Source organism: Anopheles nili, chromosome 3 (assembly GCF_943737925.1).
Source record: "Anopheles nili chromosome 3, idAnoNiliSN_F5_01, whole genome shotgun sequence".
In the NCBI taxonomy this organism is placed as follows: domain Eukaryota; kingdom Metazoa; phylum Arthropoda; class Insecta; order Diptera; family Culicidae; genus Anopheles; species Anopheles nili.
This window is the reverse complement of record NC_071292.1, coordinates 25,613,517-25,680,791: the sequence shown is the minus strand read 5'-3', so window position 1 is coordinate 25,680,791 and position 67,275 is coordinate 25,613,517. Positions and strand designations below refer to the sequence as shown.

Genomic DNA, 67,275 nt, shown 5'->3' with positions numbered 1-67,275 from the left:
TGGGTGTTGCTTTCTTCGCTCACCGTTTGATGGCTTACTTTTGGTTTTGGGAAGAAAGCGGAAAAGAAAGGTCCTCGGGCTCCGTGGAGAAAGGCTCCGTTTCCTCACACGATGAGTTACGGAGACGTGCGTAATCGATTGCCATTGGAAGGACGAAGGACGGAGTAAAAAAAAAAAGGATAAAAATATACACATGGAGTCAAAAGAAAAACCCGCATCCAAACTCCCACTCGCCTGGAAACCCCTTCGCGGGGTGAGGCCCATTATATATGGCCGAAATAAAAATTGATATCCATTATTATATTGATATTTATCATAAAAGTATTAATACTTTTATTGCCATTAGATTACGGGGTAATTATTTACGATGCGCGCCGAGATTCCTTCGCCCGAAGGGAACTCAAACACCGATAGAAAGATAGTCCGTGCATGTGTGTGTGTGTGTGTGCGTGCCCGTGTGTGTGTGTGTACAGGTGTTTCCTTCGGTGGAGAAATCTTCACCGGCGGGTTGCGTCGTTTGCCTAATCCACCCGAGCCTTTCTCACTCGTTCTTTCGTTCGTAAAGTGGCGTTCCTTCTCCAGGGGTTGAGTTTTGCTTCTTGGCTTTTCGCGGACAAACCGGATGCGATGCTGGGGAAGCAAAGAGGGGGAGCTGGGACACTGATAAGCGTCACCTATCTCGCGGTTCGTTCCCACGTCAGACGCCACCGGGTTGTGGGGCACCGAGACAGATAGGCCGCCAACCGTCGAAAAGCAGCGGTAGGTACTATGTGAGCACGCGCGAGCCGACGATGGCTTTGGTCAGCCTTTCCAGCCCTTTGATGTTGTGTGGCCGCGTTTGAAGGGTGACGCAGGGGCGCTTGGATCAACATTGCAGACCCCAAACATCAAACGGTTTGACGCGGAAGGGCCCCACGGGCAGCTAAATTTGGTTGTTATCCGTGCGGATTAGAGGGTGCGCTTTTGTCGGTTTGGCATTAACCGGCGGTAATCGGTAATCCATTTGTCAATTGATATTATCAATCATCCTCCGTATGGGGGTTTTCCCAGACCGCGGCGGTCTCTGTGGTGGCGGCATCGCTTTGATTTCTCATTCCGGCTTCCCTTGGGGTCAACGGGGCGGGATTTTTGTTGGAGAAACACCCGCTTTGGTTGACTTCAAGCGAGTTTCGCGCGGTGGCGGATTAAGCAGTGAAGGTATGAAGAAATAAAAAATCGAGGACAATATTTAGCGTGCCGGGGTTGGGTGCCATTTTTCGTTTGATGAAATGCGACCGAACCCCGAAACCCACCGAAAATGGCGAAAGAGCAAACCATTCATGTTTGGGTTTGTTTTCTTGGCCTTTTTCGAAATTTCGAAATCGGTGCGTAATTGGAGGCCGCAATTAGTTGAAATTGGTGTGGATTCCATTGCGCCATCGGACCGAACCGGTGTGCAATTGGGCCATCATTGGGGCCATTGTTCACGGTATTGCGCGTTGGAGCGAAAAACGAAGCTTTCCTTGGAGCTTTCCAATCCTCGATCGCTGATGGGTGGACCATAAATTGGCCACCCAATGGGGTGCAGGTGCGAGAGTAAGGAGAGGGTATGGTTTTGGGGCCAACAACAATGGGCCCAATTCGATTGCAATTACGAAGCCACTAACGAACGCATTGCGACTGGAAAGGGCTCAGCGATGTGGTAAAGGCAAATGATCCACGTGGTGAATGGGGATTGATTTTTTACTGTTCACATTTTGTTGTTGTTATTTTACCTCCAACACTCCAATTTACTTCTCTTTGGACCACCGTCCCGAAATAGATACCCCGCCGGTTGGTTCCCTTTGAGGTAACCGGCGAAAGGGTTATAGGCCGTTATCACGGATTAAGCCCTGCGGTTTCCTTTGATGTGTGAGGTACCGTACGTTTTCTATTCCTTCTCGCTTTCTCTCTCTCTCTTTCCGTTCGTCCAGAAAGTCGATGAAAATCGTCCCTTCACCTAGCCGGACGCAAAGGGGCGACGAGAAAATTCGGCACCTTAAAGGGCGCGCAACCCATTTGCAACTGCAGCTGAAAAGATTGCCCTTTTGTGAAGTGTGTCTCGCCTAGTTTAAGCCCCCCAGCGTGACGTTTTCGTGTGTGTCGAACCATTCCGTATCCGGTCCCGATTAGCCAACTTATCGCTCCGACGGTGCGAACCAGTTACGACCCCGTCTAACCTAGACCCGAATACCACGGATGTGTTTCATTCCGTGGCTGGCTCTTCTTTTTTGCTTCTTCTCTGCATCCTTTTCCGTTTGATTTCATTTTCACTCACCATAATGCCTGCAGGGAGGGTGAGCAATTACGCGTACGCACGGCTCTCCACCCCACCCAACGGTGAGGTTATCTTTATGCCAGAGCCCTATTAAAGTCGCCAACGATGGCGATAATGCAGATACGGCGTGTGTTATCTGTCTGCCTGTGTTTCACCTGTCACCAGCTCCATCACCAATGGCGGCCATCGTCGAAACGTCAACGAGCGAGTGGGCCCGAAAATTGTTTCATGCTTCCTGGCGTTGTTTTATGCCCTCCATCGGATGCTTCATCTAATCGAACTCACGGTAGACCTTCACCATTATCCTTCAGGTGGTTTCTCACCTTGGCTGCCATTATCGATCACGTGGTCACGTTACACAAGCAGGCGTTGCAAACTCAACCCCATCTCAAGCAATCCTGCCTGTCGTTGTCAGCCATTATTTGACAGTTAGTTTTGACACTACGCGTTCTGCGAAAATGTGGCAATGTTTACCACGGCTCTGGCGCGGGTTTTGAGGAGGAAAAACACACGTAAAAAAAGCGGGATGGTGTCCAGCAAGCACGGTTGATGATGATGATGATGATGATAAGATCGTTCGCCGGGTGCGGGATAATACGTGATCACGCGTCACCTCACCGAATCCCCTAATCTTTCCCGCACCGCAGGGTTCTGGTCCTGGCGATGACGGCGTGGGGTACGCGGTAAAGACAAACATAACCACACTTTAACGGCTTATCACGAAGGTAACTCCCTGGTGGTGGGTTGGTTCGGTGTTCCGGCCCGTTTTGGAACGATGGCAGCCAAATATTGACACACACGTACGGCCCCACAGCTCGCGCAACCGTACGCGGATGGCTTCTTCACCGGTCTCTTTGGCTGGCTGGCAGTCACAACATGCTCGTTAACACGAAAATGAGTTGTCATTAACAATTACCTATTGACACATTCAACCGCGACACTCTGCGCGGCTTTCCGGTGGAGACACCTTGGGTTACAACCCACGGGAGGGAAGAGGTGACTCCGGGATGTAGAGGAAGCCAGGAGGCACACGTACGGTGAACTGCGCCTATTGCTGGGTTGTACAAACAACGGCGCATTTTTATCACCACCCAGAGAGCGGCTGTTTCATGCGGATCCATTAAAAAAACGAAGAAAAAAGAACGACAACCACGAGCTGTTTTTTGAAATGTTTCTTTTTTTTCATCTCTTTTTCTTTCTCTCTCTTTCAACCGCTCCCCTCACCCATTACAGGGAAAACTCGCACGAAAGACAAGTACCGCGTGGTGTACACGGATCAGCAACGGCTCGAGCTGGAGAAGGAGTTCCACTACACGCGCTACATCACGATCCGCCGGAAGTCGGAGTTGGCCCAAAATCTGCAGCTATCGGAGCGGCAGGTCAAGATCTGGTTCCAGAACCGTCGCGCCAAGGACCGCAAGCAGAAGAAGAAGGCCGAAACCGGTGCCGTAGTAGGCGGTGGTGGTGGTCTCGGTGGCCTCGGTGGTCAATCCTTGGTGGTGGCTCACTCGCAGGCTCACAGTGTACACGCAGCGGCCCAGTCGGTGTCGAGCTTGCTGGTGGACACGAAACCGAAGCTGGAACCATCGCTACACCTGTCACATCTGCATCAGATGAGTGCGATGAGCATGGGCATGGGTTCGATGGGTTTGCATCACCATCACGGGCATCATCCGGCGTTGCATCCGCATCTGGGCGTACCGACGTCCCAGCACCAGCTGAATCAGGCTGCTGTAGCTGCTGCTGCCGCGTCTCAGGTGCCACCGGCGTCGTTGAGCATAATGTGATGTGGCTGAGAGCTGCCAATGGAACCGGAGTAACTGATGGAAGGTCCCCGGGTGGCCAGGTCTGACCTGTCGCGTTTAATTTATTGCCAGCGGGCGCAACCAAGGACCACAGATAGAGCGAGACAGAACGCGGACAGAATAGGAAGCCTTACTCCTCGTGCACGCTTCGTTGGAGTTTCACGGCAAGCCAGGATCTTGATCTTGTGCGAAATGGTCAGTAACCTGCAAGCGGGGGGAAAAAAGGCACAAAAAAACATCTTCCGGTTGAAAATCCAGCAAAAAGGGGCATTAGAATGATGTGCAAACCCATTACTATCGCATTTCCACGGGAGAGAGGCAAAATTAACGCATCAAAAAAAAGGTTCAACTTACTCCAGAACGGAAGGGAACAGCACAACCGCTCGAGTGCGGACACATACACCTTACAAACACACACACACACACACACATACACTGCGAAAGGGGAAAAAGAGCGCCTAGAGGCCGAGAACGAAATTAGAACCGCGGGTGTAGGGTGGAAAGCGCGCTACGAAAAGTAAAGAAAACACCCCCACACACACAACACACCCACACACACACACGCATTAAGTAACATTTAATTCACGTGCAATGTATAAAACAAAAAAGGATATACTTTTAATCTAACTAGCATAATGAAACGGATGAACGCGGCCTGGGCGAGGAAACCCAGCGGCCGCGAGAGTATTACTGTAATGATTACTATTTTCTTTTTTTTTTCGGGGGTTTTGCACACAAAAAAAAAACAACAAAATCCATGGAAAACCCCTTCCCCCCATGTGCGCCGCGCCGAGTTAGCTTGTAGGTGGTCTAGTTAGGTGCGCCGTATTTTGTATAAACTGAATGCGACCGGGAGAGAGAAGAAAGCTTTGATCGCATGTTGTAGCTTGTAAGGATTCGCCTGTTACGGTGGGTGGGCTGGACGGGCTGGAACGAGTGCGATAGGGGAAAGGTAAGATCGTCGGGAGGGTGCGATGCCACCCCATGCCTTCTTTCCACCGTGCTCGTCCGCTTCGTCCTCGTGCGGCCCGCTCATCGCTTGCCTTTAGCCTCTTATTACACCAATCCTTACGTTTAATAATATATAAATATATTTTTTTTTGAGATTCATCTCTAAGAGATCGCGCGCTGCGTTGTGAAAGTGGTGGAAAAATCACCAGGGAAGAAAGTAAACTAGCGAGTTGCGTGGTGTAGCGAACGGGCCACCAGCAATTAAACGGGATAAATCGATTTAAACGAAGAAAAAATGTACACTATCCGTATTTGCGAAGGGCGTAGAAGGGGAACAACTCACGATGCAACTCAATAAAGTATAGATTCCGTAGTAACAAGAACCTGCCCACGTTTACGTTCGTTGCTGTCCATCCTCCCCAACACTGGATTAATGATGCTCCTCCTTGCTGAAGCTGTCGAACGGGGCCTGGTGGAGGTGGCCTTGTCTTGGAAAAAAAAATGGAGTTGGAAGACGTTGCACGACGTATTGTGCACCTTGGCCTTTACCGATTACGTTCGTGGCCTTCGGGGGAATGTGCTGCCTGTTCGGGGTGAAAGTTTTCCGACCACACTCGCAGGAGGCTGTGAAATCCCTTGAGCAGGCTTTGAGCCGCCATCTTGCCATTGTTGGTTCTCGCGTGCTTCGATTCCTACTCTCCGGGTTTTCGGGCTTCTTTAATCTCAGCCGAACCATCGATCCAGTCGGGGCGTTGGGTGTGGGTGACCCTTCCACTTCCCTTGCAGCTTCCTCTCCACCATGCGGCACCTTTCCCGGTTTCCTCCGTTCTCGATGGACTTACACCACAGCAGAAGGTGCTAATAGCTTCACACGCGAGTGAGAATTAATTGATGCGCATTCCGATAGTTCCCACGGTAATTGCACCTCGGTTCGGCATGGTCCTTCGGATCTCTCTTTCTCACTCTTTGTCTCTCCGATCCCATCTTCTTCTCCATCCCCCCCTGAGTGCTCGTCTGCACGAATCGAAGCGCGGAGAGAACAATAACGAATGACATTGAGTCACTATGGTGGCGGATCGAATCAAACAATGACCGCGATGGAACCGACGGCTTGCATTGCACAATGTGACGGCTTGGCACCATCGGTGGACAGCTATCGGCCGTCGAAATGGCCGCGAGTGATGGCATTCCTGGCGGAGGAAAAAAACCCCCCGGGAAAGCACAGGGGAAATTGCTTCGAAACCCCCACGCTCACACTAAAGCAACCCAGCGAAGGGCTCGAACGCCCGGTGCAAGAGATTGTAATGAGATTAAACAATGCTTACCGATTATTGCCTGATTAGTGTTTAGTTTTTAGTGCTTGTGCTGTAGTTTGACACAATCAAAAGAGCTCGACGCGTGGGCCAGCGGAGTGCTGCTTGTTATGTTTGAAAATTACGTGAAACCGGTTTGGGCGCCAACCTGATTAGAGAGCTCCGTGCTCTGCTGATTAGCTTGTTGGGATTGCGAATGGGAATAATTAAACAAAAAACACACTGACACACACATACTAAAAGTACCACAAAAGTACGTGCTTCAAAAATCGTCGATTACACTTACTTTCCGGCTATTCGATAGTTCATTGTACAATGCAATAGTTTTGAATAGTTTTCCGTACATGTAACGCATTGTTAGTTTGAAGATAAGTATGTAGAGAACACGTGTTTTTTCACGAGAAAAACACTTCAGCATATGCGATAAAGCTAAGACGGAGAGAGAGAGAGAGAGAAATAAAGGAGTGTAACTATTTAATTTACCTAAAAACTGATTATAAAGAACCAAGCTTCAAATAAAGAAACAATGAATAAAAGATACCTGTTGATTTCTTATTTTGATCTTTAACTCTTACAGTGAGGTGCTGCTGGAAAGAAAACGAACAAACCTACCAAGCCACCGATTAAAGGGGAAGCATTTCCACCAGATTATCGACACCTTCGAGCAACGGAAGAAAAGGATTATCCACTTCCTTGTCGAACGCAACAGGATGTGTACACAATCGTCCACTGCATCCTGTTTGGCTCTATCAAGGTTTAACCCTTTTCTTTATCCCACCCAACGATCGTCGATGTAGGTTGGCTGAGAGCCTTTAAAAGAAGAAAAAAAGGCAGCAACCTGACTCTAATGTCCGTGCTCATACGCGGACGGGGTTGCGGGTTGTAAAAAACTTAATCCAAATCCGCTTCCTTTCCGTGCCAATAAATCAGCCATCGTTAGTTAGAATTTTTTACGGCCAAAACTCGCCCACGGGTGGCCGAAAAAAAAGGCAACCATCGGACGGTGGTTTTCTTCGGTGGGTTTTCCCACAACTCGGCGAGCCCACGGAATAAGGTCAAACACCGGCTTAAACCGCGAATGTGTTGATTTACATTTTTCTCGGCTAAGCAACCGAGTTGCGTGTTTCACGGTGGTTTTCGCGTTTTTCGGTTCACTTTTAGGTCAATCTCCCTCGGAAACCGGAGTTCTGGAGTTTAACTTCATGAAACCAAACCAAACTTGAATGGTGAACCGTTTTTCGACCGACCCGTTGAAGGGTGTCGCGAACGTCGTCTGTTCAGCTCGTGCCAACTTTTCTCCACCCGAAGTCCACCAGACGCCGTATTCCGTGCCACGCAAGCGAATTCTCCAGAGGGCCGTACGATTTTATTGGCCAACGGGGACACCCTGACGGGACTGGCGGCATCGAAGCGGTGATGGGTGGACTACGAGGAACCACGAGCTGCGAACTTGTCGAATGCCAGAAATCGAATAAATAACGACCGTAGGGCGCTGGCCCAAAACTCAACCTTCCCGGCGTCCGGGAAACGCAGTCAGCAAGGCAGCCAGAAGTACGCCGTGCCACGAATCCACAATCCGGCCAATGAATCCGGCGAGTTGTGCGATGAAATGTGATACTTAAAGCCGCTTTGCATAAACCTACGGGCAAGGCGGATTGTGCGATGCTTTAACGTGTGGGGTCGGGTGGTTAAGGAGTCTCGATTAATCGCGTGTTTCGGGAAGGGAGAGTTTTTTTGTGTGTGTCCTTTTGCGCGGAAGGGCAGAGCCCTTTTAATCGAAAGCCATTTCTTGCACATGTCGAGAGAGCGGACGATCTAGGCGTCGATTAATAATTGTGAAAAATATTAACATTGCTCCTTTATTCAATGAGACATGCTTGTACTGTCCCATGCCCATTTATTGCTTTACTTTAATACTTTCTTTTTCCGTTCTTGCTTCTCTAACAGTAGGAAAGCATACTTCTTTTCTGCAATAATAGTGCCTGATCATTTGTAAAAGCTTTCTACATTTGGCAACACCCAATTCGGTAGCTTTCTTTTTATCACCGCAAAAGAAAAATCAATTTCATACTGACGAAAATTAGGCTTCCCATCAATCACCATAAACCGAAGGTAGCCTCCGATGGTAATTTGTATTCCTTATCATAATATCGGTTGCTTCCATTACAACGCAACACATACGCTTTGTGTGGGAAAACACTCCGCGGCCATTGCCCCTTGGGAATTTCTCCTGAGCAAAAGCATCCTTTTTTTTTCTCTCGCATGATCCTCCCACCCGTAAGGGCTAGCTCATTTGGTGTGAAATTCTTTTATAATTCTACTATCTTTACCATTTGTTTACGTTGTAAAGGGAACAGATTTGCTCTAACAACTGGTGCCAATTAATTGCGGCCCAGTAATAAATCGATTCCACCCATTGGCATTACATTACGGCCCCTAACTCGAGGACTATTCGTGTGTGGTGTTTTCGTTCTCCTGTCCTTTTTCTTTTGATTAAATATGCCCAACTCATCGGATTCCATTTTCCTGTCCCCAGCACAGCACACACGGTCCACCACGGCCAGCCCCATTATCGGCTTATCATCCTTGCTGAACAAAAGAAAAAATGGAACGAGAGAACGAGAGAGAGAGAGAGAGAGAGAACTGAAGAGAGACAGGTCTAGCGAACACTGCGTAGGGCAGTATTAGTGCCATTAGGCAGTGTGCCCTTCCTTGGGGTGAGCCTTCTGTGGGTCTCTTCAATGGCTGGCCAATTGCTGGCCCAATTGCACCGCCCATTAAACACACACACACACACACATACACTGAATGGCCCTTCCAGCCGGCTCGAGGCTGGATAACGCGCTTATCAAAGCCACCCCGAAGGCCCTTTTCGATTGGCGCATGATGGCGATTGTGATCCATTATCAGCTCGAGTTGATCGAGTTCAGAAGCCGCCATTGTAAGGGTGGAGGACTGACTGTTCGCGCCATGTTGGGTGCAGTTTTCACCACCACCCTTCGTCCTTCATAGCGTCTCCTTTTGCTGCTCGCGTCTTCCAGACGGAATCGCGTTGTGGCTCACGATTTATGGCTCACCGACGTGGATGTGTCTCTTTCGCGCGGTCCCGCCACATGGAAATTCTGTGATGTTTCGCCCTTTCCTGTGGGGGGTCCCTTCCCACCCCCACCCCCTCCCTCCCACGATGCACACACGCGATGCAATAAATAATGCAGTGTCCGATAGTGAGCGGTGCATGATTTATGCTCGACTCAACCAGGGTCGTCGATGGAACGATCGGATCGACTCAAGCAGTACGATCGAGTCCTCGTTGCAGGAGGCTACCCTTAATTGCGCGTGAGTGAGTGTGTTCCTTACCACCCTGCCCCCACGGGTGGGTGGTGAGTTAACCTTGAGCCGTGGGGAGGGATGTGCGAAATGGAACGGTGGGTGTTTCTTTCGTAAGAGTGCGTGCGTGCGTGGTTAATGGTGTATGTGATCGGTTGCTGGCCGAGGGTGTAAAAAAGGATCCGTTGGAAGAAAAACGTGCGATTTTAAGGGGTGTAATTTATTGTTTCATAAAGAAGTCTAGCCGGAGAGAAAACGAGTGATTGAATGTTGGCGAGAAGGTGTTTGAAAGGCGTTCTATAGGATGTGAAGAGGAAGGACATGATTTGTGAAGCTTTCAATAAACGCAGCCCATCAATCAACATCATGAATTAGTTTAAGAACTGCTCTACAAGCAGCACATGTTCGCCGTTGGACAACCACCAGCCAGAGAAGCCATTATAGACTAGCCTGGAGGGTTTTTCAGGCACAAAAGTGGTGCCAAATGCAGTTTATAGTATTGTAGAATAAATTTGTAACATACAGGCTGGAACACGCTTTAGAAGAAGATCAACTATCAAAACTGTCTCTGAAGTCACGTTCAGATATGATTTAAATATAATTTAACTTAAATCAGATTCTGTTTCTTGTTGAGATAAGTCCAACGAAGTGAAGTTTAATTTGTTTCATTGGTTTATTGATTTATGGTGTAAGACCGTGAACAATGGTGTAGAGTTAAAGAAAAAAACTAAAGTGAGCTTGGGTTTATCAAATTTATGTTCGAACGGAGCCATTATTACTTGGTGACTCCTACGGCATGAGTCACGTGTAACTATTGATCGTTGGACGAAATACGAGACATTCTTGGAATCCCGAAAGCTTCCCTTCGATCCTTCAAATAATGCATTCCATCTTTGTTTAATGGCCTATTGCTTTATTGGAGACGCTTTGATGGTCTCGATTTTGAAAGAGATCCTTCTTCAGCCGACCATGGTCGCTTTATATCCCGCTTATGTTCTAGAAGTGAAACCTTCCCATCAAACGGCGCGCTTCGAACCAATCGTGGTCCCATCCAGCATCCAGCTCGTACATCCGTTCACATTCCACGACACCACACCACGAGGGTTCGATTTGCAGCTCGAAGATCTGAGAGGGCTTCTTTTCTTTCATTCTCACTCAATCGGTAACGTACCGCAAGGAAGGAAAAGAAAAGAAAAAAACCCAACCAAGCTGTTACATAACGGCGGCCAAACGGCGTCACTTGGAAACGGACACAACTCCGTCCTTTGACTGCACCAACCGAGGCAGGCCATGAGAGACGCTTTCCCGCATCGTTTCGCTTCTTCACACAGGCAGCCCTGCTTAGATAGGGCCCTTCGATGGTACCGAATGGTTGCCACGGGCAACACGCCTTCTACTTATGCACCCTGGAAGAAACCGAGCAGGGCGTAAAAGAGAATGGCCGTTTGCCGGCCAAGGAACCGCTGAGGGAATCAATTAAGGACGCACAATCCCTTCGCTAGCTCGCTTATCCGGGGCTTTGCCGGGCGAGGTGTCAAGGAAACCCGTGGAAGACGGGGGGGGGGAGGGGAGAAAGACCCGAGAAAATCGAAAGATTCTGTCGTGGCTCGTTTCGATGCGCTCGGTGCCATAAATTAGCCACTCCGAGCCGGCTGAGAAGGCTGGAATCGATGCTGACTAAAATGGACGTCTGAAGGTGCGGATGAATATGACTTTTGATTGGAATCGTTGGCCCGGGTGTGGAGATACTGGAAGCATTCTTTCAAACGCTCGGTGGCATTATGCTGTGTTCTCATTCTCCATTTGCGTTTGGGGCGAAAGCAAAAAAAAAAGTAAAAACGACGCTTGGAAAACTCGAACAGGATCACACGAACAACGATCAGCATTTTGTAGGATTTTGTTCACCTTCTCTTGAGTGATGGTTCCGGATGTGAAAAGAGGGGTGGGGTGAATTAAAAAAATCCTCATCCACACACACACACACACACGCAACCTGAATGCGAGTGATATATGGTTGATATTGAAAAGCGAGCACACGAAAAGCCGATTGTCCTATTCATGATACCCTCCATTTCGAGGCTCATTTTCTTTCCACCCTACGAAACGGGGCTCATTTGAGAAATACAGATATGTTTTCTCGCTGTGTGTGCGTGTGTCCGTATGTGTGTGCATGTCCCCTATCATTGCTTTTATTGTTTTCGAGAAGCTCCATTATCTCGCCCTGCATGGCGTAAAAACTGTGGGAATCGGAGTGGAGTGGATCGACCCTCAAAATGAACCCAAAAAAAACCATTCTCTCTCTCTCTCTCACACACACACACGAAAGCCTTACGGCAATCCTAATAAAGCTTCTCCTATCGCTGGCGTGTCCAATGGTGCCTTTTTGGGGCAGCTCGCAGCAGTCGCGACCCGTTGGTTGTGGCTAATTAAAACCAATCCGATCACGACCCGATAAGCCTTTATCCGCGTATTGGTTCGCTGCTGCGTCAGGATCCGTGCAGGCCCCCCCCCCCCCCCTTCCCCCCTTGTGAAGCAGATCCGGAGCAGGAATTAAAATAACTCACCCCCTGGCTTCTCTGTCCATTTCCACCGTCGAAAGTTTCCCCGAGACCTGTTCAGGGTCTCATTCCGTTCTCGATAAAGCCCACGGCCTGTGGGGTATCTGTTTTTTTTTACGACACCCCAGCCCGATCATAAACGCGCAGAAGTCCGTTTAGGACGCAGAAAGAACGAAGAGAAGAAAACAAAAACGCAGCCATCCATCGGCGTTCGATGCGTTTCATTGCAGCCGTTTTCATTGCTTCGTTCGTTTCTCCAAAGGCTTCGGCTTTAGGGAAATATATGTATCTGTGGCTTTTATTTCGGTACGCTCTACCCCTTTTCGTCGTGGGTTTCTCATTCCCCGCCTGTTCTTCTGGCCCTCACTTCTCTCCGTTGTCCATATTCCCTCCCCACGAAAGGTGACGCGAGCTGAACTGCACTCGAAAATGCAACCCCCAAAACACCTACGCGTTGGGGGTGGATGAGGGAGGAGGTTATCGTAAAACACAGCAACAACAAAAAAAAACAAGCACCAACCAACACTGGGTTTTTTTTTTGCAAATGAGATACCAAGACGAGGTGTTTTTTTTTTAATTTTTGCACTTCGACCCGGCTCGAAAGATGCACCGGATGCGATGCAATTCGAACGCCGCCTCGTTGCGTTGCGCCGTGGGGGAGGTGTTTTATGCGAACGTCGTTTTATCACTTTTTTAGTTGTTGTAAGGACAAATGGCGAATGGTAAAAAAGGGGCAATTACTGCGGGCGCTCGCACCGAATGCTCGTGTTGTAGGGCTGCATTTGATTGCACCGAACAGTCGGGCGGAAACGAACAAAAGATGCAATTTGCGTTTATGCTTTTTGCCGTCTTTCGTACGCCGTCGCGTACATTATCGCTGCGTTTGGGAGGGGGTGTTTTTGTTAATTTCTTTTCCACTTTAGTATGCATAATTCGCAGACGCGTCATTTAAACGTTCTCACGCTCGCCTGGAAAAGGCCAGGTCTGTAAGGTCTTGAACGGGATAAAGGGCTGCAAAAAAATGGAGTTTCATGGGCTGTTTCTTTGTGAAAGTGATGAAATGGTTGCTGTCGATGTAGTTCAAACATGTCGAATGAAGTTTACGAGTTGTAGCCGTGAAAATGGTACATGAGTATCGAAATAAATCATACCTATGAAGCCAGTAAATGCTGATAAACGATTTTAAGGTTGTGCTTTCAAAAAAAACTCGCGTTAAAAGCTCATTGCAAATAAGCAAATGTTTCATACATCGTCAAATAACGCACCATTTGTTGGTTATTTTTCTATCAGCTGTAGCGTGATGAAACAGCCCATTATTTCTGCAGCATTAAATTATCTTTAAAGTGCTGTAGTCCCGCATTTAAGGGCTCTTGATCGCTGTTCAATATCCATATCAAACCGATGAAGTATGCTTTTCTGTTGCTCTTCATTCGCATGCTGCGTAACATGCTGAGGGCACTTCTGTGATTAATTTAATTGAAAGTGTGATTGTTTTTGCGACCATGTCACAATGAGCCACCCTTGCAGCAGGTTAGGTTAGGAAACTCTCAAGTGCAATCGATCGTCGAACGAACGCTAATCCGTGCATGTGATTGCACTTCTTTAGCCTCGCTGTAAACATCGTGCTGTTGGGCGAAGAGAGAGAGCTTCTGCAGAAAAACCACCCTTGCATTAGCTTTCTCGTCCCGTGTGTGTGAGAGTGTTTAATCAAATTATCATTTAAAATGCACTTATTTCCGGCGCATCACACAAAGCATCACAAAATCTTGCCCTCTCCAAAATAATTAAACCAGCGTCACGAAATAAAGATGTAAATATTTCAATTCCAATCCAATCGAATCCCCAAGAAGAAAAAAAAGCACCCATGAGCCAGCCCACGTTCGGCGCCCATTTTACGAATGGCTGCGATTCCGTCCCCATGGTAACGGGAAAATGACGATGACCCTCCCCAACGTCGTCGTCCCCAATCCACCCCCTTGCCTGTTCCTGCGATCCTGTGGTCGAAAAATTAATTAGTTAGATAGCACCCCGGGAACGGGGGACCAAGCGCGAAGGAAAATGGCCAAAGCATCCCCCTCGGCCACGACCTCACGCGTTTCGTGCGTATGTGTGTGTGCGTGTGTGTGTCCTCTGCTCAGTCTGCGCCAAAATGAAGACATAAAAGCGTTGAACCAACCAGCCCCTTCGATGCGGCGCGTTTTTATCGTGCTGTTATAATCAAGCGAGCGGTCGACGTCTTTTTTTTAGTAGGCTCCGGTTTCCAGCTCGCCCGGAATGGCTGCCTTTTTGCCACGCAGACGCCTCAGCTCAGGCTAACCCGTGGACATCGGTTTTTGGTCATCCAAGTAGCCCGAGAGCAGAGCAACAGAGAGAGAGAGAGAGAGCAATAGAAGAAGCCTCCCAGCTCAATAAAATGCGTTCCTTTTGACGCACGGAATCTGTGAGGGACCAGACCAGACCGGGAATTGGTCCATTCCACGGAGGACAGATAACACACACGCGAAAGAAAAAGAAGAAGCAAAAGAGAGCCATTTCCAGGCGTTTATTAGCGATACAAGCCATTAATTAGGACGAAGCGAAGCTGGCAGCGCGTGTGGCGTTAGCTGATTATGTCTTGATGTGGGTTTAATGCGCGTGATTCATGCGAGGATGATTTTCTAATCATTTTTTCCCAGCTTCAGGCAACCTTTTTTGGGGTTCGGGTTTTGGTTGGAGCAAAAAAGTTCCAAAAAATTCGATCATTTTGGACGAAGGATGGAGTGCTTCAAAAGTGCACCAAGTGGACGAATGTTTTAAGATCCTAAAATAGACCGTCATGGCCCGGGGATCATAGCGAATCGCTTTAAAAACGGTTCAATCCCCATCACGTATCGCTTGATTAATTCGATTCTCCCGCTATGGGAAGGAAACCGTTGGCGAGGATTGGCGATTAGCATAACGAACGCCCGACCGGGCCGTTCTAGCGGCTAGAACCAGTTTGACTACTTTCTAAATGTGATTTTGTGGCCTACAATGTATGTGCGGAGTTGGTTTCGGGAACTGTGGAAATAAAATATTCATCAATGCGCGCTGCATTCGGTGCCTTTTTTTGTGGTGCCATTTTGTCGCATGGCGAAAAAAAAACAGATTGAGTCAACTGATGGAGCGTGTGGCTGTGAAATTTGGTTTAAAACAAAACACAAAAGCTAGGGGTAAAGTATGATCGATATACGTATATTTGATCCTCAGCTAAAGGTCAGCACAAGGAAAACTTGAGATTTTTTTTAATTTAGAAACACATATGTTTAAGATGTCGATCTGATTTATTATAAAAATATCGTTAAATTTGTGCTACATTGTGCCTAACCCTCAACGAGGCTCGTTCCTCAGCTTACATTATCAATTCTTAGGAGAAGCTGCGAATTTTTGTTGCTATTTATTTAAGAACGGCCTGGCCGTATTTCGAAACTGCGAATTATTCAATAGAGTACAATTGTATCAAAACCATATTTTATTGTAAAATAAAAGATCCATTTATAACTTTAAAATATCGACGAATTCAAATCAATAGACGAAAGGAAAAGTAGCGCTCTCTAGATGTGAGATTATCAACTACAAATACGATCAAAATCACATCCGATAAAGAGTGAATAAAACAGACATAATTATTACGTTTACATTTTATTGAAATATCCAAAGAAGTTACAAAATTATTTCACAATTTTTAAAGCCCCGATAAACAGTTGTGTTTATATTTCCTTTACAATATAAGCAGTTTAGCGATACAGCAAGGATCGTGGTTTTCGACACATTCGACATGATTTTTCTCACATTATTATGCTAGCTTAACTTATGACTTTAAAAGTAAAATGATTCATAAGTGCAATTAAATGGTACTTAAATTAAATTAACACTTTATTCCAACACAAATTTATTCAAAAAACATCATTTGTGGCCGGTAGCTTCCTTGTCTCAAACAAACTGCAAAAAGTGACCTCATTCAAGTAAAATATCTTAACGTTCTTATATATCATATTAAATTATAGATATAAGCATATATATACATAGTTATTACATACAACCGCCAAAAATTAATGAAAAAATCGAACAGACTCTGAACTGCTGTAGAGGACCCTGTGATCAAAATAAGTAAAAGGAACTCGAAAGCAAGAAGATGTTGAAACGTGTTCTAGCTACTGCATTAAAGAACGAAGGACCACCAACATGTATCCAGCAGTTGCTGCACGAAGATCATTGGTGATTATATATTGGTAATGCCCTATCGAAAATGCAGTTCATTATAAATCACTCAAACAATAAAAGAACATCCAATATTGCGAATACATAGATTCGCCAATCTCCTTGCTTGCTCGGTAAAAGAGGATATACAGCGTGTTGAGGCTAAAAGGAGATATGAAACAATGATGATTTGGAAAATAAAAATTATCGGCGCATTGCTCGGGCAAAACCGCTCAAATTTTACACAAAAGTAACAGGAGATCATGCTAACCAAAAATAGTAGTACACAGGTTTGAGCAATAGATGGCGCTAATTGTGCTATAAAAAATACTTCATATAACATAAACTAGATGGCGCTAACATCTGTACTAAGAGTTTTAAGTATTCACTCATAGGTGGCGCTGTATAAAACGCTTAGTGGTTAAAACTTTGTCGTACAGATGACACTAAAGTGCGCCGAAGCGTTGCTTCATCTGAAGCGTTTGAAATAATGGAAGCGTTAGCGTAGCTGGTGCTATTAACATTTTAGTACAGAACATTATTAGCTCTTAGCTGGTATGTTCTTTTGTTACTTTTATATAAAAATTTGCGTAGTTTTGCCAGTGCAGTGCGTGGACAGTTTATGTTTGTCTTTATTTCTTCTTTTGAGCTTTACACAACGATGCTTGAAATGATTAAGAATAGGTTCTTTAAGATTTTTTGCAGAGCATCGGGTGTACTTCTATTGTTCGAATAAATAATAACGAACTATACCTTTGAAGGAGCGCTTTTTCGCAGTGAACTTGCACTACTTTACAACACGAGCTAATATGAAATTACAAATATCATTCGTACAATATACATATTTTGTTGCTTTCGATCTCCATTCATTTATTTACCGTCAGGTCCCAAACTCAGATTCCAGTTTCATTTTATCATAGTCTATAATTTGATGATAGTCTATAAGATTCATATTAAACACAGGTGAAGGATTATTCTCTTGTAATCGAATTTATTGTAAACCAATCCTTCCCTGCTGGTATCGTATAATATATATCCTTCCTACATCATTCCCAGAGCTTTATCCATCACCGCATGAGGTTGGCGCATGATTTCTTGGTGCTCTTCCAAATTAAATATATCTGTATATTCGATCAGTTCATCGCGGCCGGTCAATACATCACGGGCGACGTTCGTTGATGGGAGAAACGGCAAATGTCCGACCTTCGAGACTGCTTTCAGCTCCATCGCAATCTTCAGTGGTGCTGCAAGACCTTCGCGCTTCCGGAGCATCTGCATGTTCAAGTTGTGGCGGTGCTGATCGTACTGCAAATATAAGAACAGGGTGAAGTAGAATGCTCTTCTAATGAAGGATTGTGAACATGCTTACGTTTAATTCCGACTGTTTAATTGGATGCACCGCCTGCAGCTGAGCTACACAGGTTTCATCGCGAGGTTCCAAGTGCCCAGAGAACTCGTTGAAAGTGTTCGGCATTTTAGGAGTCACTTTAATGGCAGTATCCTGTGACACCAACGAAAGGAAGTAATGTTAAAGAATACAAAAGCATTTTGGGAATATAATGCCACCTTACCATAGTGAATTATTGGAAATGTACTGAATAATTTAACAGAAAACACCGGGAATAGCTTCCGCTTCTTATTCGCGTTGCAATGAGTTAGCTGTTTTGATTTTTATTTATCTTTTCTATGGGGCTGTCAGCTTTTGGAAATGTCACATCCCTTCAGGAACTTAATGTTATTAGGGATGGGTGACCTTCATTGCATTCATTTCAATTTAAAATTTATAACAAATTTCAAGATAAATTTTAGTTGTAATGAAATAATTTGTAAGACATAGTGTATTTTAAAAAAGTCTATTAAAATTAACTAATTCCACTGCATCCTTGACAAATATATAAACATGTAAAAGCAAGTTGCTAAAAATTTTATCTTTTCTCTTTAATGCCAAACATGATTCTGTGATTATGGAATAACTGAAACAAAAAGCATTCGTAGCAGCGCTTTAAAATTTGGATGAATGTTATTAAATGTAATAACATATTTCAGCATAATCATCAATGGATTCCATACAACAGGTTTCTCAGTTTGTGTGAACACTGCTGGAAGCTGCGTTCCAAAATAATAACAAAATGCTACGGAGATAGTAAATAGCGATTAAAGCATCAATCGGGCGTACAGTTTCAATTGTTGAGGAACTGAAAGCAGTTATCTGTTGCAACAGGACGCATTAGGTCACCTTAAGCCCAGGAGTACACACCATCTATTTAGCAGATCAAAAATGTAAGTGTAAAGTTCAATTTCTGAGTCGAAATACATCTTCTTAAAAAGCATTTGTTTGAACAACCTAACATCGTTGTGCGGTTTCATTTCAGGCGGCCTAAGCTCTCTTTAGAACAACTGAACGCACTTTCACCTGTAGAGTTCCACAAAACGTTTGAAAACGTAATAGAATGTTGGCCGGAGGCAGCAATTTTTTGTTCAGCACTCTTGCCATTTAAGAGTTTTACCGCGATGATTGGTGCTTTTCAAAGTTATCTCGACCGTCTTCCGGCTGATACGAAGCTAAAGATTCTCAGACTCTATCCGGATTTAGCTGGAAAAATGCTGGATACAAAACAACTGTCGGAAGATTCCTCTATCGAACATGCCTCGGTGGGATTGGATAATCTATCAGCGGAAGACAAAAAGAAACTTACCGATTTAAATGAAAGGTAATCTACATCGCAGAAAGCTGTGCGTCGCAGTGCAATATAGTTTATTTTTTTCACCATAGCTATAAGACGAAGTTCGGATTCCCGTTCGTGGTGTGTGTTCGCGAGGCTTCTAAGTTCGAAGTAATACTTCGCAGCGTTTCCCAAAGGATTCACAACACCGTTGACCAGGAACTGGAAATTGCTCTCGGAGAAGTGAATAAAATCTGCCGCTTACGTATCTTACAGCTGGTAGATAACCTATGAACCATGTAACTGAATATGTGCCTCGAACGAACTGTTAAAATACTTTTCTTTCCATAAATTAAGGTAATGGGAAAAACAACTTTTAAACGCACGCTACATTAGATAAGTTTTAGATATATGTATTAGTTTTCGATTGGGTGAATTGAAATAAATTGAACCGTACAAAGCTTTTGCAAAAATAATATTATGCTCATTAAGCAACAACATACAATTCAAATTACTGGATGAAATGTGGTTATTAGTCATACAAGGTAAAATTTTATGTATCGCTGTTGCTCGAGAATCTCGTCGATAAGATCGGTCCGTGTAGAAAGATTTGGATTAATCTAGAAATATATTAGAATGATAAACTACGTTAAATGACCATTGGGTACAATATATGGAAAATTAAAGTATAAACACTAAAAATATGTCTGTAAATGTCTGCTCAAACCTGTGTCTAAATAAAACTTTTCTCGAGAATCAGTAAATTCAATTCAATTTTCATTTGACTTTTGCCTTATCTTCTAAATAGTTTAGGTGACCCACTGTACCTCTAAAAAAGGCACAAATTCAATTTTCATTTGACTTTTCCCTTATCTTCTAAGCAGTTTTTGTGACCCATTCTAATTTATTTTCGAAATATTTTGCATTTTCAAGGATTCTATGATATTGTTCGACTTACATAAATGTTCGATGTTTCTCGTCTTCCTAACGGCTATCATACGACGAATGCGAATAAGACCGAGAACGCCGGCTGCGACGATGTTCTTTGCGTGAATTATATCGAGGAGATAAGGAACGGCTATATGAAATGAAAAAGTAATCATTGCACATACTGCTAAGATGTAAAACGAGAAAATAAAAATTCTACCAACAAACTAACCTTCCAGTCTTTCTTCCCATGTAAATTCCGGGAGTGGGAGCGTGCGGTTGCTCGGTGATAGAATAATCTACTCGTATTCTGCGGCCATGCATCTCCAACCCGTTACAATGCATTCGAGCCATCGTAGCTTCCTGTTCCGTCTTGAAATACACAAACCCAAAGCCACGCGACAGTCTGGTCTTAGCGTCATATATCACAATCGCTTTCTCCACCGTTCCGAAGTGACAGAAAATGTCGATCAAGTAGGGCTCCGTCGTATATACACTTAATCCAAACACTCCTAGACAGCGAGTCGGTTCCGGAGAATCAACCCGGATTCGGGTCCGAGAATGGCTGGAGGACGGCGATTTGCGGTACGACACTCGACCACGGACCACAGATCGATTTCTCGAACCGTGACGATATCGGTCCCGTGAATGGGACCGATAACGGTCCCGGGAATCGGATCGACTACGACGGCTACGACGGTGATGCTCTACGCTTCTAGAACGTCGACGGTCACTCTCATAACGACGTTTTACACTGCGATCGTAATTATGCGATGTAGCCTGAACGATTAGAACAATGTTTTAAGATGAAATCCTTTTTTTTCGCACCGCTAAATGAAATATTCACTTATGTAACATTATTTCCACTTACCATTTTAAGTTTTGAACAAAATGCTTAGTAGGAAAGACAAACTCCCTCGTGTTACACGTTTGCGAAAAGAATGGCCAACGATGACTCCCGTACGAGCATCATTCGTACGTTGCCATTGGAAACGAACCCTTAGCCTTAACATTTTAGACAATCAGAGTAATCCAGCTTATTCTGTTGCTATTAGCAACCATGGCGGATTTCCAGTCTACTAGTATAATTCGGAAAATTCAAGATTCTTCATTTTTTTTAATAATATAAAAATACTATAACAACTTCGATTGTATGATGGATGAACTATATGATATGCAATTTACTTTAAAATAAACGGAGAAGCTGATTATCATATGACATCAATTATAGCTTCAATATATGTAAAGGTTTATTTTTCCACTTTTTTAGCACTTCGTACAGTTACTAAATAATATTTTGTGCTGCATGATACATTTACATAAACATGCTCAAGCTATCAAGCTACTCTTTGTATCTTTTTCCACAGTACTATATGCGCTCCTGCTGCTGTTCAGTCGATCAGACCATCTTTTTCGAAATGCTGATTTTAAAAACATCGATTCAATAAGTACACATGCTGCATGCGTGATTCCCTATTGACGAAATTAAAATAAAATAAATGCGTGCCTGTACAGTCACATATAGTCACCGGCACTAAGAATAAATGAATCTAATTTTCAGAATAAACTTAAGCCGCTTCTTGCCTAAAGTAACTAACTATTGTCACCTAATTGCTTTGCCATTGAAACGCTAGGACAACTGCATGTTCATCTTATGAATATCTCTTCTATAATGAAACAGATATTTGAGTAATCCAATCAATAGTGCAGTGTTTCTTTCTTTCGTTTTTCAAACTCCTTCATCGACTAAAGATGGCTTGAATATGATATCCATGAAGAACCACCGTTTGTGGTAGTAGAAAATAAGAGAGAATATTGTACAGCAAGGAAACGGCAACTTAGCACTGAGCATCTAGCGCGTCGTGTCATTGATTTACATCTTTTTCCTGCCATTTAAGATGAATGCTATTTTCCCAACCACGACGATAGTCTTCGCCTTACTGAATTTAACCGTTATAACTATGTTTCGATTCTTTCGCATTCAACGGAGTTGCTTCAGCTTCAGCGGTTTCAATCGAACCTGTTGGTTTATTGCCCTTATTCCAGGGTTGTTCTTCGCCAGATGCCAGACACAAATAGGCGATGATCTCCACAATGTACAGGGCGATGGTCACGATGAAGATCACTCGCCAGGCGCCGATGGTTTGCTGTGAATGGAAGATGGAAAACAGAGCGCTGTAAGACCCTGCGGATTCGCTTGAACATTCCAATGCAATACACTTACATTTCCGTGCGTGATATGGCCAACAAAGATGGGCACTATAATACCGGACAACGTAGCGGCGGTATTAGTGATGGCCATCAGCGTTCCGGCGTAGTTTGGCGCAATATCAATGTGGTTCGAGAGCAACCCACAGAACATGCCTCCGATGGCCGTAATGCCAACCGTCATCAGAGTCACAGCCAGGCCACGCTGGCAACCGATGTAACAAAGCGCCAGCAAGCAACCCATCGGAACGGCCGACGCAATGAAGGTTGCCGTTTTGCGCGCAATCGTTGTCGTGATCTTGCCACGTGATCGCAACGCATCCAACGTCTTACTGAGCGCCATGCTGAAGAACCACATCGTCAGGAAGGGGATGGCCGTGACGACGGCGTTCTCCTTGATGTTGAACTGCAGCACCTGCTTCATGTAGAACGGCAGCTCGATCAGCAACATGTACCAGCCCCAGTTGTTGCAGATGTGCGCGATGAGAATTCCGTAGAATGGACCAGAGGTGAACACCTTGCGCCACGGTACGGGTGGTTTCGGTTCATTATGGGCGCTGGCAGATCCTGTTCCAAGTGACGATGTAATGAAGTCACGTTCCTCCTGGCTAATGAACGGTTGCTTGCTGGGAGTGTCCTGGATCAGCCACAACCATAGCACCATCCAAAGACAGCTAAGGCCACCCATCACGTAGAACACCGACTCCCAGCCGAATGTACCGGCCAGCACACCAGCCATCAACATCGAAATGACCGTACCAAGGGCGGTTCCGGCGTACACGATGGCGGACATAACGCTGCGTTCGTTCGGAGGTGCCCATGAGGCCAACATCACGTGCATGGCCGGGAATGTAACGCCTCCACCGATGCCTTCACCCACGCGCATGACAATCATGGCGATGAAGTGCATTTTAGCTGCGACTGGTGTCAGCAGCGTGCACACGACGTTGATCAGGACGGAGAAGAACATTACCCAGCGGGCAGAGAAGGATTCGGCCACTCGAGCGCCCGGGACCTGCGAGACCAGATAGCCCCAGAAGTAGCAGCTTAGGATGACGCCCTGTACCGGTTCGCTCCAGATAAATGGACCATCCTAGGGGGTGAAAGATTCGACACATTAGAACTGACGCATACGTACACCGGTCCAAATTAAGGGTTGGTGTATAAGCAATAAATATAGTCATGAGGAAACAATATCTTTTTTATATGACAATCGGAAAATCAACCTACGTTCCACTTTTTAGAACGCACTCTTATTAGCATTGATTTACGCTAGCACACATTGCCAATTGAATGCAGTATTGGAAGTGAATTTTACATTGGATACAATGCGCCAATACTGCATCCCGTTACCCTGATTTCGCACAATTCAAACCTCTCATATGATCGTTTTTGTAGTCTCTTTTCGTTATAAATTTGCAAAACCATCCTCCATTGAAAGGGAAACCAATTAACAGCCAGCTGAAACCCCGAGATGCTGACGCGATCAAGAGGACCATAAAAATCATCTGTTCGCGATCGCAGCTACAACACGCCTGTAGCGAAACTCAAACCATTACGCCTTCTCGTATGTTTTGCGACTCCTTCGTCATTTTCATATTTTCGCGCGATTCTTAACATTCTTTTCCAATTGAAATGCGCTCGCACTCTCACTTGAGCATCGTCATTTTCCGGGCATTGCACTGAGAACGACCATGACCTGCGCTCTTGCGCCTGGCGCTGAGTTTAGCATCTTTTACAATTTGGCATGAAGGAGCAATCGTCGATTAATCTGCGGCTCATGTGCCTCATCTCGTCGAGAGGGGTTGTTTGATTAAAATGTGCCACTAGACAAATTGACCAAATTTTTGTCATTCCACCCGGCAAACCACCATCCAAATGCCACGAAAGGTCACAAGCGTTCGTGAATGTGTTGAATGGTGTGCAGGTTTTGTTGCCACGGATGCGGTCCTCTTGCTGAGATATCATATCTGCCGGGTTGTTGAGCTGTTATCGGGCTATAAATTGATATCATTCAGACAAATTGGCAACCGAAACCGTTTTGCTGGGCATAAATTGAACAATAATTCAATCCTATCTCATGTCGTCGCGATCGTTGTTATCAGACTTCAGTCATATGTAAAACGTTAGTAATACGCGAAAAGCAAACCGATTTTGTTTGGTAAATTAAAAAATAAAATGAGTGAAATGCATTCTTTATCTGTTTTGCATAATTATTCATATGAAGTTGTGCATATAAATAAGTTCTCGCATAACAAATAGTACCCCTGTTCGCCCGAAATTAAATGCATCTAACTCAAATGCACACGATATTTTGAGGATTTTTTCTCTACCAATAGCTATGCAGTCAAAGTTATTTGAGGTTCGAATTTTTCGATAGCGCAAAAATTAATTAAGTACATCATGTACAAAAACTGGGATCCTCGAAACTTACCTCGACCGCTTCGGTTGAGTTGCTGCCCTGGCAGACAGGTTCAGCGTTTAAGTGTTCCAGCTCTTCAATCGGTGACACGCCATGATCGGCAAGGGCCGTATGATTCAACATCGCAACCATCGCCACGCTCAGATTTACCTTCAGCCCATAGATGATGGCCATCGCGATCGAGCCGAGTACGGCCAATATGTACCGTGCCGCGATGAGGGCTGTAAGGAATGGAGAGAATCGGAGAGCACACGTAAATGGCCCCGTTAGTTACATTTGCGCTGTAAATCGTGTAACCTAAAACAACGCCCAGCTCAACAACAGTAGAACAACAGCTAAAAGGCAATTAAATTTCGCCCACCCTCGGATGAATCTCGTGGTTCTGTTGGTGCCTTTTTCCACGAGCAGCGTGGTTTTCGATGGAAACATCCCGTTCCGTTCGTCCACCGGACCACGCCATGTAAATCAGTCACACTTTGACAGAGAGCCTTCCGCCCTCGAAGCTTGGGAGCATAAATGGGCATTGCTGAAACAATAGACAGCCCGTGACAGGGTGGTGTGCATCGATCCATAACCGGTGACTGCATCTTTTCGCTTCTGCTTGCATTTTCCGCTGTGTCGATCCCTATCAAGGCTTGATTCAGACAAACAGCCCCCGTTTTGGGGTTAGGTGAAGGCAAATGAAAAGCAAAAATGTTACATCCGGTGGCTGCTAGGTGCCATTTCTCTTGCTCGTCTCTCCCGTACTTCCCACTGCTGAATGGGGACTTTTGGCGAAAATGCAACATTAATATGCAGCTCCAAGTGGCAGAGGTAGAAACGGTAGCTTTTGCTGTTAACCGTTGGAAGGCACAATTTGTTCATCGATGCACTGAGTTGAAGAAGCGCACCCTTTGGGGAAGGTATCCGTTTTCTTACACATTTCCCCGAGGGAGTGGCCGATGGAAGGGCTACCGATCTTCGTTACGCTAGGGAGAGTTTTAAGCAAATTAGGGCCGAATGTCTCGCTATGGTTCATTAGAGATTTTATGTCCAATCAAATTCGAGATCGTTTTATTACAGTAAAATATATCTCTTTTACGTTGCATTTGGTTTAAAATTAAGTTTAGATTGCAATTAGAAATTAAATAAAACATGGTGTAGCAGCATACAGTAAAATGAAAACTTTGTTGAACGTAAAACAAGCTTTTATGATTCTCTATGCACATGGTGAACATGCAATATTGAGTATTGAAAAACGACAAATCATTGAAACAATGCCCTACAGTTCACATCGTAAATCGTGGCATGGCAGGAAAACAACTCCCAATATCTCGTGACGATCGTGCACGTGGAGGAAACGTTTAGCATAGGAAAACACATTACGACGCTTTTGGCGCCAGATTCACGACAGACGAACGAACATATCCCAACATACGGCCGTGGGAAATAACGAAGAATTTCCACGTTAAAACTCGCGAAGAGGCATGCCTAGAAGGGCCTACGTCTGTTGCTGCTTCACCTGTTGCTATCTGATGGGGCCCGAATACGGCGTGTTGGGGCCACCTTCGTGTACATGTGTTTGCTGTTGAGAATGGGAGAAAATTCTCTTCTCACCGAACACCGACCGAATGCCGGTTTCTGGCGCACCACGTGGACGCGAAGGATAACCCAATGTCAAATGCAACCCGACGTTTGTTTTGTCCTACGGGACGGGAAAAGTCGTTTCATTATTCTCTCTTTTTCTCTTCAGTTCAACCTCAGTGTCGGTGTTTCGCACGTAGACTGCAATGAATCATTTGTCGGAGAAAAACTCTAACAAATGGAAGAAATGGAGCGAAAGCATTTAAAATTAAACTGCACCAATCTGCCATCCTGCACGAATGATACCCATTCGAAGAGGCGAACGACAACAAAAATACGCCGCCGTGACGTGACCCAAAATGTGAAGTGCGATCGGTGCGAAAAACTCCCGGCCCGAGGGTGGGTTTATCGGGAAGTAGAGAGGAAAAAAAAAGAAGCAAATACTGCCCTCTGGCGCTATCGCTCTTTCGCGCCAGCGTCAGAGGATGCGTTCGGCGTGTCCTCTGGCTGACCTTTCGGTCGCACGGAATGGAGCCGCTCAAGACGAGGGACGAAAATGTAACTCTATTACAGGATTGCGTATATGCTGTAAATTATACGCAATCTGGTGCAATCAACCCCCGCGGGCGTGTAAATTAGTACACCATTTAGTGGTGCTTAAATGTACGGTTTCTAGGTTTGACAATTTGCAATAAATACTGCAACACATTGCTGGTGGAACATATGTGGTTTTTACCATGTTACTGAAATATTTACCCGTTGAATCACATTTTTTAAATACCGATTCAAATTAACCGATTGCAAACCATTCTCCCCGATGCTATGAGGAGAGTGTATTTATAAACTTTGCCACAAGAATCATACTTGCTTCCCTGCCACCCATCGGATATTGTCTGAGCACAACAAATGCGCCGGTGCTATTTTGACAAAAAAGAAAAAAATCCCTCGATGTGGCATCAATCGATGCTAATAAATGAGATGAATTTGTTTGCAATGTTGTGACTGCAGAGTGTCAAACCCACGTTTGCAAAATATGTGCTCCGCAGACGATCAAACAATTTGAGGTTCGCTTGCCTCTTTTGTCTGTTCTTATGTGCGTATGTCAAGATTAAGATATCTTTAAGCTTATTCGTCCCACGTCGCGTTATGGGTTTGTTCGTGACCTAAACCTTCATGAAGCCTGTTTTAGCCCAACCCATGTAGAGCCGGCTTTAAAATGGGATGCTGACTGTAGCGTCGTCGTTGGTTCTGGTGCACCGAAGGTCTGAAGGAGTCATGAACATGAAACGCGTGATGTGGAATGGTAGTCCATGGTTAGCTATTTTCCAATGTCAGTCCATCAGGGAATCGTAACCTTCACAAATCCCACCAGATGATGATCTAAAACCCAGCACGTAAATTAAATTCCCTAGGTTGGTGGTGAAATCATCACTACCATGATTCCAGCCTTCAGATAATGTAGTGGAGATATCTCGGTCTAGTTTCATGCCACGCGCAACCGCTGCCATATGCACCAAACTAGACAAATAAACGGCGTATCGGGTGCAACGGAATAACTTTCCCTCACCCCTTGTTAGTTTCCTCCGAGCCGAGGGAAATTAGGGACGGCAGTGCAGGGACTGGTATTCCAACACGTTGGTTTAATTTTAGTTCATCCGAACCTGAATTCCGTAGTTCTGCTGTAAGCGAACGAGACCGCTAAGACGTAAGGAAGAACCAGACGAAATGCATTTGACGGAGAAGAAGAGAAAAGCGAAAAGGGATCGAAGTGATTCACCTATCTGCGGTTAAGCTGGATGCTCGGAGCTACCTACGACGATATGTCGTGGGATGGAAAACTCGTACTTGTCCTCCTTTGCAGTGTGAAACCACTGTAGGGACATAGGGAGCGCTCACATTTCCTTACCGAAGGGCAATGACCACATCCGACGGGAACAAACGGTAACGCATGCCCTTTCCAGGGGGATGAAAATAAATACAGAAGTTTGATATCGAACACTGGAGAAATTTTGAATTCCTACGCCTCTCAGCACCGTATGGAACCACACACACCGACTATGTTCGGAAGCATATGGTTTTCTCACGCACTTGTTCTTGACGGAGGACGGTGATAAGAGTATCACAGCTGGGCAGCAGTTTCTGCAAACAACTATGACATACTTACATCCCAACACGCTGCCCTGAGCTCGCACGGTTTGAACTCCCATGTTGACGGATAAGCTTTCTACTGCTTCTTTGGGTCTGTAGCACAGTTTCTGTTCTTGAACTTGCGCCATTTCGCTCGCTGGTTTCGATTTCTGTCACACCACACGGCACTATCGCGCGCACCTTTCGCGGAGCTTATCGCTAGAGATAGTCCACCTTTCCCGACCGGCCTGAAAGTCCTTTCGTATCGTTCTCCACGCGCACTTAGGGTGTGGACCGTGGCCGTGATAGATTTCGTTCGATTGACGTGACCCGCGCGGAATGCGATGCACGGGACAGTTCACTCGCGTCCGCCGATCTTAATCCTGGCGCTTTCGGTACAAGAATGACAGGGAGAGCCCAACGCCAAGCGAAGGAACGCGCATCGTGAACGCGAACCACGCGCGTTTGGCCGGCAGCCGCGCGCGAGAACAAGTTTTTGACATCCTTCTCTTTTTCGCGCGATGGCGTTGGTGGCGCGGGAATACGCACTTTTTCTATGCATGCTTCCCCTTTCGCGCAAACCGGTCGAGGCTTTTCGTTTTCTGTCTACTGCGCATCCACCGACCGGGGACGCTCCTCATTCTCTGCTCTTGCTCGCCTGATTCGGCACGGAAAGAAAAAATCTGCTTTCAAGAAAAACAAACAGTCTTTCGATACAGCACATCGCTATCATGACGCTAAGGACGTCAAATCTTGGAACACTGCCAAAACCCGGCTTAATGTTACTCCTAACCACGGAGTGGAGCGTTATTCCAGCACTCGCTTTTATGCTATGCGCGTGGTTTGAATTTTAGATGATCTGTTGCATAGAGGAAGTCTCATACGAATATTGTTAAAAGCAGCAGGCAAAATGTGTTCTTAAAAAATCTCGAACGATACTTGTTGAATGTTGCGTTGTGAAACATTTGCATAAATGGTGCAATATAACCGATGATCGCATTGACCAATGCATTTGCGAATATTTCATCATCCATATGACACTGTTGATGGGTAAATAGGTCACGTTACATCAGCTCGTTGAACAATTATGTTGGGACTACACTATTGGGAGTCACTAAAATTAGCTTCGTCGTAAAATTGTATGCCCAACATTACGATAATTTGCTGTTTTCGGTGCTTAGAAATAACTGTAACCAATTCAATCAACATTAATTATCCTTCCTTCGACGCTGCGATTTATTTTAACGTTTATTACATAAAATACAAGATTAATTCAATGTCAGCTTATTCTTATGCTATATCCAACTGAAATGATTCATTTTACGTTGCTGGCTGTTGTCCTTGCACCTTAGACATTTCAGTTTTAAATTTTGCAATCGTTTCTCTCGCAAGTTTAAGTTTTTCTTTTAGTAAAGCTATTTCAGATATGACTTTGGCCTTCGTTTCTATAATGTTTTCCAATGCTTGTACTTTCTTCTCTTCGACTGAAATAATACAGAAAATAGGAAAAATTTGAATTTACTGTTTGTACTGTACGTACTCCGAAGCTGACTTACAATTTGTATCATGTTTCCATGTACCGGTTGAGACGGGTTGTACATTCGTCAGTAGTTGTTGCATTAGCTGTGTAGGCTCCTGGAACACGATCTCTTCATACTGTTCCGATACGAGACCCTTTTTTCCTTCTATTTGCGTAGATACTTCACCGTCCAGGATAGGTGATTGAAAGAGCTTTAATATATGGTACATGGTAACCGGCCGTTCCGTTGGATCATGAAAGTGAATTTTGATCACAATTTCAAATTCACCCCAACCAGTTTCAGTAACTTCATATGGCGGTTTCGTCAGAATACGGTTTGGATTCGCGTAGCTCTCGTGCAGTTTGAAGTGAATTTTCTTTACATACGTGTGCATATCTTCGTTCTTGTAAGGCTTTACATATACCGTCCATTGATGTGTATGACCGTCTTCCTCGCGCTTTTTACCGAACGAACGTGCCACATTACCATAAACTACCGGTTTCACTATAGTAAGCCCCTGCATTGAAAACCAACAAAAAAAATTAAAATGCTTTGAGGAAAATTATGCCTTCTAACTCACCTTCACTCTCCCACCAGAGTCTGGTCCAAAATCAGTAGAAATATTCATATTTTGAATAACTTTACTGGTTTCAAGTAGAAAAATTATAATCCATAACAAGCAGGATACCAAACAGATGCAAGTTTGTTGACAGTAAACAAAACGCAAACATTGGCGGCTGTCAAATTTTTGTTTGACGTTACAAGCATGGTTGCCAGCCAACGTGTACAACACTTGTGGCCGAAAAAGGAGCCATTTCTAAAACTTATTTATTTGAATTATATTTAAACACAATAATAACATGTATGTGCAATAAAAATAAAGAAAAATAGATTAAATGAAGATATATCATGAGCTAAAGCTACATAAGATGCATGTAACCGGTACAAAATTAAATATTTTTAAATAGTATAGCGTGCCATGTGGTTTCGCAACACGTGCTATCATAAGAATGATTTTTGAAGATTCTTGCAGTTTAAGTTGCACATGGTAATGTGGCATTTTGTAATACATAAATGAACAAGTAAAAGATGATACCTGGTTAAACACGTACAGCCAACCTTAATTTCGTGTTTTCTTTCAACTATATGCTCACAATTAAGTTGAATAAACTCTGCATGATACTAACGGATAAACATCAAAGGATACAAAACAACTAATACATAAGGCTACAAAATGTTTTTGCCAAAGTATAAGTTCGTACTAGAGTTTCCATTAAAAATTCGATTTTAGCTATTGACTATGAATGTAGATAGATATATGTTAAGCAAAACGATGATACAACGAACATGCCGGGGAGTGCAATCATAAAAAATGCACTAATCTACAGTTACAATTATGATGCTATCGCGTTCTACGTCAGAAAAAAAATATTTCCGCAGGCATTCGTCATCGATCAATACTATTCATGCAACAGCGTTAGAATCATTTCTCACAACGTAATGCGATTGTCCACGAAAGTGCGCCGTGGTTCCTGTATAATGCAGGTCCAGATGTATGAGACCTACATCCATAGGGTGTCAAACACTTTTTAGAATGTTAGACCTGAACATAAGTAAAAAGGACATATGAAAGGATATGAATATATGCAAGGAGATTTCAACCTCTCATGAAGTATATGACTTATGAGATATTTAGTTTATCTATCATTCAAATAAGATTTTATTGCGAGCTGTTGTTTAACATATAACATGTTTAATATGATGATGTTTCGTATGGTCAATTTTAATGCATTCTAATTAATCATTACTAAATAAATAATTGTATCCATAATAGTTATAAATTCCAAGAGCGTGTTAGCGTGCTGAAATGTGCCTACCGTATGGTTCGTTTGACGCACTTGGCTTACACACCACGTTCAATCCATTCGCATTTTATCACTTGCCCGCGAACGAAGCGGGGATCTTTTCGCCGACTCTGTGACTAAAACGACCCCGACCAGACGGCAAGTGGAAGTCAAAGTTTGCATGCGTGTGTGATCTGTTCTGTATTACAAAAACACGTGCCTATAGTAATTATTCTACTTTGTAACGATTGTAACGATCAATCTTGGTGAAACGTGTGCTGAATAATATTCGGTAGTGTTCTGGGAATAGGTAAAAATCACCTTTGTAACGGGTGAGTTAGTTTGCTTCGTCGCAGCGTTGTAACACTCCTACGCGTCTTATCAGTTAAGAGCTTCACACTAAGAACCTCCATGACGAATTGGCGTTTTATGCGGTTTTCTATTTTTCGATTCGCAATCAATATTTACCGAATTTTATTTAAGCAAAATTTCTAGCTTATCGGCAGTAATATGATTCATCGATGAAATTAAGATACATGATACTAATCGTTACCACATAGTAACCTTGCAAATACTACACCATATAAAGTTTGGCCACGTTGAGCATTTTGCGCGGCTTAGCTTATATTTCGCTTGGCGATATATGTATACGGAACAGCGCAGCAATCGCGATAACTTTGGGCGAAAGCGAGGCTAAACGTAATGAAGGCAACCGCCTCACACCAACCGACAGCTGTTTTGGAAATGGAAAAATGATCAATTTACAAGTGTTATGAAATGTGGATCAAGCAAATCGAAAAAAGAAGAGAGACGGCATCCCACTACTACTCCGGTGTTTTCCCAATGGGGCCGGGCAAACTCAGCATAAAAGTCAACATTGAATGCCCGGCGATACCTCCATGTGCATCGGTAACCCCACCACCCATATGCTGTTGAGAGCGACAAAAAAACGATTTTACCATGCTGGATGGTAATGGTGGTAGTGCTGCCAACGAAGGCACCTCCGGTGTCACTTTGCTAGCTTCAAAAGTAGTCCTCAATTTATCCTACGAACGGCACAATTTGTAGCCCTGAAATCAAGCATGATCAAACTCGCGCCTCGTGGATAAATAAGCTTGAAAGTTGCTCCGCACGAAAACGGTGGAGGATATAGTTTGCGTGCGTCCACTACGAGCACTGCAACCCACACCGGGTGCTGAGTTGCGTGACAGGTTGCTCCACGGAAAGGAGCTGGTGACCTTGCACCTTCGGATGCAGCTCTCGGTGGCCGCAATTTCATCGCACGTTGAAAATATGTGATGGCATACAGGGTGCTAATTTGTTGGAGCGCCACTGACTTGATATCGTCTGTTCGTGGAGGTCCGGCAATTTAACACACATTGGCATGGCAAATGGGAGGAATTTTGATGAATAGGATTTTACCTAAATCAACTTCTGCGCTTCATCTTTACTCGCTTGCAATCCCTCACACAATATCTGTAACACTAGGCCCGATAACCACTTATCTAATCTTTAGCGTCTAGCAGGAGGGATTTTTCGCAGAGAAAAGAAAAGAATTTCACTTCCCGCCTTCATTGGTAGAGGCATTCACGGTGCAATTTGAGCGTACTTGTGAGTAAATAAACTGTAGGATCTTTTCCGGGTGGGAACGGCCATGATTCTTGTCGAATTCAAATGAATCCCTAGGTGGATGACGAATGAGCTGTGAAGCTTCTGGAATCGTAACATGCCTTTTGCATGTTGAGGGAATATTAGTACACATGACATGCACTTTGCTCTATAATTGGTTATATATAACTTCTATCGTAATGCATTTTTCGTGCCAGTTTTGTACATAATATGGCGTTTTAGAATATTGGTAGTGTTTGGATTTTTGGTGTACGCAATGAGTTAATATTTTTTCAAAAAGCTAAAATGACAAGTTTTACCTTAATCAAAATGAAATAAATGCAGTAATTTATAGTATTAAAAACTATGCTCGTTTTACACTCTCTAATAACAGTGAAGATAACAATTATAAACAGCGATCAAATGATTATAAAGGATAATTAAATGAACACATTTTAAATATAAACGGTTTTTATCCTTTCAGTTCTAAATAATCTTTCAAAATGGCTCTATCAACGAGTGCAAATTTAATAAAATATTTACTATTTCTATTCAACTTTTTCTTTGTGGTAAGTGTAAAAAAGGAGTAGTTATTGAAAAAATCATGAACCTTAAAATATAAAATTACTAATTGTTGCTTGTAGATCACCGGGGTGATCATAATGGCTGTCGGTTTAACCGTGCAAGGTGCATACCACAGTTTCCGTGATATTCTGGATGCGAAGTTTTTCAGCATACCCACTTTCTTGGTTGTGATTGGGTCTTTTATTTTCGTAATCGCCTTCTTCGGATGCTGTGGAGCCTATAAGGAAAACTACTGCATGACTCTAACGGTAAGCTGAACAAATTAAAAATATGTAAATGAAAATTAATCAGTGGCATTTTCTATTTCCTTTTTCGCTGCGTAATAGTTCTCCGTCCTGTTGATCCTGATATTCATTCTGGAGTTGGCAGCTGGTATTAGTGGATACGTGCTTCGCAACGATACTCGAGAGCTCGTGAGCAACGCATTAAATTCCTCGATGAAAAGCTACGGCAACGAACATAGTGGCGATATTACACTAATTTGGGATGAGATCCAGGTTGACGTGAGTATTTAGTTAAACAGTTTCGATTAATTGCTTCTTTAAGAATATTATATGATTTTGTTTCAATTTTCTAGTTCGATTGCTGTGGTGTTGATGGCAGTTTGGATTGGTCCCGCGCTAACTCGAACAAGTTTAATGAAACATTCCTTCCGATGACCTGCTGTCGACCTCTTACTGGTAAGAATTTATCATGCTGTAAAAAAAGAACGAGCTTAAATTATTCTCTTCCAAAATTATAGGCGCGGTTGGATATGTATCTTGCCCCGATGCGAACAACAGCACCCTTCGCACTACTGGATGCATTAATTCGTTTGGAGATTTCATCAAGGCACACGCTGTAAGCCTAGGTGCCGCTGGTGTAGCGCTGGCCGTTATTCAGGTTCGATGGAAACATACATGATACTGTATAGTTGCTAATATTCAAAATATACCATCATTCTTTTTTTACAGTTCTTTGGCATTCTATTTGCTTGCTATTTGGCTAAACAAATCAAGATTCATGGCGTGACCACCTACTGAGAGCAGCTCTGTTTAATCGTGTCGAAGTTTGTAATAATTGAATTATGATTTGAAAATATTATGTACAGAAACGTACAGAAGTTAAAATAAAAATTACAGATGATTGCTACTGCTTTCGTATAAAACACTACAATACTTAAAATAGGATTAAAAAGTATTTGTTGCTACAGTAGCCAAGCGAGAAATTGACGCACTCAAAACACTTCTAATTGAAATATAAAAATCTAAATAAAATCAACCTGGAATTCTTAGTTACTCATCATCCGGAAGTAATACTTTTAGTCTAGATTCATTTTGTTTACTTCTGGGGCATATTTCTCGGAGATTATTTAGAACAAGTTCGATTTATTTACAGGAACGACAAATTTTATTTAATTTCAATTAACCATTCCTCTACAATTCTGCTCGAAGAGGCTCATTAATTCATCAGCTTAATGTCTGCACGTTTAGCCATATGTTTGTAGTCGGTGTGAACGTAAAACTCTTGGAAAGTTGGTTCGACCAACTTATCCTTCGGGAGCGTCTTGAATACTGGTTCTCCGTACCAGGTGCCAACCTTAATATAAAGCGAGTGAATAATATATTAGAACATTGGTTTCAATCGAAATTAAATTTTCGGGTAGCATACCTCCCATCCCTCGACGTTCTTCATCAGTTCCGCTTCTTCGTCACGGTTTCGCCGAAGCTGTTTCAAGTACTCACGATCACGCTCGGCAAGGAGCAACGGATAGATGACATTTCTAGCAGAGCGCATTTCGACATCATTCCGGTGGTTTTCCTTTACATTGAGCCAGTACAGAAACAGTCCAAAGGTGGATATACCAGCGTAACCCGCAATCATATGCCAACCTGCAACAAAATGCAAAACGATGTTAGAATCATTTGGTTCCTCCCGGTGATATTGTGATGACATAATCAACACCTTTCCTTCTGGCGCTTACCTTTAAAGTAAGTTTTAGCGGGCACCCGCTTGAATGGGATGCTTTGATAACCTTCTTTTGGTGGCAGGTCCTGAAGCTTTGCTGGGCTGCTCATGTTGAAATTCGCCCGATATATACCTCACAAAGCGAAATTACAGACCCAGAAAGGAGGGCCACAAAACTGTGCAATTTTTTGTTTTGATACTCGCATTCGTCAAACTGAAGTGGCGTAATGTCTTCCAACTAACATGAGTGTTTATAATATGCTCTTTGGCACTTGTTTGCTATTGATTAGCTTCATATAAAAAGAAAGCCAAAATTTAAATGAAATTAATTTTAAATAGGATTAAAAACCAGAAACAAACCATTTCATTTTATTTATTGGAAGTAGTAATCATAATATAATATATATTATATATTTTTACGACACATTTCAATTGAACACGTGGCGTATACTAGATTAGCATTAATACTTTGCTTATTTGAATTCTAAGTAAAATATGTATTATTAAGGTAAGTTTTCAGTGTTTTATACACTACACTTTGCATGTTTAGATTCGATGCTGAGCATTCCGTGCTTTCAAACTTAAAAATGAGTGACAAAGCTGCTCATGCAATATACATGTGTTATCATAAGTACCTTATCAAGCTGTTTAAGATACAATACTATTTTCATTCACATGGGGTGATAGAGAAGATAACGATAAATGCACCATTACATACTAGGGTGAATCGCTTGACTCACGAATGTTTTGTAACTTTGTATAACCAAATGAGCTCCTCGTATCCGTCTGAAATACGTTTTCATCGTTGGGTTTAATAAACTTCAGATGGGGCAACAGTAAAAGCATACAAGCGGCTGCACACAACTGTGGAATAGACAAAGAGCTAAGTTGATCAAAACCGTCCAATTATTTCGGGGAAAAAATATTGCTTTACCTGTATTACTATCGCCATTAGCGTATATACTATCACCGTATGTCCAACTTCGTATAAAATATCGTACATTTTGTTTTGACACCCAGCTTCAAATATTGAACATTTTTCATTATCCGTGAGATCGCAACAAGAAAGCGGAACAAACAATGCTGCAATATCCTTGTCATGGGTTGTGATATCATCTGGGGGCATCTCTTTAAGCCAATCCGTGTAATTGTTCACTCCACAACATTGCACCTACAAAGAACACAGGAAATGTTTTTTTCAAACGATTACACACATGATAACGGAAACAGAGAAGATATAAAGCTTCATGCGTACCTGCATTTGCAGCAAATCAACGTATGATTGCAAATTAACATCTGTAGGGTAGTTGTTCACTGAGTACCATAAATTGGATTCCATTTGCGTTTCTATGCTGTGTCGTTGCTTGTAACCGATAAATGCCACAGTTGTCTCCAAACAAGAAAAGATGATTAATAGCCAACAAAACTGTATGGATGGCATTAATGTCGTTTGAAAATAAAATACTTTATATACGTGGGTTACCAAAGCCTTACCGTATGCAGCACAGTTCGGTTCCCTATCCAGATCCCAACAAATCCTATGAATGCTAGCATTAGACAAAGTGTGCCAACCAATGCCAGAAACAATATCAATCGGTACATTCTAATGTCCATAAACACATCAAGCTGCTCATATTGAAACCTGCTCATGGTGCTGATAGTCAGTAAAAATACACTTAAATACTGATACAATAATTGATTATTGGTGGCGTTTGTTATTTTCGAAAAAAAAGAGGACACAAACTCACGCATAGTAAAGTGCAGATTATGCAAAAACCAATCTTGGACCATGACGCGGTAACGTGAAACACTTTCAACATGATGAAGATGCACTACTTTAGCTAGCTCGTTGAGTAAGCAGGCAAACGAATCTCAACTGTGTTTCTGTAGAGAGTAAAATAACAACAGCGTTTTCTAACGTGAATACACACGACAACCACAATCACTGATAACAGTACACCGGTTAATCGCGTACAGGAAACGTGTTTGATATGTTTGTTTTGCATTACATAGGTATGCCATCTTCGATGTACGGTTTTGTGAAACGACTAAGAATCGAAATTGATTTTATCCTCACGCACTTATCCTCCCGAAAACTGATTAAATCTAGAAACCGACATAATCAACCATGTGTTGCTCCATGTGTGAATAGGTGTAGCATTTTTCTTTTAGCTACTGTCTTTGAATGTATTGCAGCTAAGAAATTCAATACTAGCTATGCAGTAACGTTGCAGCAACAGTCAACTGCATATGGAGCCACTTTTGCTGACTACAACGATTTTAGAATAGTATAAAGAATTTAATAGATACTCCAATGCAGCATGATGATTTTAATATGTACTAATAATTTGTTACCTGGCCATCAACTGTTGAATTTATTAATAAAATATTATTTATTATTCTTTCGTTTAAGAGTAATTATTAAAAGATTTCATTTCAACGAGGTTTCTTTTATGATCAAAGCTATGATATATAAAACGACTTCAATTTAAATTATTGTATGCAAGTTTACTCTGCGAACCGTGGCACAAGCAAAATGTCAAAATGTCGGCATAATTCGATACGAAAGGTCGTTGGCGGGATTTGAATGTTTACATATTCCTGTATAGTCTTGTAAAGTGCATTGTTTGGATTTATATCTTGTGAGTTACTACACTAGTTTTATAATTGCAATATGCCTCCCAACCTTGCTCCAACCATCATCAAGCATGGACAGAAACGCAATTATGTCGAGTTGAAAGCATTGATGGAAAAAATCAATGCTACGCAGGTGAGAGAGCGTTTATCATTTTGTTGTGAAGTAAAACATAAAATTACATATTTGTATGCTATGTTGCAGCTCGTCGATATGGTTGTTTCGAATATCGATACTATAGATGGTTACACGCTTTGGCATTTTGCTTTACTCGGCTTAGCTCATTCTGACCAATGCGCTAAAAAACGTTTCCAACTAGTCATGGCCGTTCTTCAGCATATGAATGTGGTGGAGCTTTCAACGAAGCAAATGTTTGATATTATAGCGCGCCTGTTAACTGATTTGCCATCGTTGAAGCCAGAGCAAATGGTGGAGATTTGTGAACTATGCATTGAATCTATTCGTGGTGGAGATCCAAAGTGCTTGAGCTGGAAACATTTACTACCGCAAGCTATCCTTCAATTGTGTAGCAACGCAGGAAGGTTAAACGCCAACGGGCTGCTTCTGACTGGGACAGAATATCGACAGAAGTTGCTGGAGGAAATATTCAAAATGAAACTGCAACCGGCTATCCTTACACCGTTATGTGGCATGTTTCGGGACCTGATACTTTCTCGTGATGAAACGAGCATTTTTGTCACGAAAATATCAGACAGCTTGAAACATACTGAGCCATTGGAATTACCTCCGTTGGTATGCCAGTTGTTTCATGTTTGCCTGAAACACTCGAGTCTGCTTGTAGTGCCTTTGATGGCTCTACAAAAATACTTCCACAAGAATTACTACAAAAAACTATTGTCGAGTGAGAATAGCGATACTACAGACTTCGACAGCATTGGTAAGAGTAACTTGTTGCAGTAGTTAAGAAGCACTTTAACTTGTTTTTGTTTAAATTGTTTTCTAGATCGTTATTCCGATAGCGAAATGCGTGAAGCGGAAGAAACAATCCTTTACCATCTGTCGAATGTGACTGAGTTTCGCGTTGATGAATCGCAAACGGTAGCCATGTTTAAACCTTTCCAGAATAACCCAGAAGTATTGCTTACTCCTTTTTTTGTTGCTGCACTGCTCGCGATGAGCAGGATCAACCGGCAACCGGACACAACCGATGTCGTATCGTCTCCAATAATGGCCTTCCTGATAAAGCTGATAGCAATCAGCGAGAAGGAGCGTGAAATGTGCACTCAATCCGCTTGGTGTCAAGGACGCATTGAAACGTATACCGTTGCACGGATAGAGCAATTGTTTAGCGTTCTAACGGATAACAGTCAGGAGGGAAAAGAAGTCGTAACACCGGGTCTTATCCATTTGGCATTTGCCTTATTATTGACGAAAAAGCAGACTAAACTGCATGGCATTGCAATCAACTTCTTCCAGCTATTCATTAAGAAACGTTTCATTTTCGGCAATGGCATAATAGCGAAGATAAAAAAGTATCTGTTTGCAGATCTGGAGGAAACTCAGTTCCATACTTGTCTCACGACGCTCAGTCTAACAAACACGCTTACTGTTTCCGAGTGCACCAACACGATTCAATTCATCATGGACTACCTGCTGTTGGTGAGATTCCTCAAAAACTTTTAAAATTGAAGTTCATTATTGACAAGATTTTTTCAATCTAGATAAACGGAACATATGCAATGCAGTTCATAGCATTTATATTCCCTTTGTTGCGCATTTCGCATTCCATTCGTGATCGCTACATCGAGGTTCTCCGGAAAGCGATGTACCATGGGTGAGTAATGCATATTCAAAATGTGACGAAGATCCTAGCAAAATTGTGCTTTTTCTATCCAAAGCGAAACTTCAACTCGTCTAATGGGTGTGTTTGGATTTTGCTCGCTTTTGAAGCAGTTAAAGAATAATAATTCTCGCCGCTCAGTAATGGGAAGTGCCGGCGGGAACTATACACAATTAAGTATTTCGGGAATGTCGTTGCTATCACAAGCCGCTTACGGATCGCCGAACAACCCTAACATACATTTCGATATGTTAACGCTAGAAATCATGGGCATACTTCGAAAGTGAGTACCTTAATACAGATGTTCTGTTTCTTTTTAGTTGCTGTTAATGCTTGTTCCTTTGCAGATGCTTCACACAGACGGTTGAGGTACGTGAAATGCTCTATGAAGCTCTGCGACGGGCGGCTGAATTCAACACGCAACTGCTACCGCACGTGCTGCAATTTATCGATTGGCACTTTGAAAGCTTCTTCGGTGAAAACCCGGAAGAATCGTTCCGAATTGAATTCGACAAAAGCGTTCGTTACAAGGGCGAATACGACGAGGACGAACCGTCGGATGAACAGCGTCCGATAGTAGTATATGACAATGTAGGTCGTCTGACGGCATTCATGGTGCACTGTGTGGTACTTTGTGATCAACATCATGTGCCACATGATACCAACGCTGTTAAAAAATCGCTTCAGCTAATTGTTGAAAGAATTGACAATTTGGGGACGAATGATATGGGTATAGTAAGTATCCTTCCATGATTTACATCAGCATGCATCTGTATATGTCACATTTGGTAAAAATAATTTTATTTGCAGACCGATCCTATGGATGGAAAAAGTCGCATAATTGCCATGCAATACCTAAATATCCTCGAAGCTGCTATGGGATATTGTGCATGGAAAACGCAACAGGATAACATTTTGCTGAGAGACTTTGTCCGTCTTTTCAAACATCATCAAGTTTGTCTTGAGAAATTTAAGGTATCCACCAATCCCGCTGAGACGTGTAGAGCAATTACAGTCTAATTATGAATTATTTGTGTTTAATTAATATAGAAAATGGAACCGAAGAAAAGTAACAAAAAGGTTTCGGACTACTCAAATACCAATTCAACAATGGTTGGATCAGGGAAGGCAGTAATTTCATTTAAACCGGAAAACATATGGGACTTGGCCACTGTTGAGAGAATTCTTCGAATATCACTCGAGTATGTGAATCCCATTCAAAGACAGATTTTTTGTTATAACTAACGTCTATGATTGAAATATTTTGTTTTGCATGTATGCAGCTCAATCACTAGTTACGCGAAGGAGGAAAATCTGAAGATCTTTCGCGGTAATCGTGATTTACAGGAATATGTGCTGAAGATAGCTAGCCAAAAATTGGAAGGATTACGAACAATGCCCGACTACTGGCAAGTGACCCACAGCAAACGCATGTTTAACCATTTGTGCGAGTGTACAAAACTAGTGTACGATCGATGTGTAAAGAAAACTACCGAACTAGTTGGGAACGGTGGTCTAAATGTAGCACATGCCGCCGTAGATTGTTTGAAACAGGGACTCACATCTGCCATCGAACTATATGAACGAAAGTTTAACGATTTTCTTCAGTTGATTTGTAAGTGCTGCGGAATATACTGTACTTTGTTTTTGTGAAATGATAACTTGTTATATAATATTATTTTAGGCTGCACTATTGGAACTACCTTCAAGAAAGATCTTCTGATACAACTGCAAACGATCGTGGATGAATATTTCAAGGATGGAGCTGAACCGGAACCGGTCGGTGAAAAGATCGTCGTTGGACTTCTACAGTGCCTTGAGTTGTTGTACAAGTCGCATTCCATGGCACAAGAACATCTAAGACAGGGTTACGAATGGTTACAAAATTTTTGCATCAACACGAAGCTTAAGATGAAATCGTTTGCTATTGCACATCGTATATTGTTTGATCTACGCATCCGTACTCAAACGGGGGCCTACTTCGATTCGGTAGCAATGCGGCTAGAACTGAAATTTGGACAAATAGTTGCGGAGGAGACAAATCCGCTATTTTACTTTAAATCGATCACTTCGGCGACGGCTGAGCCAACGTTTCATTACCTGTGTGCAATTTTTCGACAGCAGATTGAAGAAATCGAGCATCTTATCTTACGTACGAACAGTTTGATGATACGGTTGAAAATGTTCGGATTGGATGATACGGATGAGAGTAAGTGCACGTTATTGGGGCTAGAAAATCGATCATTTGAACAAATTTATACGTTTTTTATGTTATAGCATCTCAGTTGTTAAAGTCTATCGAACGGTCAATTTGCTCGCAGCTGGTTCATATCTTGGGGTCGTTAACGCACCTGTGTAATGCTAATCTTCCGCTTGGATCAATAATGGATGCCCTTATAAAGCTGCTGCTTTCGTTGTATGGATGTCTTACAAACTTGACTAAACACTTTTTGGCCCGACATGCGATCGTTCCGATCTTGTACGATGTGACAAAGTAAGCGAACTATGCACGAAGGATAATTGTGTTTTGCCAAATGCGTTGCGTACATCTACATATCGATGTTTCCTTGACAATTTTAGGTTTAATTTGGTGGTTAAATCTTCCAAACCTCTCGCATCGAAGATATATGACCTTATACCTTTCATTGAAGAAAACATCATTGGACAGGACGAAGACGAAGAACCTCCCAGCTCAGCCAAGGCTAAGTCTAACCGCGATAAGGTGCTTCGACAGACTAAACTGATTCCCAAACTAGTGTTTCGCATTGAAACGTACAACAAAATCGTAATGCAGCTCAGTAAGAAAACGAAAAAGGATCTTACGTACCTGTTGCATATGGGAACGGTACGCGATTTTCGCATAAAAACGTCAGCGTTGGTTGAAGCCATTCAAAAAACGGTGACCGATGGGACATTGTGCGGAGAGGAGATTGAAGAGAACGAAGATGTAGAGCCACAGTTAGACCCGCCCAATGATGATGATAGCGATGAAGGTAATATAAATCCTACTGCATGCTCCAATCGTTCGGAAGTGATCGGTAGCGTAAAGAAAACGAAAGGTATTAAGTCCGCGACAAGTGCGGAAGCCCAGGCACTGCAAAATCTGGCTAGATTAAATGAACGCACAAGGAAAGCTGCTAAGAAACGAGCATTGGAAAATGTTAATGATGATGAGGGAGAAGCTACGACAGCAAGCAAAAAATCAAAATCAACTAAAAAGAAAATCGCTTCGAAAATTAATAAGCGTGTGCTAGAGGAGGTTAATAGAGAAGACAATGTAGCTCCAGTAGTATCTACAGCAACCGAAGGACGAGCAGTGACACGTGCTCGCACGCTTGGCATGCCATTGCGAACCACTAGAGCCAATGGGAGGTCATAAAATACTATAAAAATAATAGATAATAGGTATAAATGATAAAGAAATATAATATCCGATGACATTAATCTTAAGTTTTTTTTATTTAACTGGATATTTGAATGAATTTTCATCAGCTGGGAAATACGGTCATAAACGTCACTTATGTCAAACTTGCGCAACACGCAAAACAAGTGAAAATTGTTTACCAAGCTTTGAATGATGATAAAATTGTAGTAACTGAATTTACAAGTCAGTTTAGGTTTATCGTCTCTCGTAGGTAAAATTTCGAAAAGTGCAAATATAGGACCAAACCAATGACTTCCACGTTTTCGAGAAAGTAATATAAGTTCGCAGTAAAGTCGTGGTGTTATCTGGCAGAAGAACTACAAGGGATGTATTAAAAGATTCGATTGTGGGATAAAATGTCCAGCTGGAGGGCTGTTGGTAAGTAATAAATAGCAGTAATGAGTGTTCGACATTCAATATTTCTTCCCTTTCGATCATTAGGTATCCTTTCTCCAATACTCACCGGTAGAAAGGTATCGCGAACCATACCACAACAATGGGACCACCACAATCAGCAATACGTAAACAAACGACATTCGTTCGGGAAAATGCTCGCAGAATTATCTAATGGAATGGAATTTTTCACCCTGGTCTTGATTGTAGCGTTACAACCAATCGCAAACTCGACATGCTTTATTAGATTTGCGTCGGAAGGCAATACCAGTTGATCGACAGCGTCAGGTACTGTACGAGTTGGTGGAAAAGTTTGAAAAGTTTCCCCACGCGAAAAAGTTTGCGATCGAGGAGGGCGCTATCGAGTTGCTGAAGGAACTGCAGCATTCATCTGATCCGGCAATTACGGAGCATGCCAAGCTGGGGTTAGCACTGCTTGGCTACGTACCACCCTTGCCGGGGGAAGGTATTCGTATTTTGAGCATCGACGGCGGTGGCATGCGGGGCATAATCGTTATGGAACTGCTACGCAAACTGGAACGTCTCACTAACCGTAGGATATTCGATTTGTTCGATCTAGTGTGTGGCGTTTCGACGGGAGCAATTTTGGTGTGTGCATTGGGTATGTATTTTTGATATATTGCTTGAAATCGAATGATAAGACGAACTAAAAATAAATTATTAACTTGCAGCATCTGAAAAAAATCTCACTCTCACGGAAGGAATACACGTGTACAAAAAGATGGGATATAAAATCTTCCACCGCCCGACGACATTTGATAAACTTTCGGGTGCTTCACGCCTGGTTTCGTCGCATGCCTACTACGATATCGATCTGTGGGAGACGTTGCTTAAACGCCACGTAGGACATCGTCGTATCATCGACACCGTGATGCTTCCAAACGTGCCGAAGGTGGGATGAAGATAAAAGCGTAAAAAATGTGTTTGTCATTTTTTGATGAAATGTATACGCATTTTTGCTTCAGTTCTGTTGCATTTCGACGACGGTATGTGACGAGTACATCGATGCGCATGTGTTCCGCAACTACACGTTTCCCCAGAACGTACAATCCGTATACTCGGGTAATCACACAGCCCGTCTGTGGGAGGTAGTACGAGCTTCGTCGGCCGCCCCGGCTTATTTTGGAGATTTTCCATTAAACGGACAACTGCACCAAGACGGCGGCATATTGTATAACAATCCAACGGCCGTCGCAATACATGAGGCGAAATGCCTCTGGCCAAATGACGAGATCCAATGCGTAGTGTCGTTTGGCACGGGTCGAACGCGCAGCAAATCCAACGACGGACAGAAAATCATTAGCCACAAGATGCTCGGCCAAGCTTCGCTTTCCAGCTCGTGGAAAACGAAGTTTCTTCGCATTCTTGATTCGGCCACTGATACGGAAGCGGCTCACACAGTGCTGAGCGATTTGCTGCCTCCGGGGCGCTACTTCCGCTTTAACCCGTATCTGACTGAATTTTTATCGATGGTCGAGGTACAGCAGGAAAAGATCCTACAGCTCGAAAAGGATACGGCCGCGTATTATGCGCGAAACGAAGACAAATTCGAAGAAGTCGCTGATATACTGATGCGCAAGAGATCAGTACTGCGCAAGGCGTATGACGTCGCTCGATACGTGCTTTACCGTTAGAGCGTGAGCATTATTTCAAGTAAGAAAGAAAATTCATTACGCTGATTCCAAAGAGATTCCTTAGTATTCGCAGAATGTGAAAATGCTGTGTTTGTGTTGGGTCTTGTGACCAATTTTATAACCTATTTATTTGTGTTTCCGTTTGCAACACCATACTTGTATCTCACGACATACCTCAAGCGTAGGAAAAGTTGCTACGTTGATAGTATTTCTGTTTTTAAGAGTCTTTTGTTCTGTTCATGTAGGACAATTACGTGACGAAGTGTATAAACACTGTTTGAAATATTTGTTAAAATAAAGCCAGGCTAATAAAACACCATAAGTAGTTGCGAATACCAGCAGAAACAAGATTTGAAATAAAAAATCATATAACGATATGTTTAACGAACGGCGAGTTATCGAAACAATATCCGAAAGGCAGAATGCTTTGGTTTCATGCACTGTCGGTAAAGCCGTGCATGGGCGACAAATAAGGAGTAAAAGTTAGCATGAGTGGAAAACGTTGGGAATGTCCCGTTTATCCGTACTTACAGACTGTAGTTTTCGACCGGGCACGTGAGAATGAGAGAAAATGGAGTTTTTCCTACGCCAGGCTGGGCGTGCCAGGTCGGCTGGGTTGCAGGAGAGGACTGGGTTTATTTTTAAGCAAACCAGCCGACAAACTCATCCCGATCGGACGTGATCAGATGTAGTCGTGTTCCGGCAACCGTGCCGTACGCATCCGCGCGAGATCTTCTGCGAGCGAGTGAAATAAGCGAATGTTTTCACATCTGCGAATTTCAATGAACCAAAAAAGGGAGGGATATGTCTTTGTGATCATGTTGTTCTATGCTCATCGGCGAAGATAGTTGGCCATGCATTTATGAGCTTTTTCCAAGGAGTGAAGTGTGGTCAGAACACCAACTAGGTGAACTAAAAACGTGAAACAGTTGGTGAGTGAAGTAGTACTGTGGCGTACCATAACGAGACCGACACGTGAGGATGAGTAACATGCAGCCGGAAGAGTACGAAAACACGGGCTGGTTGTCGTATTTCAGCCGGCACAAAACCACATACACTGCGGCCGACATCCATAAGATCAGTAACGAGCTGAACAACGTGCGCAAGAACCTAACCGCCACGCAGTATGCGTACGGTGAGCTCAGCAGCGAAGTAAAAGCCCTGAAAAGTCTGCAGGAGCAGCAACGTTTGGCCGATGAGTACGAGCAGCGAGCTAGCGGTGGTGCTGGCAGCAAGGCATCGAAGATGGCCGAGAAGCGGCTGAAGGAGCAGGCCGATGAGATCAAGAGTCTCAAGAGCGATCTGGCGTGCTGCCGGACCGATCTGTCGAAGCAGATCGCTGCCCTGAAGGTGGCTTGTGGTGAGCAGGGTAAGAAAAAGGCCACCCTTGCGATGTTGCCTGGAAAATCCATGGCAAATGCTGCAGTGACCTTGAGTCTAGAGAGTCGCATCATCGCGACCGAGGTGCAGCTCGATCAGCTGGCCACCGGTCAGACGGAGCGGTTAAGTGCTCTCGAGCAGAAAGTAGGTCAGCTCGAGCAACAAAAGGGGTCCGATAATAACCCTGGTACCGGAGATTACGAGGTGCGGCTGAATGCGCTAGAGAAGGACTTCACGCGTAAGTTGCAGGATCTGACCGACCTCGTGGTGGAGCTGCAGCGCAAGCTGGCCAAGAGCGAAGCCAAGCAGGTGGAAATGTTGCAACGGCTCTCAACGTCCCAAACCACCCTGTACGAGCAGCTGGAACAGCGGTACGACGAACAGTGCGGGAAGCTGCGTGAGTTGCAGGTCCGTCTTGGACATCTTGGGCAACGGGACGACGTGGATTCGACGTTCGTTTGACGGTCAGGTAAGCCGAGTAGCATTTCCCTCTTCCGGACGCGGTTCTGCAACGCGCCGAGTGATGCTATTTATACAAGTCCCCCGGTAGATCAATGTGGGACATTCCGATTAACGGTGGAGGAAACGTGTTTAACGTTATTATGCTTGTGGAAACATGGAGCGCCGTTTGTTAACGACCGAAATAAATACAGTAAACAATCGGAACCCACGCAATTTTCACTGGTGCGGGGATTTTTCCTTCGCTTACAAGAGGAACAAGGCTTTACGCGTTGGTTTAGGGCGTTTCTAGGGCCTGATCGGTGAAACTAGTTGTCATATTTCGTGGGAATTATAAACTTGACTCGTCTGCTAAATGGAGCGCCAATGCTAGTCAGGAAAAACGTTGTAGGCAGCTACTAAATATAAATCATAAATTTAACGCCGATAAAAACAACTAACGATCAAGTAATGATTTTTCTTGCGATACTAATATGCATTTAGTGAAATAACGGGGGATATTGAGATTGGAGTTTGCACAATTTGAACGCTGAGTTATTGAATTTAGAATTTATAAAATCTTTATTAAACAATGCGTTGAACTGAATCTGTGTTTCGTAATTGCTCTTTGCATGTGCTTTACAGTAAACTATTTTTAATGCAATATACAGGCGTTATCCTTTCTCACATGTTCGATATTGACCATATGGTGACCATGTTTATATGATCATAGATGCGAAGGTTTTTAGATAAATATAGGTTTGAAATTCAATCGACATAAGAAAAGGTTGTTTATGAAAGTATATTTTCATAGTTCGTAAACCTTATTTGGTTTTACAAAATAACGAAGTTGTGAACTTTTGAGGGGAGTTAAAATGGTTAAAATATTCTTTAAAAGAAAAAAAAATATATGTATTTGGTAGCATTATTGGAGGTTTTCTTGTTTTTTATACCATTCGCTCATCGTTTCTGAACGCGAGCAATGAGCACATTTTTGGTTGGCTGCTTTCCACGATAGAACCGCGCTGCCGGTTCGTGTGAAATGGCGCAAATCGTTGGCCCCGGAATCGGCACGGGTAGCGCGGGAAAAACACAAACAAACGACGAAGCGGCGGAAAACCCAAACGCGACCTGTCAGCATCAGTTTTGCTTGCGGATCGCCAGACAAACAAATCATCTTCTTTTGATCCGAGCTTCCGTGGTTTTCCATTTTTGCTCCGATATACATCCCACACGGCACAGTGATCGATGGTGATCTACTCGGTAAATATGATCTACTACCGGGCCGGTCGTATGCGCAGGGTGCGCTTTGTTTGTGTTTATACGGCTGCCGTCCGAGCCAATGGAATATAAATGAGTTTTTTCCTCGCCTCTCTGTGGGGCGTTCATTTTTTCTCTATTTCTGCAAAAACTTCTCTAATAACTTTACCCGTCGGTATTGTTTTTCCTCTTGGGGATTTAGTGAAAATGTGCCTGTTTTGACGGTTTGCTGTCAAAATAGACGGGTTTAACATAGTAACCAAGGGGGTGGTTGCTATGCAGGCGGCTTTCTTGGTGGGGTTGATTTGGCACGCGTGGTTTAGCATCCGTGCGGGCGGGATTGATGGATTGGAATCGAATTTCTCGATTTGTAGTGTATTCGTTCTGACACCGGATTGTTCCCACAGAATGTCGAAGAAGACCCAATAACCATCCCCATCGAAAAAAAAGCTGGCAACTCCCAACGAACGGCTTACAAATGGCGTCCTACTAGAGTGCGTAGTATGGGTTGCGTATTTTTGTTGATTTCTCACGAGGCGGTAATTTTCCGTGCGCTCATTTTCACGAGATTTCCCGGCGTGACAGTTGTTGAGCGAGGTGATAAATTGACTTACAAGCCGCCAGACGGAGTGAGGGTGGGTTGTTGATGGAGTTTTGTTCGTTGGCATTTTCGTTCCCATCCTCACGTTGTGTCGGACAGCTTTCCACGGCTTTTCCGCGCTCGATGGTGCCCACTTTTCGGGTGAGGTGGTTTGCTTGTTTTGCTTTCCCTCTCGCGCGCTAAACTGTTGACGGTGTTTTACGTCGTTGTTAATGTTAATCGCTGCCAGTTCGAGATCCAATTTCCATTCACTTTGGACGGCGGAAAAGTGCGTCGGTTTCATCCTCTTGTGTTGCGCTGATTTAGCGGGGTCGGCTTTTGTTCTCGACGATCCATTAGCCTGCTTTCGGTACGCTGCTTTGAGCAGTGGCGCGGGAAGCTTCCCTCAAAACGCTTTATCACCCGTGGCCGAGCGCGGCTCACAGAAAGCGAGCGAGGCGAATCAGAAGAAAAACTGACAGGTAGATATTTTTACGAGATGGACACTGTTCGTTGCGTCTAATTTATGCTCCTCTCGTGGCGTTATGCGTTCTAATGAATGGGATTACCGTTTCACCTTGCGCTCGTAGGTTTTTCGTTGCGTATAAGCTTTCGTCCATGGTAGCACAAAAAAAAAAGGACGAGCGTGACAAACGAGCTCGGAAAGATTGAGTGCTCTGGGATCGTTATCTAAGTATAAATTTTAGCAAAACTTTCTCCACAGAGTTTTTGCTTCTTTTAACAGCCTCCAAAAAAAAAATACACGAAACGACATTCTTTGGATGGCGTAAAATACGATCATCCGGTCAGGAAACCGATCATCGGGACCATTGCGGTCACGGTCTCGCTGTCAGGGCGGTTGAATTTAATTGCGCGAATGAAACATGGCGAATGAAATTCCGGCAGGTTTTTCCTCTCACGATCCTCGCTGGTGAGTGATTCTGATGTTTTCAACCACCATTCGGCGACGATCCCATTTCGCACTGCGAAACCGTGCTCAAACGAAGGAGTGCGGTTGCGTTCAATTTGTCAACGTGCTTTATTCCGGTCGAGGCGTGACTCCGAACCCTGTGAGTGCGTGATATACAGACATGGAGGAAGTGGAATAGGAGGGGTTAATCGAAGTGGCCAAGATCGTGTTTCCTCTGTGGCGTGGTGTCGAGCTATTTAACGAATGTAAACTTCTGTTTGCCAAGGGCAAATGAGGGCTTTTACTGGTCACTTAGGAAATGCCAATGTACGTTTTGTTTAAGAAATCATGTTTATCATTGAAGGACTGGACAAATGAGTATTAAAAATTGCTCATGCATTACAAACCTATTCTAATAAAGCTTTAAACATTTTCCAAATGAATGAGGAGCATCTTAAAAAAATAAGAAAAAATAGTTACGGAATATCGTATCTAGCTGCACAGAATGGGGAACGTTTTTCTCACCAATGAAAAATAAATCTCTGTTGCCGCAAAAAAAAAGATAAATAAACTATCCGCCAAGTCTTTGACCAGCTTGGTACTTCATCATTTCGAACGGTGTTGAAAATTCGATTCCACGCGCAACATAATCATTGCAACCTAGTTTGGAAGAGAGAGTTCCATGAGGGAATAACCGTACTTTGTTCAGAACGGAATAGCTAAGTAAACAACTACAAAACACACCAAAAGTGTTGAAAAGAAACTGTGCAATCGTTTGGGATTTTGCAACGGGGTGTTTCTCCCCACCGTTATTCTCCTGATCTTGTATCTTGATATTGCGCTTTGATCTGCCACGCGTGTCTGGAAAAAATGTGCCGCTCCTTAAATCGCATAAATCACACCAGGTAGCTTAAGGAGAAGTCATGCATATTGGGGAACAAATTCTTTTGATGTCGTGTTTTAGTTTAATTTTGCATTCCCCATTTTCTGTCTGGCTACCGGCTTTATTTATAGTCCGGGAGGGCGTGTATTCCGACCAACTCAACCCACGCTGCCATAAGCAGCATATGCTGTCCGTTTGGTCCGAGTTTGGCATCGGTTCGGTGTTGTATTTATTTCTTTTTCTTCTCCCTTTACTACCCCCATGCTCTCCGGCAGTACGTTGGCCCCGGGTGAAATTGGTAAACGTGTTTCGATCAGCGATTTTGGGTGTTGTTTTTGGCACATCGTTAGGCGGTGTTGCTCCTTGGCATGCGTTTTCCTCGGCCATGTGAACGACATCGCCGGAACGTGCCTGGCGAGGGGTTTGGAATTCGCGTTGCTACTCTTAAATTGGATTAATTTGGGAAGTGTTTCTTTTTTTTCTAACGAGAGAAGAGTTTGGAATGCATACGGGGATGTGTTACGTATTAAATTAGTTTCTTTTGCGGATGGTGGATGGTAATTCGTTAATGTATGTATGGTAAAAAAAAAGAAAACGAATGGATCCACAAAAATATCGGCCTTCTTGGATGGATTCCACACAACACCAAATTAAAAATAGTAGGGCGATCACGTTAATGCCATCATCGAAGTAGCTCACGACTAGTGGGCCAAGCGGTCGTCTTCATAATTTACACCATTTTGTTGTGCCTCTTTTCGTTTTTAGTTTTAAAAACTACTCCACTGCACCATAAACGGTGACATAACCGAAAAATGTAACACCAAACTTGGCATGCGCAGATCGTCGCATCGGTGATCGTTATGAGCTAAAAGTTATGGCTTTGGGAAAATGACAAAGTAAAAAATAACGCTGCGCGTTTACTTTCGTTTGAGCTCGTACACGCATTCGCACCGCGTTCGGTGTATCGTGATTTACGCGATAGTGTACGGCGGAAGAACTCCCTCCATCATGGCGTAAGTTATGTCCCCATCTTGCGCGTCCCGGGGGAGTCGTTGGGGACACGTGGGTTGGTGTTTAAAAAATTCAGTTACTGTCGTTAAACGGCTTACGAGCCGAGTTACGATCAAAACCAGTGGAAGAGAGCGTGAGACGCCGCCGTATACATACGCGTGTTGCATACGAAATGGGACGAATTATGTAGCGCGTGGTCACCCGTAGTGCGTGAGGCGCAGAAGAAAGCCTACCGAAGGGAATCGGAAAACCATTTGCGATTGGGTTATCACTACAAGCATCACGGTGTTCAAACTCAATTACAGTGACGGGTGTGGAAGTGAGCGTGGGATATTTTTACGTAGAGTAAATATGTTGCTTTACATTAAGATGAAACGTTTTTATAACATTTATTAGGTTGGACATCCCGTCGAACATGAATAAATAAACATACATAAGGCAAATTAAAATACCATAAGGTATGTCTAAAAGTGTAGTAGAATGAAATCGATAAACTGTGCTATAATTGGGTTTGATTTACTTTAATATAAATATACAACTAATGTACGTTTTACCTGTTGATGAATCAAATGGTAATCGTAAGGCATTGTATCGCACTGTAAGTGCACTGAACCATTTCTTATGCTTCCAATCGCACTTCCGCTGCCACTCTAAACAATGAGCTGAGAGGGGGCAGTGTATGATAAAATTGGGATTTTTAGCAGGTACTTTTCGTTACGTTCGAGCTTGGTAATGTACCGAAAAAAAAGCGATCGTTTTGGTGGAGGTGGAATTGATGGAGGGAAAAATGAATTAAGTGCATCGTTTTTCGACACATTTGTCTCGGTCTCCAATTGCTCCATTTGGTTTAAAATCCACCTGCACGCTCATCGATGGATCAGTCGTGTAGTACAAATTTGGTGTACACCAACGTGGAGTGAACTGACCATTGTAGTTGTGGTGAAGTGAAAAGCTACCGACGAAAGTGAATTCAAAAGCTATCGAAAATGACGTCAAAAGTGAGTGTATTTAACTATAGTAGCTTTTGGGATAATGCTCTGAGCGGCTGTTGGGAGGAAATGCCTTTCAGCTCACAAAAAACTATTCAAACCTAAATACGGTCTGGCCGTTCATAAATAAATAATAATAATAATAACTATATTAGCAAAAGTGTTATTCGAACTTCGCAGATATTTACGATTATGATAAACATTGGTGGAAGTAATTTAGCATTACAGGTTTCAAATGAATAGATAAACACTCTAAGAAATTGGCTCCTAAATTCTAGACCTTAACAGAACGTTCTATTTTCTACATAAGACCAGGCGCCTCCATTAGCAAGGTGCCCATAACACGTGCTCGAATAATCTGAAGAAAAATAACGCTCTCCATTTCGGTTCAATTGCAGGCATTACTATACATAGCAGCGTTGGCCATCATTTTACCGAGCCTGTCTGTAACTACGGCTAGTGACTTAGAGAGGTATTTATGTCCGAATCATTCGAACTAATTTAGTTTCACTAATCGGCTTTCTAAAATGCAATCTGTTGCGATTAACCTTTCATGCTAAGGAACCAGTCGAATGTTTTACTCGTCGTTCTACGGTTCGTTTAGCTCGGGTTGATCGAATGACTGCACTAACTCACTCGCCGGCCAACACCTTCAACGTAACAACTGCCCTTGCCCACCGTCACCGAAATTCGTACGTCAACGTATCGAACCGTACGCGTAAACAGGCGTTTCAGTCTACTGCCTGCCAGCAGGGTATCATCGATCAGATGAAATCGCTCCTTCCACTAGGGAAAACCCGACCTTTAACCCTTCCGGCAAACGAAACCCGGGAAAAGCAAACATATTGGATGCGTGGTTACGCGAAACGCAAACCATCTGCCAAAACAAACTCGCAAACCCGATCCGTTCTGGGGGCGGCTTCGTTACCGCGTCAGGATTTAAAGTAAACAGTGACGTTGGTGGGGTTGGAAACCGATTAGCCTGCAATTAGGCTGTAAATTGGCTCGATGGAACGGAAAACCAACCAATCGAGCAGGGCATACAAACAAAACCCCCATACACCCAAATCAGTGCCGCTTCAAAGAGGATTAGAAATCCTCGATAATTTAGTGCGGCGCTCCGGCTTTCCGATCTGGCGGAAAACCGAACCATGGCCGCGCTGTGGGTGGAAATTGGCAATGTGCCAACGGGCGTGATGGAGGGTTTACCAATTACCGGGGTAGAGTCTTGCGAGCGATCTTTCTCGCACGACCGTACCCTCGTTTCGGGTCGGGAGAAGATACATTTTAAATCCATTTGCGCCGCTGAAGTGGTCTTTTTACTGTGCTGATAAACATGCGCCAAGCTTAATTGCGGATTTGCTTCACAAGGAGCAGTTGATGAGGTTTCCATTTCAGAGGAAAAACTTGGCAATTACTCGCCGGTGCTGTGATACAATTTGAGTGAAGAAATATTTATATATAGGCTTTTGAACAAAAGTATTTTGGATTCGTTCATTTATTATATGGGTATTTGCGTAAAATATTCCGCTGATACGAACTAGTATGATTCTTACTAGCTTATCCTTGCCTTTCGTTGTCGTTTTCACAGTTTTGCTGCCACCGAAGCACTTGCACATCATCATCATGACGATTTAGTGCACCATCACCCCGAAGCGTTGCTGCACAGCCTCGCCGCCACCGATCACTCGTTGCTGCATCACGATCTTCATCACCACGATCTTCACCATGACCTTCATCACGATGTGCATCATCACGACGTGCACCATGTGCATCACGATGTGCACCATGATCATGTGGTGGTAAGTGCTGCCCCACAACCGACCGGATTCTGGAAGAAGAAGCTCGTCTGGAAGCCGCGCTGGGTCAAGAGCTGGCAGGAGAAGAAGGTGTACGTAGGCGTCTGGAAGCGTGTCTGGGGACCTGTGCAGGTGAACGAATGGGTTCCGATTCCGAAACCGCCACCAGGCTGGACCAAACACCACTAAAAACGTGTCTGAAGTGGAGGGAGTTCGGCCTTTCTACCTTACTTAGCCATTACAATGTGTTAGCGATAAGCCCTTCGGTGAAGTTTAAATTTACGCGAATAGGAATATTATTTCCGAAATATTCCTCCCGGCCTGCTTGTAATGAGCATGTTCATGTTGTAAAAATTAAATAAAATTACTTTAGTATGTCTATTTCTAGAAAAAAAAAACACGACAAATTGTGTGTTTTTACACTGTACGTTGAAAACGGATGTCTTATTCTCAAACGCTGACTTCATCGTTGAATGCCGACTCTCCTGTTGCATGTGCTTTCGGTTGGCCATACCATGCACATGACTCATTAAGTCTCATTAAGCAGTTTGGGTTTATACTACGTGTCGATTAATTGCTTCATCTCGCACTGGTTTGGTTGCATGCCTCAGCCAGTGGGATTTTTGGCATCTGTACAAACAACCGCAACACGGAAGCGATAACGATCCGTAATTATACGAATTCTACAGCATCGCTCGATGGTGCTCTCGAGGCAAACTATTTGCATCACACATTCCATGTGGTTCGTTCAAAAGCATTACATCATTTACGTGTTATTTACTGTGTGACAAATGGTAGAATGAAAGATATAGAGCGGCTAAACAGAATACTCAAATGGGTTTATATAAATCTATCGAAAAACCATAAAAGATTCTATTGAAGTTTCTTTCAGAAAAGGATCATGCAATCAAATCTCGCGGTAGTTTATGGTTCATTTGTTTTTTGTTTGTTTGTTTTATATGTTTTCCTCCTTCGATCTCATGCTATGCTTATCCACATAAGAAACATCTTACAAATTGCCGATTTTGGTTTAGAAACGTATGTATATCCGTTTGGTAGCAAGGTTGGCTCACCTCGATACCCTTATGGTTCATACTACGCCTTGCTGAAATGTCCTTCCGCGCAAACACACACATTCTAATTTCACTCTTCAACAACCCACGATGGTGACAATTGGGTTACACTATTTTCTGCGCTAGCTTTCGCCTGATCCATGCCAGATAGGCCACAAACAATGAACACAGAGCAGACTGCAAAATTCCAGGCGTTCAAGCACGCCCTGCTGCTTCCGGGCGGCATAAGGATATTCACACCAACTAGCCCACCGATTTTGATATCGAGTACTACGGTGAAGTTGTATAGTAATAGACATCTGGGATGGGATTTGTGACTACGTACCGACTATCTGCTACATATCTCACGCTATCTTTCCTAGACGTCGGTATAATGGATAATTTTCTTCTAGCTCACTGTGTGTAAAGTGTTTTTCTGTCCTCACAGGTTTTATGTTTGCGTGTTGCCAAATTCATCGTGTATAGCTTCGGCTGTATTAGCCTGATGTGTACACCTCAAATCTACGACAAATTCGTGTCTATCGACTTGGATCAAGAGTTTGCATTCGTCTGTTATTTCTATGAATGTTGTTTTACTTCTTGTTTCCCGTTTAAACGATATTTTGCGGTATACAAGAAAACCTGTCCAAATGTGTATCAGTATGTACGTTCAGACCTGTCCAGATTTCATCGAAATACATTTATTGATTGCTTTTGTCTCATTGATCGGGTTGTCCCTATTGTAGATATTGGTCAGTGAGAATAAGTTAGATAAAAATAAAACAATAAACAACTGTCATAAAACTACCCTGCGAGTACCACACATCCTGGAAATTGTGTAGCGCGTTACGTATCCTCTTCCTCTCTGTACAGTTAAAAGGAGATCCAAACAGCGCTGCAGATACAGAGCGTTTCGGGAGGAGAATGAAGACAATCAGCTAACTCCGACGCGTTTGAATGGCGCGCGGAATCCCCTGCGACAGGAACTAACCCCTCAAACACAGCGTAGGGGTGGTACGGGAATAAAATACTACACTAAAATTTTGTTTTAATACCTTTGCGCCGCGCGCATAGCGCGGTCACTCCACAACCACTAAACGGTACCGGATGCCCTTTTGCCAGACACTAATCCTGATACCACCTGCGTCCGGGGGAGACAAGAGGTGTTCGAAGAAAAAAGAAAAGCATGCACCAGAGAAATCGGCGGTCCAGCAGGGAGGAGGAAAACCAGCATCGAAATCCATCTGGCCCAACGTTTCACTACATCCGGCAGGCTCGACAGCAGCAAAGAAGTTGACGACAAGCGTCTCAGGTAACCGTCGGCACGGGTGGTTGCTGGTGCTGACGTTGGCGACGACAGTTGCGGCATGATAAGTTCTGGCCAGCTGGCAGCAACCAGCGACCGTGAACTTACTCGGTCGATATCGAAAGGTCATAAATCAGGAAATCTATAAAGTAGATGAGAAACCTGGAGACGTTAATGATCGTCATTGTTGGGGCAGCTCCCGGATTTACGGTGAGGCTCCCGGGGGAGAAGAGACAGATAGGCGTGTATCGGTATAGTTGATGTTGGCGTACATTTTGTTGTGCAGTTTAGTGGCATGTGAGGGAAGTGTCGTGCGTTGGTGATTCGATGTACAGGTTGGTTGCGGACGTAAGTGTAGAAATAAAAGAAATACACACACACGGGTGAAATAAAAGGGGTTGGAGGAAAACAAATGGAAACAATAACAGAGTGATAGGAGAGATAAAAAAAGAACGAGAAGAGAACGAGAGAGAAAGAGAAAAAACAAACGAGAGCACCGCATTAGATGGAACGCGAAAAATGGCGACCGCGGTTTTACCTCATCGAGTCCTCTTTGTAGTCTTCCGGAATGACGAACAGGTCGGGCGAGATGTTGTCCCGGAATTCAAACTTTTGGAAGGTGATTTTGGCCGAAACCGTCGGCAGGATGGGGATGTCGATCTTCACCGGGAAGCCGCCGGGCAGCTTTAACGTCACAAACTCCCGCAGCTTGCTGAAATGTTTGAACGGTGCGATTACCTCCAGCACGTTTAACAGCATCTCGACGCTCAGTGGAAAGTCTTTACTCTGAAAGAGAAGGCAACGTTCAAATTTCAGGTGTTTCGTATTAATGGGTTTGTCAAACTATCTTGACTTACCATAGCCACAGTAGCTTTGAAGTTTTTACTCGATTCCTTATACACTAGCTCCCGCCCGAGATTCGGGTACTGACCCGACTCCGCAGAAATGTACTCCTCCCAGGTGATGGGACTGCTCGGCGGTGGTTGCAGCGATTCCCTCCGGAAAATCTCCCCATTCTGGTCATTGCCGCCCTGCTGGCCCTGGCCGCCCTTCGTGAGCGACTCCATAAGAGCTTTGTTTTTTTGCAGATCGTCCCGAGACAGGTGCTCGCGGCGCTTGCGCTGCTCCAACGTCAGCCCGTTTATCGTGTAGAGATCACTGTCGTACTGGCCGGCCACTGTCTCTCGGCGGTCCTCGCGGAAAATCCACCCGGATTGTGCTTTCGTAAAACTAATACCCTTGGTGGACATCTGCGCTGCTAGGATGTCGCTCGACATCAGGATGTCGACCTCGTCCTCGATTTCCATCTCCGTCTCCTCGTGCCGGACGTGCTGGTAGCAGCGGCACTCGTTGTCCAACGCCGTCAGCGAATCCTTGGGAGAGTTTTCGCCCTTAAATATGAACGAAATGTCGCCCCGCTCCCACCGCATGTCCGAGAAATCGACTAGGGTCGTATCAAGCCGAATCGAACAGCCGGATTTGTGGATCTTGCATACGTCCGAGGGCAGGATGCGCGAGATAAGCGGCACCCACGAGTGGAAGTCCCACTTAAGCTCCATGTAAAAGTCACCCATCTGTTTAAGGGCCTTCACCAGGTTTGGCCGGCGCTGCTCCATCTGTTCGCGGGCCTGTTGCTTCAGCTTTCGCAGCAGCGAGCTGACTGAAAATGGAAACGTTGACAGATGATTATTGTATTGTCTAGAACCGTTGCATTTGGTTGTTCCAAAACAGAACGTTATCCGTACTTATTTGTCGATCTCCGTAGGAGATCGCTTCTGCTAGAGGAGACCATCCTTGCAAATTTTTTACTTTTACTGGAGCGCCGTGTGCAAGAAGTAGGAAGGTACATTCTGTAAGCACAAACAAGTGGTTATTATTTGATAACATTCGACAACATAAATCAGTTCATACAAAGATTATTAGTGGTATCTATTTTACAAAAACTTATTAGGGGTATCTATTTTACATATACGTAATATCAGAATGAAAGTTTGAAATTAGCTGGTATAGTTGGTTTAATTAAAAAAATGTACAATTGCAAAACCGCAATGCTAATGCTTTAAACCCTAATGACCCGAATGATTCAAACAGGTCTATCAGACGATAGAACCATGATCCACGAAGCAGAAACTACATATTTTAGAGCAAAGATTAAAAATATATTTTATATTCCGCACGAGTTAGGATTGGCGTGTGGAACGACCCAGCGGGAACGATGTAATAAGGATACTCGAATGAGGATGCGACAGTGCCCATTTAATAAAAGGCACTAGGGACGCTCTCAGCAGAACGTTCCTTCGCACACCAAAAAAGGATGGAACCGTTTCCTCTCGGGTCAGGGAAACGTAGCCAGTTGCGTGACTATAAATAAACGAGTAAGCAGCAACGAGAGGAAGGCGCCGGGTGAAATGTTGATTCAGGAGAACCAACGAACCGGGACCGGGAAATCTGCGTGAGCGTAATCAATAAAGAAGAGCGAAAAAATACAAAAAATAAAGGATGAGTAGGAAGGCCGCCCACGGGTGTGCAACCGAGAGGTGGTGTGTGCCGCTCCACGTTGCCTAACGTTGCGAAAAAAGCGCAGGCAACAGGACGAACCTCAGCCTAAGCGTGGAGAATTGTAAAATTCTGGGGCAAGGAGCTGAAGGAAACGGAACCGAATCAAGGTTACTATCAAACGGTGCTGTTTGGCGGGTTCGAATAGAATCGAGTCGTTTCCTTCTGGCCGAAGTCACTAATGGAGGCCATCCGCCATGCGCAAGAGTGAGATGAATCGAGTGGCAGTGTAGGAAAAGGCGTTAAATATTCCCGGGTCCGTTGCCAACGCGAAGGAAGACACAACCGTAACAAGGATGAGTTAAAGATAAAAAAAAAAGAATTAAATTGACGAGCGAATGATTACTTCACAGGGTGAAATTAGGACCGGAAAGAGAGTAAAAATAAGGAAATATAATTTTCTTGTTAGCTTTTCCTACGACTTTCTAAGGTAATTGAAGGTTACAGTCGCATGAAATATATTCCATTCCATCTATATGATTGCAAATTAATAAATGCCAACCAAGCGCGAACTAAGATAAAAAATGAGCTTAGTAAAAGCTTTCCGGTACTCTTGCACTGATTGGTCTTAGTCCTTATCATAAACCAAGCACCATGTGCCAATTCTGAGAAGTCCGACGTGCCAGTTTCCTTTTGTTGTGTAAGCGTACGAGATTGTTTTTTGAAGATAACGCACCGCAAATGGTCAAACGGTTCGGAGTTCATTACAAATCGATTCAATTGAAATTAGCTGTTTGCAGGAAACATAAAAAGAGTCTTCCCGTGCATCGAGGGAAGTCACCTGTGTCAAGTGTTCACCTCAATCAAGAACCCGCTGATAAGCGAATCCCGCATGAGTGGGTGTTCGTGGCTCTTTATCAGTACCGTTCCCCTGGTGGATCCATGGAATAGATTGAGAAGCGTATGTCATTATGTCCAAAATAAATAACTATCAATGAAGGGCTTTTATGGATCGGAAGGGAGAAAAGCAAACACTTCCAGCCACCAACGAAATGGCGCATATTTTTTTTCACTAAAGCGAGAAAAAATACATGAGCTTCAAGTGTGAAACACTTGATATCACTGTTATCACTCATCGCTCATCGCAGAAAGTGCAACGGAGCGTCACGGCTTGATCGCATTCCTGCACTACCACGGGTTTACGTTTCACTTTCAAGCGACTCGCATAACGGCTCGTCATTCGATTCGGCAGTGCTGTGTACTAAAGTGGCAACTCACGAACGTGTTATGGAACTAGAGCAGTATTTTGGACACGAATATTGCGAAACACTCGCATTAAATATTAATGTCACAACGGTGGCGTTCCGTTTGCACGCAACCGAAAAAATTGCCAATTTATGTGACCCTCGGGGGGTTATCCTGAGGGGTGGTTTTTTCTTTATCGTAAAGATTCCGCATCCATCCCCTTCTCGTGGACATTACACATTTCCGTACGGAACGTCTCATTGCAGCTTGAGTTGGACACATGCTTCCGGATCAAGATAGTTACCTTTCTTTCCCAGCATAACCGCCAGATGAAGCGGTGTGTTGCCTACAACGAGAGAGAATAATATAAACGATTAATCGTAGCGGAAGCAGAGCAATCTATTTACAAACAATATAATATAGGAACACCCTCCCAGGAACAGCGGGGCAGGTATACTATCTAAAGGGTAATTTAATCCCAAGACGTGTCTTTGGAGGACAAACTAGCTAATGCCGGAAAATACAACAATGTACCGTGCACTATTCCAATTTCAGCCAGCATTTGGCCTGGTACAATTTCAGAGGATCATCCTCTTTTCTACGGCCTACTTTGCCGGTGTTGATTGATAAGACAGAAGGCATTAGCCATCTCGCATTTCGCAAATTTATCCTCCCACCGCTCACCGCCGAGGTGTTGCATAGGAGCGCAAAATAAAAGAGCAAGGAACTTATCGATGCATGAACGCGAACAGCTCGCCGTTTTTCAACCCCGGTGCGCCCATTTGCCAGGGCTAAGAGCTGCTTGCACAGAAATCTGGGGGCCGCCCGAGCAACCGTCGTACGTGCGGAAACTTACCATGTTTATCCTTCTCGGCGATTTCATGCGTCCGGAGCAGCAGCGACAGCTTACGGGTGTCACCGTTAAAGACGCACTCATGCAACGGAAACGAACTCGTCATTATTTCGCCGACGTCCGCTGCAATTGATAGAAAACATTTTATTGAAACGCACGCACCCGACCGCACATTGACCGCCGACGACGGCACACCACGATACGCGACGCGCAGCAGTCGATTTTTCTTGCTCTTCCCCGCCCGCACTCTTCAACAACTTCCGCGCACCTGAACCAAACACGTACTCTCTTTGGTGATCCACGAAACAGCCTTCTATGTTACAGATACGTGAGGTTCATTCATGATTCTCACGATGTTTTAACAATTTTCTACACTTGTGCAAACAAACCAAACGATTTACATCTCACTTTCGATAGGAAAATTAGTAAAATTGTGCACTATCAAAAATACCGTTCAAAACAATCGGGCAAATACACAAACTTTGACATAGTTAATGTCATTTTCAAGTTTGGCAACTGTCAAGTTCCAGTCCGTTTTAATTATTGCAGTTTTATAGAAAACTATTGAAAGTCCTTTTTTTGGAATACTAAGTGCTAGTAGCATTAGGTAGAAGAGTATTATAATAGGAGGTTAAACAATATAAAAGCTCTACCAAACTCTTGTTACGGTCGATGTTCTTCTAAAAGTACATTTTAAATGGTATGCAAAAATAATGTATGTTAAGGATGGTGCCACGCTATTAGTGCCTGATAATTCATTTAGAAACTTATTTAATATAGATTAAGTTGATATTAATGGCTAGCAAATACTTTGAAGCATTGAAAGCATTTTCCTCCACCTAACACGTGTTCATGAACAACACATGTACCACATGGCACATGTATGTGAAATATTTCAGAAACATTTCAAATTCAAATCGATTTTTGTTGTTTCTTTCGCTAGGGCGGGAAAATTCGAAAGTTGGTGGGTATCAAACGATTTTCAGCATATATTAAGCATATATTAAGACAGCTGATAGTTTGATGATACATTGCAACAATGATACATAGTTGGATATGCATATGCAGTAGATTCAGATACTAGAAAGATTTCAGGAACAATATATGGTATTTATGCCATTTAAAAGCTCGTCGTCATAAGTTAAAAAAGAAATCCAAAGCCGTTCATCTTGACTACCAAATAAGTTTATTTTTCTTCTTTTACATCTGACAATATATCTTATACAATGTAAGTAGAGTTTTCTGCGTATGTGTGTAATTGTGTGTGTGTTTTTCCGATCCGTTCGCATATCGTCTCATTTGTGGTGTTTTGCTGGTATTCTTGTAGCTGATGCTGTTACTATTGTTACCATGCATTCTGTTGGAATTCGTTCGAATAGTTAGCATAAGTAAGATAAGGTTTATGTGTGGCTCTTTCTCCTTTTTTCAGCTATTTTAAATGGTAGTTAGTTAGTTGTGAATGAGAGGGGTTTTGGTGGAAAGAGATGTTCAGGGTGAAATGTGTGGCAATATTTGGGGTCTTGCAAACAGCAAGAGGTTACGTAAATTTTCTTTTGCAGTTTTCTACACCCCATCAACACTCTGGCGATGTTTGCTTCGCAGCGTTCTAGTCCACGAACAAGAAGCATCCCTGTTTCGCCATTTCATACTGTGTTTACATTTGTTTTACCATCTGATTTTAGCCGTTCGTTTTACTTCTATCTGTATTTTATTTGTAATGTGTGTTTATTTGCATTCTGGTGATGTGCGCTTAAGGTGGCGTGTATGTTAGAAAGTGCTCGTACATCGAACCGGTCTGCACACCCGGTATGTTTGACAAACCAAAAGATGCGTTGAAAAGCGTTCTGCGCTTTGTTTCTTGCTTGATTGGAAAACGGTCGATCGATTTTTGGGCGTTTGGGATTCATTTGCTCCTCGTCTCCTGAGCACGTGACCACGTGCACCGGTTCGGTTCCTACAGCTAATAGTTACTTTTCACCATTTTTTAATATTTTCTGCTCTTCACTCACAATTTTTCTTACATCAAAACTCATCAAATAAAGCTTACGCAATAGGTTCGCATGATTGTGGGATTTATCATATTGGGTCTTAAGGTTTTTTTCCTCTCGTAATAATCAAGGGCTTTGATTTAAATGCGACGATTAGGTAGCAAAAAAGTAACGTTGTAGTAATGGACACCCGGGGGCCGCCCCGAACGTCATGGAATCGAAGTCCAGGACATAAACGGAAAGCAAAAGGCGAACTAAACCAGCAACCCCCACACCTGGTTTGGGGTCCTAAATGAAATTGTAAATGATCAAATCAACTGAAACGGTCGCTGCAAGCAGCAAACGTGCGAACGTTGTTAGTGTACTTAATTAGTAGGAACTCTTTTTACCATTTTTCGTTAGGTTTAGTGTGTTTTGTTTGTTGTGTTCTGTTCGTTTTTTCGTTTACATTCTTTCTCTTCTACTTTTTCTTCTTTAAAGCTTGGTAAGCACTCGGATCCGGCGGACATCGGTAGACTGTTTAGTCGGTGTCACCAACGACATTGTTGAGGAGACGAAGCATCGCTCTCGCAACATGGTGGCCTCGAGCAAACACGTCCACGTCCACGTGACGCAAAAACTAGAAACACTTCAAACAACCACATCAGGAAGGGAACAACACACTAGCTTTCAGTAGCTTCGGTGCCCTTCGGTGAACGGTTTGAACTGCTTCGAATGTAGTTTTCGCAAACACCATCTCAAGGACATGTCCGCAACTGGACCATTCGAGGCTAACCTGCCAGCGCCACTATCCAGCTAATTGCGAAACAATCATTGGAAGCAGCTTGAAGGATCGTTCCGGGTGATCCTTGATGAAGTTAGTTTGGGTGGAAATTTTCGATTGCAGGATAGGGGGCATTACGAACGTAACAAATATCAAACCGATAAACAACCTTCCCTCCCGGTGCCGATCTATCCCCTTTTGCGATCTGGCACCGAAGCAAGGGAAACAGGAACTTTGTAGTATGATTTTTTTTCTTGGTTTTGTTTTTGTGCACTACTCTTGGCATTTTGGGTGACATAAAAACCGGCTGGATCACAACAGTGTTTTTTCTTTTCTCGAAAGAAAACTTATAGAACAAAATTGAGGATATTGCCGTCCCAACGTGGCTCTGTCCGCTAACCTGTCGGCTTGTTAGTAGTTAGTGGTAGGTAGTGGTAATAGTGGTAGTAGCACTAGTAGTAGCAGTAGTATTATTATTAGTAGTAGTAGTGTGCTATGCTGGTTTGACATTTGACACATGAAAGAACGTTTTTTTCTCATCATATCTTCATTTTAAAATCTTCTTTTCTCCTGTTCACTCTTCAATGCGAGGGCAAAAGTAATCGTTCATGATATGTCGAGTCTTTCTTTTTTCATTTCACTTCATTATCTGTTTCCTTGCCGATTGGTTTGTTTTTTGTTTTTCGTGACTGGTGCCCTTTGTTATTCTCTATTTTAGTGTGTTTTGCTCAGCTTCGTTTATTGTATGGTTTTCCACTTTCTGGGTTTAGCTTTCATGTTGGTTTCAGTGGGGTTTGTTTTTACTCGTTTTCGCATCGCTCGTTTTCGATTCTTAGCTTTTTCTTGTTTACTCTCTTTCTCCGTCTCACGTAATAGGAACAAAATTGGTTTCTTTTAAAGTTATGTAATATTTTTGTCGTTCGCTGACGCCTTCGCACCATAATTTTACATCTTTTCCTTATGATTTGCCTTCCAAACATTCAAATTTCTCCGTTTATTTGCTCTATTCAACCTACTAAACTATTATTGTTGATCTCGCGAGTATCTTTTGCCGTTTTCCACAATAGTTTGCTTTTTATTATCTTGGAATAGTTTTTTCTCGGTATGGCGGAGTGTTGTCATTAAAAACAACGGATGTGTGCTGTGTGTTTCATAGTTCATCGGGGGCGCACTTTATAATGCTTAGGGATGCGTAGTGTGATGGTCAATCGTATTATTTTTATGGGGAGATTCAATTAAAAAAATAAATAGAGCATCAGCCTTGATCTTTCGTTCTAGAAAACCAGTACTCCAGCACAAAAATGGATCAAAGAAACAAATTTCAAGTATACGAAGATAAACCCAACATCGGTAGGTGAGCTTTTCACAACGTTTTCAAACCGCTCGTAGTGATTGTGCTTATAAAGAGTAACTTGTTCTACCTCTGATTGGTAGTTATGCTTGCTCTTATAGTTACCAACTCGTTTCAGTACCACCCCAATAGGACAAGCATCCTTCCCGCACGTTCGATGGAAATTAGTGTGAAAGTTCATTAATATGTTATTCTTTGTGATTATAGATCCACATTGCTTGCAGCTTAAATGCTGGAATATAGCCATCAGCATCGTTATGATATTACGTCTACTGCATCAGTATGCGAATTTTAAATGTTTTTCCTACAAACTAGTGCTTGGAATCAGTTGAGTTAAAAAACCGCCAACCAAACGAACCAATGGGATAAAATATATCCTACCATTTATAAGTACGATTGTTATATAGTGGTAATGTACTTGATTTTATGTCAGTAGTATCAATGCGAATTGTCGCAAGCCCATCCTCTCCGACCGCTGGTGCAAGCCGAAGGCTCAGGAAATGCATTTTAGGAACTTTTCATTAGTTAGTGCTGTGTATCAGTCACTAGCATTCATCCTCCTCCTCAGTATCATCGTTCTAATCATATCATATTATCGTTACCCATAAATCTTCCTCTAGGCAATGGTTGTAAAATTGCAATCACTGTTGCATCTGCACAGTTACATCAAGAGCGTAAACTTTTTGCATCAAAACTTGATCCTGCTCCCCTTCTCGACTTAAACGGGAGTCGGTTGAAGTTTTGGCCGATTTTATTCGCTTTTATCACTTCCATTTGCCCCGAAGGAGCTGACAGGATCGAATGCTTCCTCGCAATTATAGCACTCGTTCCCGGTCCGCTGCTTCAGTGCTCGTGCGCCTTACTCCTTTATTCGTTAGAGCCTTACTCACGTAATTACATTGCACATGGTTTGCGTATCTCACATACACTTATCGATTATCGTAATGCAAGCAGCGATCGTGCGTACTCGGGTTACCCCAAGCCGGGATCATTTGATTTTTGCTTCATTTCAAGGAGTGGGGAATATTCAATGGATATTTGAATATTGAATAACTTCCATCTATTTTATGCACTCGGTAATACTTCATTTTTTTTGTGTGTATTTTTTAACAGTTTTATAATTTTTTTGTTGTATTTTTTTTGTTCATTTTATAAAATATTCCTATGTACTTGTATAAGCC

At 43.3% G+C, this 67,275-nt stretch overlaps 14 protein-coding genes across 14 annotated transcripts in view; 7 read left to right on the top strand and 7 right to left on the bottom strand.

The window, feature by feature from the left end:
- Positions 1-4,083, top strand: part of LOC128727588 (homeotic protein caudal) — a 13,382-nt gene extending 9,299 nt beyond the window's left edge. Inside the window, exon 4 of the mRNA XM_053821518.1 lies at positions 3,530-4,083. Within this exon, the coding sequence (XP_053677493.1) occupies positions 3,530-4,083 (554 nt within the window). The remainder of the gene's footprint in view (positions 1-3,529) is intronic.
- A 13,398-nt stretch (positions 4,084-17,481) lies between these two features.
- LOC128725904 (proteasome maturation protein) lies at positions 17,482-18,113 on the bottom strand. Its single transcript, XM_053819678.1, has 3 exons — positions 18,040-18,113; positions 17,838-17,969; positions 17,482-17,773 (listed from the first exon to the last, which is right to left on the bottom strand). The coding sequence occupies exons 1-3, from the start codon at positions 18,040-18,042 to the stop codon at positions 17,510-17,512; spliced, it is 399 nt and encodes a 132-aa protein (XP_053675653.1). The 5' UTR covers positions 18,043-18,113; the 3' UTR covers positions 17,482-17,509.
- A 496-nt stretch (positions 18,114-18,609) lies between these two features.
- LOC128726314 (2-oxo-4-hydroxy-4-carboxy-5-ureidoimidazoline decarboxylase-like) lies at positions 18,610-19,580 on the top strand. The gene is made up of 3 exons (XM_053820117.1): positions 18,610-18,748; positions 18,841-19,179; positions 19,242-19,580. Coding segments are annotated over exons 1-3 (525 nt in total). The 5' UTR covers positions 18,610-18,746; the 3' UTR covers positions 19,426-19,580.
- Positions 19,581-20,115: 535 nt separating this feature from the next.
- On the bottom strand, positions 20,116-21,071 carry LOC128723944 (transformer-2 protein homolog beta-like). Its single transcript, XM_053817709.1, has 3 exons — positions 21,057-21,071; positions 20,291-20,838; positions 20,116-20,209 (listed from the first exon to the last, which is right to left on the bottom strand). The coding sequence occupies exons 1-3, from the start codon at positions 21,069-21,071 to the stop codon at positions 20,116-20,118; spliced, it is 657 nt and encodes a 218-aa protein (XP_053673684.1).
- A 218-nt stretch (positions 21,072-21,289) lies between these two features.
- On the bottom strand, positions 21,290-28,746 carry LOC128727299 (sialin). Its single transcript, XM_053821193.1, has 4 exons — positions 28,416-28,746; positions 24,701-24,909; positions 22,283-23,359; positions 21,290-22,205 (listed from the first exon to the last, which is right to left on the bottom strand). The coding sequence occupies exons 1-4, from the start codon at positions 28,525-28,527 to the stop codon at positions 22,005-22,007; spliced, it is 1,599 nt and encodes a 532-aa protein (XP_053677168.1). The 5' UTR covers positions 28,528-28,746; the 3' UTR covers positions 21,290-22,004.
- An 865-nt stretch (positions 28,747-29,611) lies between these two features.
- On the bottom strand, positions 29,612-30,526 carry LOC128725954 (YEATS domain-containing protein 4). Its single transcript, XM_053819726.1, has 3 exons — positions 30,479-30,526; positions 29,935-30,415; positions 29,612-29,862 (listed from the first exon to the last, which is right to left on the bottom strand). The coding sequence occupies exons 1-3, from the start codon at positions 30,524-30,526 to the stop codon at positions 29,699-29,701; spliced, it is 693 nt and encodes a 230-aa protein (XP_053675701.1). The 3' UTR covers positions 29,612-29,698.
- A 1,352-nt stretch (positions 30,527-31,878) lies between these two features.
- LOC128725197 (CD63 antigen) lies at positions 31,879-35,155 on the top strand. Its single transcript, XM_053818921.1, has 7 exons — positions 31,879-32,074; positions 33,835-33,919; positions 33,995-34,183; positions 34,262-34,438; positions 34,513-34,615; positions 34,678-34,817; positions 34,889-35,155. The coding sequence occupies exons 2-7, from the start codon at positions 33,854-33,856 to the stop codon at positions 34,955-34,957; spliced, it is 744 nt and encodes a 247-aa protein (XP_053674896.1). The 5' UTR covers positions 31,879-32,074; positions 33,835-33,853; the 3' UTR covers positions 34,958-35,155.
- Positions 35,156-35,311: 156 nt separating this feature from the next.
- On the bottom strand, positions 35,312-36,069 carry LOC128725280 (NADH dehydrogenase [ubiquinone] 1 alpha subcomplex subunit 13). Its single transcript, XM_053819011.1, has 3 exons — positions 35,899-36,069; positions 35,586-35,806; positions 35,312-35,513 (listed from the first exon to the last, which is right to left on the bottom strand). The coding sequence occupies exons 1-3, from the start codon at positions 35,990-35,992 to the stop codon at positions 35,376-35,378; spliced, it is 453 nt and encodes a 150-aa protein (XP_053674986.1). The 5' UTR covers positions 35,993-36,069; the 3' UTR covers positions 35,312-35,375.
- Positions 36,070-36,270: 201 nt separating this feature from the next.
- Positions 36,271-37,702, bottom strand: LOC128723943 (CD63 antigen-like). The gene is made up of 5 exons (XM_053817708.1): positions 37,631-37,702; positions 37,377-37,565; positions 37,138-37,308; positions 36,817-37,053; positions 36,271-36,746 (listed from the first exon to the last, which is right to left on the bottom strand). The coding sequence occupies exons 1-5, from the start codon at positions 37,700-37,702 to the stop codon at positions 36,600-36,602; spliced, it is 816 nt and encodes a 271-aa protein (XP_053673683.1). The 3' UTR covers positions 36,271-36,599.
- Positions 37,703-38,556: 854 nt separating this feature from the next.
- LOC128723942 (Fanconi anemia group I protein) lies at positions 38,557-43,697 on the top strand. Its single transcript, XM_053817707.1, has 12 exons — positions 38,557-38,652; positions 38,722-39,415; positions 39,482-40,137; positions 40,200-40,312; positions 40,377-40,601; positions 40,666-41,053; positions 41,129-41,293; positions 41,369-41,520; positions 41,602-41,933; positions 42,003-42,527; positions 42,596-42,812; positions 42,899-43,697. Exons 1-12 carry the CDS (start codon positions 38,557-38,559, stop codon positions 43,695-43,697), a joined length of 4,362 nt encoding a protein of 1,453 aa, XP_053673682.1.
- A 304-nt stretch (positions 43,698-44,001) lies between these two features.
- LOC128725679 (calcium-independent phospholipase A2-gamma-like) lies at positions 44,002-46,118 on the top strand. The gene is made up of 5 exons (XM_053819441.1): positions 44,002-44,120; positions 44,184-44,263; positions 44,346-44,757; positions 44,828-45,048; positions 45,122-46,118. The coding sequence occupies exons 1-5, from the start codon at positions 44,099-44,101 to the stop codon at positions 45,788-45,790; spliced, it is 1,404 nt and encodes a 467-aa protein (XP_053675416.1). The 5' UTR covers positions 44,002-44,098; the 3' UTR covers positions 45,791-46,118.
- Positions 46,119-46,771: 653 nt separating this feature from the next.
- Positions 46,772-47,632, top strand: LOC128726884 (uncharacterized). The gene has a single exon (XM_053820727.1). The coding sequence runs from the start codon at positions 46,772-46,774 to the stop codon at positions 47,630-47,632; it is 861 nt and encodes a 286-aa protein (XP_053676702.1).
- A 4,617-nt stretch (positions 47,633-52,249) lies between these two features.
- On the top strand, positions 52,250-55,418 carry LOC128723941 (uncharacterized). Its single transcript, XM_053817706.1, has 3 exons — positions 52,250-52,254; positions 53,606-53,713; positions 54,833-55,418. The coding sequence occupies exons 1-3, from the start codon at positions 52,250-52,252 to the stop codon at positions 55,227-55,229; spliced, it is 510 nt and encodes a 169-aa protein (XP_053673681.1). The 3' UTR covers positions 55,230-55,418.
- A 593-nt stretch (positions 55,419-56,011) lies between these two features.
- On the bottom strand, positions 56,012-62,296 carry LOC128726857 (ankyrin repeat domain-containing protein 13C). Its single transcript, XM_053820696.1, has 7 exons — positions 62,278-62,296; positions 61,996-62,115; positions 61,444-61,485; positions 59,144-59,248; positions 58,256-59,058; positions 57,937-58,184; positions 56,012-57,540 (listed from the first exon to the last, which is right to left on the bottom strand). Exons 2-7 carry the CDS (start codon positions 62,096-62,098, stop codon positions 57,525-57,527), a joined length of 1,317 nt encoding a protein of 438 aa, XP_053676671.1. The 5' UTR covers positions 62,099-62,115; positions 62,278-62,296; the 3' UTR covers positions 56,012-57,524.
- Positions 62,297-67,275: the final 4,979 nt, after the last annotated feature.

Coding starts and splice junctions, on each gene's coding strand:
- LOC128725904 (XM_053819678.1), bottom strand. Junction 17,774..17,837: donor TTAAACAGTCGGAATTAAAC/GTAAGCATGTTC, acceptor TTATATTTGCAG/TACGATCAGCACCGCCACAA.
- LOC128725280 (XM_053819011.1), bottom strand. CDS start 35,992: ATGAGCAGCCCAGCAAAGCTTCAGGACCTGCCACCAAAAGAAGGTTAT. Junction 35,807..35,898: donor CGCTAAAACTTACTTTAAAG/GTAAGCGCCAGA, acceptor ATTTTGTTGCAG/GTTGGCATATGATTGCGGGT. Junction 35,514..35,585: donor AGAACGTCGAGGGATGGGAG/GTATGCTACCCG, acceptor CTTTATATTAAG/GTTGGCACCTGGTACGGAGA.
- LOC128725954 (XM_053819726.1), bottom strand. CDS start 30,526: ATGAATATTTCTACTGATTTTGGACCAGACTCTGGTGGGAGAGTGAAG. Junction 30,416..30,478: donor ACTCTGGTGGGAGAGTGAAG/GTGAGTTAGAAG, acceptor TTTTCAATGCAG/GGGCTTACTATAGTGAAACC. Junction 29,863..29,934: donor ATGGAAACATGATACAAATT/GTAAGTCAGCTT, acceptor GTATTATTTCAG/TCGAAGAGAAGAAAGTACAA.
- LOC128723943 (XM_053817708.1), bottom strand. CDS start 37,702: ATGTTGAAAGTGTTTCACGTTACCGCGTCATGGTCCAAGATTGGTTTT. Junction 37,566..37,630: donor TAATCTGCACTTTACTATGC/GTGAGTTTGTGT, acceptor TTATTGTATCAG/TATTTAAGTGTATTTTTACT. Junction 37,054..37,137: donor TTGATTTGCTGCAAATGCAG/GTACGCATGAAG, acceptor TGTTCTTTGTAG/GTGCAATGTTGTGGAGTGAA.
- LOC128725197 (XM_053818921.1), top strand. CDS start 33,854: ATGGCTCTATCAACGAGTGCAAATTTAATAAAATATTTACTATTTCTA. Junction 34,184..34,261: donor ACTACTGCATGACTCTAACG/GTAAGCTGAACA, acceptor GCTGCGTAATAG/TTCTCCGTCCTGTTGATCCT. Junction 34,439..34,512: donor GGGATGAGATCCAGGTTGAC/GTGAGTATTTAG, acceptor TCAATTTTCTAG/TTCGATTGCTGTGGTGTTGA.
- LOC128727299 (XM_053821193.1), bottom strand. CDS start 28,527: ATGGCGCAAGTTCAAGAACAGAAACTGTGCTACAGACCCAAAGAAGCA. Junction 24,910..28,415: donor TCAGGGCAGCGTGTTGGGAT/GTAAGTATGTCA, acceptor CATTCCTTACAG/CCCTCATCGCGGCACGGTAC. Junction 23,360..24,700: donor ACTCAACCGAAGCGGTCGAG/GTAAGTTTCGAG, acceptor TTCACCCCCTAG/GATGGTCCATTTATCTGGAG.
- LOC128725679 (XM_053819441.1), top strand. CDS start 44,099: ATGTCCAGCTGGAGGGCTGTTG. Junction 44,121..44,183: donor GTCCAGCTGGAGGGCTGTTG/GTAAGTAATAAA, acceptor TTCGATCATTAG/GTATCCTTTCTCCAATACTC. Junction 44,264..44,345: donor ACCACCACAATCAGCAATAC/GTAAACAAACGA, acceptor TCTTGATTGTAG/CGTTACAACCAATCGCAAAC.
- LOC128723942 (XM_053817707.1), top strand. CDS start 38,557: ATGCCTCCCAACCTTGCTCCAACCATCATCAAGCATGGACAGAAACGC. Junction 39,416..39,481: donor TACAGACTTCGACAGCATTG/GTAAGAGTAACT, acceptor ATTGTTTTCTAG/ATCGTTATTCCGATAGCGAA. Junction 41,294..41,368: donor TTTGTCTTGAGAAATTTAAG/GTATCCACCAAT, acceptor TAATTAATATAG/AAAATGGAACCGAAGAAAAG.
- LOC128726314 (XM_053820117.1), top strand. Junction 19,180..19,241: donor CTTACCGATTTAAATGAAAG/GTAATCTACATC, acceptor TTTTCACCATAG/CTATAAGACGAAGTTCGGAT.
- LOC128723944 (XM_053817709.1), bottom strand. Junction 20,210..20,290: donor ATGGGAAGAAAGACTGGAAG/GTTAGTTTGTTG, acceptor CATTTCATATAG/CCGTTCCTTATCTCCTCGAT.
- LOC128726857 (XM_053820696.1), bottom strand. CDS start 62,098: ATGACGAGTTCGTTTCCGTTGCATGAGTGCGTCTTTAACGGTGACACC. Junction 59,249..61,443: donor GGTTATGCTGGGAAAGAAAG/GTAACTATCTTG, acceptor TTGTGCTTACAG/AATGTACCTTCCTACTTCTT. Junction 59,059..59,143: donor CTACGGAGATCGACAAATAA/GTACGGATAACG, acceptor TTCCATTTTCAG/TCAGCTCGCTGCTGCGAAAG.
- LOC128723941 (XM_053817706.1), top strand. Junction 53,714..54,832: donor ACGGCTAGTGACTTAGAGAG/GTATTTATGTCC, acceptor TCGTTTTCACAG/TTTTGCTGCCACCGAAGCAC.
- LOC128726884 (XM_053820727.1), top strand. CDS start 46,772: ATGAGTAACATGCAGCCGGAAGAGTACGAAAACACGGGCTGGTTGTCG.